Here is a 70,756-nt window from a genome sequence, read left to right on the forward strand (position 1 = left end):
CAGCTCCACCTACTGCAGACACCTCCTGTCCACCTGTCTACTATCGCTGCTTGCCTGACTTGACGTGGCGAGGACCTGCTGACCTGATTACCTGGGAAAGGAACTACGCTGCAACCCAACTAAAAGACAAAGTTCTTTGGATTTCAGGACGGCACGTAAGACCATATTTGCCAAAACCACATATGCAACCACCTACACAAACACAGAAGCAGCCTGACCATGACCAACCAACAGGAACCACAGCTTGAGGCTGTCTCTGTCTCTGACCTGGAGAACAGGGCAGAGCACCCTCCACCCTACACTCCCCCGACCGGCTGCCCCGTCTTTCGCCGCAGGTCCCCCTACTATGTGTTTGGTTGAATGCTACCTGTTGTCATTATTTGAACCAGTCTGGAGAAATTGAAACCAGTGTGGACAAATTACATGATACCATTCAAACAGTTGGACAAACATATAAGGCCTTGGACTTCTGGTGGGATTGGATGACCTCTTAATTACCAAATTTTTAGCTGGTTGGGAAATACTGTCAAGACCGTTATAACCCTTGTTGCTTTGCTGATACTGTTGTGTTGCTGTATTCAATGTGTACCCTCTTTAGTAACTATGTGTAAGAATATACTCTCTAGCTTGGCTCCACAGAAGAACATTCACATTGTCAACCACATGGAGTTACATGAACAGTCAACCCCTTCATGGGAAAAGATCCTTTCCGCATGCCCAGCGACGAAGAAGGAGACGCTGCCTTTTAAAAAACAAAAACATTCCGGGTGTGTGTGTGCAGGGCAGTTTCTGCTGTCTGAAACACACATACACAGGGATACAAAAACATCGCACCAGAAACATCTTTCCGGCCTAAATGGCCAGGACTCACTATGCAGCCTCATGTAACATGAACTATGTGAGCCAGCTACTCCCACACCTGCCCTTTCTCTCCCAATGCCATGCAGCTTATAACTTTCTATTCCCCCTTTGCCCACCCTTTGCCATGATGTGATTTTTTATTGGTTTATGTGTAGAATGCTGTGATCAGCCCTGTCAGATGAAGAGGGAAAGTCTTTTTGACAAAAAGAAAATAAAAAAGTAAGAGATGTTGTAATATGGTTCCTTGTGTAGGTGTGTGTCCTCCATGGCCTAGGTCACACTAGGGCCTGCAGGGTCATGCTGAATCACACAGGAGACAACTGGCTCCAAGAACACCATAACATCCTGATAATGCATAACATAACATCCTGAGATGTGCCCTACCAATGACGCCCAGGATTTGACCATATATAGAGAGAACTTTCCTGAGCAGTAGATTAGAAATTGTACTGTTACAGGCTGTTTTTACTCACATGCTATTGCTCCTCCTGCCTTTGTTCTATCCCAATAAAAGGGGCTACCAGACCCCCAATCTGGGTCGCTCCATCTCGAGAAAGTTCGTGTCCTGTCTTTTCTCAACATTGGCCTCATGGACGACCCACGGGAACATCACATTTGGTAGCAGAGGATGATTACTTCACAGCACAGCAGTGGTGGGTTGCAGGTGGTACGCCCCAGTATGAGCATACCGGTGTCTGCCTGGAGCACCAGGTACCGTTCCGGTACAGTGTTCTGGAGGGCCCACCTGCCCGCCTGAGCTCCTTTTGAGCTCTTTGGCGCTTCCGCACACTTGCACGAGCAGCTGGAACATCGCAGAGGCTTGAGGAGGCGTCACAAGAAGTAAGGATGCATGCACTTGCTGCATGCGTTCATGTGGTGGACACTGGACCCCGTTGCAACTGTACCGGTTGCAATGGGATCCAGAACCCACCGCTGTTGCACAGGTGTAGAATAGGTGGCACCTGCTCCATAGCAACAACTGTGACAGGGATTTAGGAGTCCTAGTGGACAACCACTTAAGTATGAGCCAGCAGTGTGCTGCAACTGCTCCCAAAACCAACGCAGTCCTAGGCAGCATTGACAGAAGAAGAGTATCAAGATTATAGAGCTGTGGGGGTGCAGTAGTTAGAATGCAGTACTGAAAGCTATTTCTGCTGACTGTCGGCTGCCAGCAGTTTGGCAGTTCAATTCTCATTGGCTCAAGGTTGGCTCAGTCTTCCATCCTTCTGAGGTTGGGAAAATGAGGACCCAGATTGTTGGGGGCAAGATGCTGACTCTGTAAACCACTTACAGAAGACTCTGAAGCATTGTGAAACAGTATATACCAGTAAGTCTAAATGCTATTGCTATCATGTGAAGTGTTAATGCTCCTTTATACTGCACTGGTAAGACCATACTTGGAATACTGAGTTCAGTTTTGATCACCATGACAAAAAAATGTTGAGACTCTAGAAAGAGTGCACAGAAGAACAATAAAGATGATTAGGGGACTGGAGGCTAAAGACTCAAAAGCTTTGTTATTGTTTTGTGTCAGTAACCCCCAGTTCAACTACCTAGAATTGCAGTCCGTAATGTAATGAATGTGTTGGTGTAAAGTAAGTTTAAAAGAATAAAAGTATAACAGACTTGGAAGAGGTTTTGGAGGTCTTCTAGTCAATCTCCTGCTCAAGTAGGAGACCCTATTTCATTTCAGACAAATGATTATCCCATCTCTTCTTTAAATGATGCAATGATGGAGTACCTATAACTTATGAAAGCAAGCCATTCCACTGGTTAATTATTTCTCCTTAGTTATAGGTTGGTTCTCTCCTTGACTAGCTTCTATCCATTGCTTCTTGTCTTGCCTTCTGATGCTTTGGAAAATAGGTTGACACCCTTCTTCTTTGCAGCAGTCCCTCAAAACTTGGAACAATGCTATCATGTCACCCCTAATCCTTCTTTTCACTAGACTAGACCATATCCAATTTCTGCAACTGTTCTTCATATCTTTTAGCATCAAGATTTTGAAGAGGCAAATTAAAAAAAAGTTTTTACCCTCTGCAGACCTCCCAAAAATGGGCCAATTTTTTGTCAAAAAAGGGCATGAATAGCCTTTCGGAGGCGTATAGAGTGCTCTTGGGGGTGGGGGGTGGGCAAAAACGAGCAAAAAAAACCACTTTTTGCTCATTTCTGCCCTCCCCAGCCCCCAAGAACACTCTGGAAGCCTACTAAAGGCTATGCATGGCCATTTTTGCAAAGAGAGCGGGGTTTTAGGAGGCCAAAAATGCTGTTTTCAGTGTATAAGACACACCCAGATTTTCACCCTCTTTTTTGAGGGAAAAAGGTGTGTTTTGTTGAATGTTTTTAAAAATCTTTTAACAATGAGAACAATTAAACAGTGGAACAGCTTGTTTTCAGAAGTTGTGGGTGCTTCATCAGTGGAGGTCTTGTAAGAAGAGACTGGACAGCCTCTTGTCTGAAATAGTATGGGCCTGGGACAGGCGTTGCCCTGTCAGCTGGCCAGGGTGCGCGCCTTTTTTAAAGCCATTTTTCACCCTCCCCATGCTCCAGAGGCTTTATAGGAGCCTGGGGAGGGCGAAAAGAGCCTCCCCCACCCCGAGGCCCTCCAGAGGCTTCAGGAGCTTCCCTGAAGCCTCCGGAGGGTGGGGGAGACTGTTTTCGCCCTTCCCAGACTCCTATAAAGCCTCTGGAGCCTGGGGAGGGCGAAAAAAGCATGCAAAAAATGGGGGGAGCACCTCTCATGCGCGCATGCACACTGGGAGGTTTGTGCGTTGCATTAGGGGTGCAGCACGCCCGCGCACGACCCCCCCACGCGAGCCAAAAAAGGTTCGCCATTGCTGGTATAGGCTCTCCTGATGAAATTCAGCAGGTTCTGATAGGTTCTGGAGAACCGGTAGCGGAATTTTGAGTAGTTCGGAGAACTGGCAAATACCTCTCGCTGGCCCCAGAGTGGGGGTGGGAATGGAGATTTTGCAATATTCTTCCTCCAGGAATGGGGAGGGAATGTGGATTTTGCAGTATCTTCCCCTGCCACACCCACCAAACCAGTAGTAAAAAAAAATGAATTTTGCCACTGGTCTCCTGCTTAAGCAGGGGTTGGACTAGAACAGTGTTTTTCAACCTTTTTTGTGCAAAGGCACACTTTTTTCATGAAAAAAAATCACGAGGCACACCACCATTAGAAAATGTTAAAAAAAATTAACTTTGTGCCTATATTGACTATATATAAAGTAATTCTCCCACGGCACACCTTACACCAGTGGTCCCCAACCTTTTTATCGCCACGGACCAGTCAACCTTTGATAATTTTACCGTGGCCCGCTGAGCGCGCGCAGGGGTAAGGGGGCGTTGTTCGCGACGACACATTGATTGTTTATATATCAGATTGTTTTGATTAAACAACTTTTATTTTATTGTATTAAACATGCCATACTAGGGCCTAGTATCAATGTTTGATACTGATCTGGCTGGGTAACTTTAGCCCATTCACTCTATCTAAGCCCCCCCACCTCACAAGGTTGTCGTGGGGGAAATAGGGGGTGGGAGTATTAGGTATCTTCACTACCATATATAAAAGGAGATACTATCTTAAGTAACAAAGTGGGCCTCCACCTCCAAAATATACTAAAAGAAAAAAGATTCCATGTGCTCAACTAATTTTTTTTAAAATCATCACTATATTATGGACTACAGACATATATATATATATATATATATATATATATATATATATATATATATATATATATATATATATATATATATATATATATATATATATATATATATACACACACACACACACATACATACATACATACATACATACATACATACATATATACATACCGTATATATATATAACGTCCAAATAACAGGAAAAGCGCTTCAAGGACCAAAGTATATTCCTTTTTTGCAGCCTTAAGAGAACTCTCGTTTTTTGAGGCTCAGAACCAGGCATTCTCGTGGGCTGCAAAAAGGAAACGCGACCCGGGAGCGCAGCCTCCAAGAGTCCATATCGCCAATAACTACGCGTGGGGGGAAAGGAAAGAGCCGAGGTGGCGCAGTGGTTAGGGTGCAGTACTGCAGGCCACTTCAGCTGACTGTTATCTTCAGTTCAGCGGTTCTAATCTCACTGGCTCAAGGTTGACTCAGCCTTCCATCCTTCCGAGGTGGGTGAAATGAGGACCCAGACTGTGGGGGCGATATGCTGACTCTGTAAACCGCTTAGAGAGGGCTGAAAGCCCTATGAAGCGGTATATAAGTCTAACTGCTATTGCTATTGCTATTGTTTTGTGAGAAAGAGAAAGAGCGCGCTTCACGGATGCCCGTTGGCGAAATTTTGGAAGAGAGGCAAGAGACTTCAGGCACCGAGCCCCCACCCCTGGCTGCGGCAACTGGAGCGGGCGGGAGGCAGGGAAGGGATGGGCAAGACCGCCGCTTTTCCACCGTGCGCTGCAATAGCAGCAGCGGCGGCCTGAATCTGGCGACTGCCCCTCACCACCTCAGGCGGCGCTCATACCCTCCCCTTTCCTGCGCTACCGTTACACTCCTCTCAGCCCCCCACCCACACCTGCGGAGGGCACACGCGCACCAAAATCGCGCACCCCCATCTCCCCTCAAAAGACCCCCCCCCGCCCTCGGCTGCCCGACGTTCTCTCTCTCTCTCTCTCTCTACTTCTCCCGCCGTTCCTTCTCACAAGCCAAGGCCGGGCGGGGAAGCGCCGTCTCCGTCCCGGGCGCGCCGCCCCTCCCTGGGCAACTCGGAGACGACTGAGCCACTTTTTCTCCGGCTGCGCAGCCCGGTGCCAGGTACTCCACGGCCCGGCACCGGTCCGCGGACCGGGGGTTGGGGACCACTGCCTTACACTATGTCATGGCACACTAGTGTGCCGCGGCACAGTGGTTGAAAAACACTGGCCTAGAAGACCTCCTTGGTCCCTTCCAGCTCTATTCTGATTGATTGTTTTTAATCACTTTGCTTACACTTCTCTGAGCAAGGATCCGACTAGAATATAATGCTATACTTTCAATTTGTACAATACATTGGATTGTAAATTAAGGTCAAACACTGAACCTGGGCAAAAATGTGGTTGGATGGTTTTTCACTCTGCATTTTGCGAAGGAGCCTAGTAATCAAAGCAATATTTTCTGTTTCTTTCTGATACGATGAATTGAGCTTTTGCTATTGGCTCCTACTTATATTATTGAATACTGTAAGAAATTAGTTCTTAGGAATTAATTGTAGCTTAGTAAATTGTATCCTTGATACTGGTAAGCATTAGTACAGACTTTGTCAGCCATTCTAAGATATGGGGAAAAACACAGAAAGACGGAAAAATAAACCACTTTCAAGTATTAGAACCGGGACTGGCCCTTGGATCTCGGCTCGACAGTGGCTCCGCGCTCGAGGCGATGGGAGGGGGGAGGGGCTCCTTCACCCAGAACAGGGTGAGAGAGGGGACACCCCACGCAGGTACAGCGCCTCCTGATGGCGAGAGTCGCCAATAGGAAGCCATTGGGAGGCGGGGTCAGGGCCCGGGCCGGAAGCATGGCGTCACGACGGGCTGGCCGGAAGCGGAAGCGCGGCGGCCGAGACGCTGGTGGTGGTGGAGAAAACGGCGGTGGCGGAAGACGACCCAGCATCATGGCGGCGGCTCCGCCCGGGCCTGACCCGGCGCTGAGGGCACCCGGTGAGGCCACGGCCTCTGTAGGCGGTGCCGGCTGATTCCGCGCTGCTGCTGCTGTTGCTGTTGCCGGGCCTTCGTAGTCGGCGGGCGAAATGCGGCGGTGTGGCCGACGAGCCGGCTTTCCGAACTGCCTGGGTCCGGGGGCGGAGGGCCGGTCATACGGGTCTCGGGAGTAAACCGCGACCGGAAGTTGGTTTCTGGGTGATCGGGGCCTGGCTCATTCACGGTTTTTCCCTTTCCTTCTTTGCAGGCAACTCGCACTGTCTTCCTCCTGTGGCCGTCCCTGAACTCCACTGAGCCATGGGGGAGAACAGCCCACAGAATGTCATCTACTACGAGGTGGAGGAAGATGACTTGGCTCGAGATGACAAACTGATAAGATTTGATGACCAGAATGGCCTGGCTTCACCTTCCTCTGGGACAGTCTATGACAGGACAACCGTCCTCATTGAGCAAGACCAGGAGCCATTGGAGGAGGAGGAGGAGGAAGACGAGGAAGAGGAAGGGCAAAGCAGGCTTCTTCTGCCTTTCTTACAGGATGATAGATTCCACTTGATGGCCGATCATGAAGGCATTTCACAGGGCTATGTGCAGCATATTATTTCACCAGATCAGATCCATTTGACTATCAATCCTGGCTCAACTCCCATGCCGCGGAACATTGAGGGGGCTACCCTCACTTTGCAGTCAGAGTGCCCTGAAACCAAGCTTAAAGAAGTAAGTTGCCAGCTTAAATGCGACCCTCTTTCTGAAAGCCTTCTGGAATAAGTTCTTCATTGAAAGAATTTTGGCTCATGTTAAAAAGTTATTGATTGTCTTCTGGTTTATCTGAGAAAATGATTTTCTTTTGCATTTTAGGAGCTTAAAATATGCCAAAATACATAAGTTATGGTGCTTAAATTTCTAAACCAATTTTGTTTTTCTATGTTTTCATTTATTTCAGCCAGTGACTCTGGACAGCATATATCATAAAACAAATATATACACTATATTTAGTCATGAGTTAAACTATTGCCATAAATATTAATATAATCAAGAAACAGTGCCCTTTAACATACTCAGGACCCAGGCCTGGGCACACAACCAAGTTTTCACAACGTTATGGAAGGCCAGCAGGGTCATGGTCATCCCACTTTCTGAAGGAATGATATTCCAAAGGACAGGAAGAACCAGAAAAGGCACATCTAGTTTCCACCAGCCAATATTTCTTGGCTGATGGTCCCAATTGTAACATCTAAAAAGTCTACACACCCCATGTGTTTGAAATGTAAAAAAAAACTAGACCAAGATTAATTACTTCAGAATTTTTTTTCACTTTTAATACATGTGAGCTGTGCAAATAAATTGAAAAACTGAAATAGTTTGGGGGGGAATATAATAGTACAGTAACATGATTACATAAGTGTACACAGCCTTAAACTAATACTTTGAAGCAGTATTTTGGGGTAGGTGTCTGTCAGTATCAGCTTTGCCTTGGGAAGTCCTTGTCAGATTTCCAATTGGATTTGTATCTGGGCTCTGGCTGGGCCATTCCAAAACTTTGATCTTCTGGTGAAATCATTCTTTTGTTGATTTGGAGATATTCTTGGGGTCGTGGTGTTGAAAGGTGACATTCATCCTCAACATTTTAAGCAGAGGCCTGAAAGATTTGGGCCCAAATTGACTGGTATTTAGAACTGTTCATAATTCCCTCCACCTTGACTAAAGCCCCAGTTTCAGTTGAAGAAAAGCAGGCCAAAAGCATGTTACCACCAACATGGTTCACTGTGGGTGTAGTGTATTTTTGGCAATGCAGAGTGTTGTTTTTGTGCCAAACATAAATTTTGGAATTATACACAAAATTCCAACTTGGTCTTATTTGCCCATATGCTTTTGTAAAAAATGCAAAATGTAGCTGGGTTTGGATGTTTTTCTTTCTATGAGAAAAGCTTCTGTCTTGTCATCCTACCCTATAGCCCAGGCATATGAAGGATAAACTCTTGTCACATGTAGTAAACATTCAGTACTTTCCAGGCATTGCTGCAGCTCCTTTAATGTTGCTATAGGTCTCTTGGCAGCTTCTTGGACCAGTTTTCTTGTTTTCCCCCTCAATTTTGGAGGGACATCCAATTCTTGTTAATTCACTATTGTGTCAATTTTTTCCACTTGTTTGATAACTGTCTTCACTGTGTTCCATGGTATATGTTGCCTTGGAAATTTTTTTATACAGCTCCCCCAACTGAAACTTTCCAGCACTGAGATCCTTTTGATGGTTTGTAAGCTCTTTGCAGATGATGGCTTTTGCTGTAAGAAGCAACTAAATGTCAGAAAAATCCTACTAGAAAAGCTGAAATTTATATGGTTTGATCAGAGTCACCTTACTTGATGGCAGGTGTGTACTATTTACCATCAGTTTGAATTTGATTGGTTAATTCTGAACACAGCCACATCCCTACTTATAAGAGGGTGTGCACACTTAAGCAACCATGTTATTGGATGTTTTAATATTATTTTCCCCCAAAAGATTTCAATTTGTTTTTCAATTGAATTGTACAGTTTATATCTTATATTAAAGATAGAAAAAGATCTGAAGCAATTTATCTTCGTCTGATTTTTTTACATCTTAAAATCCTGGCATTTTGTAGGTTTTTTATATCTACTCCAATATATTTTTAAATTGCTCCAAAATGCTCAGTCGCATTTTATAAAAAAGACAGAGAGAGGCTTAAAAAGGGTTATAGGAATGTTTTCCTGATCAGTCAGATAACCTTGCTGTCTCTAAATTCTGTTCGTGATTATTGACATGGGCTTAGGAATTTTCAGTACTAAAATTAAGAGAAAGGATCCAGTGATTGAGATAAGGAATTATGTTTAATAAATTTTTACATCTTTGAACTTTCAGTTGTTTTAAAATTGTAAATTCAGAGAGCAGTTCTCAGCTTCAGGTTTTTGATTCAGTGAGAAGTTTAAAATAAAGTATTTCTTTTGCAGTTTCACAATGGGGTACTTGTCAAGCATTCAAAATCACTTTCAAGCAAAATCTCATCGTCACATGATTTAAAAGTGATGATAATACTCAGAAGTTAGAAGTACAGGTGGCCCTTAACTTCAGCCACTTGGTGACTGATGTTTTGGTTGATGGCTGCCTCTCCAGCTCATGTGACTTGCATGCCAGGTACTAAGCAACTGCTGCACTTATGGCATTTAGCAGCATCCCACATGTGACCATAAAGAGAAAATTCTGCCTGTCTTACCCAAGTGAGTAGAAAGTGCCTGTTTGAATGTCTCAAACATCCTCTAGGAAGGGGCATAGAGGAAACAGTCCTGCTAGCTGCTTCTCTGTTTTGAAACAACTTGCTCCCACTCTATTGACCTTCCAGGGAATACATAAGATCTGGCTTGTCTGGAAGACTTCGATAAAAGCTGTCCCATCTCTGCATTGAGATTTTATGCATACAGAGTGAGGCATAAATGCAATCATTCAGAAGATTTCATATTGCATAGAAAAGGAAGCAAAAGTAAAGCTAGTTTTGTATACTGCATTCTCAGTATACGTATTACACTTCCTCCAAATCCTTCACTGCAAACCCTGTTAAAGTTTTTCCTTTAATTTAGCTATGGAAAGCAAGAGTAACTGGGATTTTTAGTAAGAGCTTGTCGTACAATTATCTGGACTGGGAGACAGGATCTGGTCTTTACATAAAGGAGATTAGGTATGTTGAAGATATGACTGGAGGGATAAACTCTGGTAGTTCCAGTCCACCCAGGGCATCCATTTTGAAAATATGTGATGTGAGGATAGAACCCAGTGTCATTTTTCACTGTATTTTGAAGCTTCCATGAAATGCTCTCAATATCTGAGCTACGCCTATCCTTCATATCTATGCAGCAAACTTTTGTATTGTAGTGGATTGCTAACTGAAGGAAAGCCTCTTCAAAGAAATCTGTGTAGAGGACATAGACTTTGTCCATTGTTGATAAGAGATTTTCCCCAAGGAAACCTTAACTATATTTTATGAATGTATTTGTATATGTATTCTTTGGGCTACAATATCAGCTATGAACAAATCACTTTTACTGAGTACAGTAAAGCCTAATTATAGTTTCCTGTAGACCTTCCGCATCGTTACAGTAATGTCAAGTTCATGTGTCCTCTATTCATCCCCATAAGTAGACTTTTTAAAAAATTTCTAAGAAGTCTGGAGTGAGTCTCATTTTCACTATGCAACTGGCTGAAACATATTTATAAGAGGTAAATGGTTATTCATATGCAGTATTATGATACAACATTTACATTGTAATTGGTGTTTGATGATTCATGACATTCATTATTTTTATATTATATTGATGCTGTTAAAATGTCAGTTGCATTAACTGAAGACATTTAGGATAGCTCTCAAGTGAAGTGATACATTTCTTAAAGTTGCATAAAATAACCTACAAGGAAAAGCTGGGGAGCCTATTTTAGCATAGAGCTCACATTTAGCTATATTTTTCTTGCCTGCTCTTCTGAATCTAAAAGTCCTTATTGTGTCCCCTAAACCACAAGCAAAGGGCAGGGTCATGGGACTGTATGGACACGAACAAAGAAGTATCTCCTTTGATTCTAATCAGAGCTAGCCGCTATATTTGCATAACATGGAAACAGTGCTGCTTTTGCTGCCTCCTGAACTCAAACATTTATTTTCTCTTCTAGTAGCTCTGTGAAATGGATTGGGCCATTATTGATTTGAATTATGCTTGTTTCTCTGACAGGTGAAGCGCTACCAGTGCACATTTGAGGGCTGCCCTCGTACCTACAGCACTGCAGGCAACCTGCGCACTCACCAAAAGACCCACCGTGGGGAGTACACCTTTGTGTGCAATCAGGAGGGGTGTGGGAAGGCCTTTCTGACATCCTACAGCCTGAAAATCCATGTCCGGGTGCACACCAAGGAGAAGCCCTTTGAGTGTGATGTTCAAGGTTGTGAAAAAGCCTTCAATACACTGTACAGGTAAGAGGATGAATTTTGGAAATCTCATATTCATCAGTAGAAATTACTGCTTACACATGGAGAGACCGAGAGAGAAATGGGTATTCCTGGTTGAATTGACTAATGCCCTGATGAAATATATTTTACTCTGCCCTATGCCCACTCCCCAGATCTCTCACATCAGTGTTTGTGGCTCTTGCAGAATGTATAGCTGATGTACATCACCCACACAATATCTTCCTCTAAAATGTTGGCTTTGATGGGTGTTTTCAGTGTGCAGAACCTTGGCCCAATTCTGTAATCATGTCAGATGGGCCTTGCTCTTTCACTGCAGGGCATGTCTTGGAGCAGAAGAGACATTCTCCAACCCCCTTCTTCTTTAGGTTAAAAGCCCATCAGAGGCTTCATACGGGGAAAACATTTAACTGTGAGTCAGAAGGATGCAGCAAGTACTTTACAACCCTCAGTGATCTGCGGAAACACATTCGGACTCACACTGGAGAGAAGCCATTCAGGTAAGTTGTCTGGTTGCTGCATCTATCCTGGACCGTTTTCAAGGGTTTTAAAAAGGCAGTGTACCTTTCTGCTGGGACTTTTTGGAAGCAGTTTATTCACTGAGGCCTATAATGTGTAAATTCCCAAACACCCCTCTGTACCCCTCTGGCAAATGTTCAGTTGTCTGGCAAAGTGCACAGATTCATTTGTTCAGTGTCTCTCAACATTAACTAGTTTGCCATACAAAACAAGTAGTTTTACCCCTATTAATTGTGCAGGTGGGGAAGATCAGCTTGATGCAGAGATGTCCCCACAGAGGCAGCGCGCCCATTGTATTTTGGGGGTTCTGGCATGTGCTTGAGCTTTAGGCATTCGGTTTGGAAAAGGGTAGCCATCACTATTTTAGGCTAATAGAAATGTCAGTAGCTGGAGCCACATACCCATATGTCCTCAGGTTGCCCTCTAAATAGTCCATAATAGGTGCATACCATCAAGAGGGTCTCATGTGATCTCAGCTAAGGAGTTGATGCCTGTGGAAGAAGGCACTCAGACCAATGTTCCCTCTAATTTTTTTTCAGTGTGAGCAGAAAAGTATAGTGTTTGAGCGGCATATTTTCATGCCTGAGCACCTGATTTTTTTTCACAGATGTCACCTAAGATAACAACGAAATCAGTATTATTTGAAACTCAAAGTTATGTTTATTCAAGGTACCCGCTTAATTAAAAGTGTTATATAATATCAGTATCACTTAACAACGGTCCTGCTTAGCAACCAAAATGTTGGCTCAGAAACTCTGGCATTGAAGCATGCAAGTCTTAAAGCTGTCAAGTTACAAGATCCTTGCACCCCTAACCCTTTAGGAAAAAAAACCCCAGGGGTCTTCAAACCTGACAGCTTTAAGCCTTGTGGACTTCAACTCCCAGAATTCCTCCTCCAGTCATGTTGGCTCAGGAACTCTGGCATTGAAGCATGCAAGTCTTAAAGCTGTCAAGTTACAAGACCCTTGCACCCCTAACCCTTTAGGGAAAAAAACCCAGGGGGTCTTCAAACCTGACAGCTTTAAGATTTGTGGACTTCAACTCCCAGAATTCCTCCTCCAGTCATGTTGGCTCAGGAACTCTGGCATTGAACATGCAAGTCTTAAAGCTGTCAAGTTACAAGACCCTTGCACCCCTAACCCTTTAGGAAAAAAAAACCCCAGGGGTCTTCAAACCTGACAGCTTTAAGCCTTGTGGACTTCAACTCCCAGAATTCCTCCTCCAGTCATGTTGGCTCAGGAACTCTGGCATTGAAGCATGCAAGTCTTAAAGCTGTCAAATTACAAGACCTTTGCACACCCTTTAGGAAGAAAAAAACCCAGGGGTCTTCAAACCTGACAGCTTTAAGCCTTGTGGACTTCAACTCCGAGAATTCCTCCCCCAGTCATGTTGCAGCAACGTCATCTGCGTGGATCTGCTCCATCTTTGATTTTTTTCACGGGGCAGGGCTGCTGCTGAAGATGTCAACGAGGCCCCGCCGCCACTAGAATAGCTGCTGCCGCCTCCTCCTCCTCCTCCAACAGCACCAACATATTTGCTGCCCAGCGCTGCAGCCGAGGTGAAGCCTCCAAAGCTCCCGCAGGCGCCCCCGCCCATGGCAGCAGCAGCGGTGCCTCCCCCTCCGCTCGGAGCACCTCAGCTGGGCTCTGGGTTACCCCTGCCGCCGCCTCCACCGTGCTTTTGAGAAGCCATGAGGCTTTTTTTCCTGCTCCCGCCCCCTCCGCCGCCTTCCTTCTAGCTCCTGCGGCCAAATGGCTCCTCAAAGGCACGGCGGAGGAGGAAGGGGGAGGGATAACGCAGGGGAGGCACGCAGAGCACCTGAGCTGGCCCCCGCGTTATCCCTCCCCCTTCCTCCTCCGCCGTGCTTTTGAGGAGCCATTTGGCCGCGGGAGCTAGTAGGAAGGCGGCGGAGGGGGCGGGAGCAGGAAAAAAAGCTTCATGGCTTCTCAAAAGCACAGTGGAGGCGGCGGCAGGGGTAACCCAGAGCCCAGCTGAGGTGCTCCGAGTGGAGGGGGAGGCACCGCCGCCGCTGCCATGGGTGGGGGCACCTGCGGGAGCTTTGGAGGCTTCACCTCGGCTGCAGCGTTGGCGGCAAATCCGGCAGTGCTGTTAGAGGAGGAGGAGGTGGCAGCAGATATTCCCCTCAGCTACCGGAGCCTGTGACAGAAATCACTGCGCGCAGTTAGAAATGGCTGCACGGTGTTTTCTTGCCACGTGCGCGGCCGCGCAGCCACGCACCTTAGAGGGAACAGTGACTCAGACACTGAAGATAATCCATTTTCTCTACCATGTAGGTTTTGCCATTCACACATGGCAGGCCTCGAGCCAATTCAATGCTTTCAGAGCAGATGCAAGATATTTGTTGCATATTTCTGTTCATTTGCATGAGAATTCCAGAGTTGATGGGACCATTTAGGCCACTAAATTGAATCCCTTGCTCAACGAAGAAATCTAGGTTAAAATGTTTTGTATCTAATATCTACTCCTTGCATCCAGTGGCATAGTTGTTAAAGTGTTAGGTTACCAGCAAACTCAACCTCAATTCACCCTTATTGTAGAAAGTTAGTGGGAAACCTGTTGCATGTACACTCTCCCAGCTCAGTCTACTTCATGGGGATGTGAGGATAATATCAAGAAAAATTGCCATCTAAGCCACTTTTGTTCCTGAAGGAAAGGCAGAATTCCTTCACCACCTTTCTACCACCACCTGTGGCATGTACACTCTCCCAGCTCAGTCTACCTCATGGGGATGTGAGGATAATATCAAGAAAAATTGCCATCTAAGCCACTTTTGTTCCTGAAAGAAAGGCAGAATTCCTTCACTACCTCTCTACCACCACCCTCCTTTTGAATAATTCATTCCATTGTAAAAGTGTTTTTTTTATTATTAAAATACTCAACTGGAATCTGCCCCCCTGTAGCTTAAATTTGTTGGTCCATGTCCTATTCTCCAAAACAATAGAGAATATAAGTATTTAAATTCTATTATATCCCATAGTCTTCTCTTCAAAGCTAAAGCTTCTTCAATGTCTTTGTGGGTTTCATCCATATAACCCTTTTCTAAACCTCTTCCAACACTCAAGATAGGACCTGAGGAGAGGAAAGAGGACCTCTCCTAATTTTGAAACATTCCTTGTTTCCAAGGTGAGGTTTGGGAGGAGTAACACATGGGTATTAACCCAGCCCTTTTGCCCTGGAGACTGAGGTAATCTTTGAGGCCACACCTCTGATCCTCCTTCTGCTCTCCCAGATTAACCTCAGTCTCCAGCCCAGAAGGAGTGTTTTTCCTGACTCTCCCTCACCTAGGAAGACTAGGGTTTTTTTGTGTAAGCTTTTTTCTTTTAGCATTTTTTCTCTCTTACCAAGAAGTTTCCAAGCGCTGCTTCTCTCCTCGAACATGCTCTGCGCTGCTCGCTAGAGTGTTGCTGCCCTGCACGCGCTCCCCAAGCGGCCGGATGGTCGCGTAGGAGGGGAGGAAACCCCCGCACCGATCGGAGTGCATGGAGAGGCCTTCGGACTGCAGCCGCCCGACTAGGACCCCGGAGGACCGGGGATCCGCAAGGGATCGCCCCAACGCTCTCCAGCTTCAGAGAGGCTCAGGTTGCAGGTCGGCGGCCGCCATCTTGAATGTGGGTGAGCACGTGACCGGCAACCATCTACGGTAGCCGGGAGCGCTCAAGAGACACTGAGGAGGCCGGAAGAGGCCTAGAGCGGCCCCCACTCTGCCGGTGATCCGCAGAAGGGCCTGGAGTTCGGTGTGAGCTGGTGTTCGAGCCGTGGGTCGACGGCTGGAGGAAGAAGCGTGAGTGTAAGCATTCCAAATACCATGTAAAATTAAATCAGAGTCGAAGCCAAAACTATGATTAAAGTTCCAATTTAAGCAGGCATGTTGGCATAGTGCTATGGGATTCCGACTCTGGAAGTTACATCAGAATCCCACCCAGTTAAAAGTTCATGATCTTGCCCCCCACACCCACAGTCCATCACATGGTCCAATCTTCTTCTACGCTGGCATCTACGCCTAATTGCTTCCGTCCAGGTGTAAAGGTTTGGGAGACAAAAGATGATCTTGAGCTTCTAGGAAGGAATTTCTTATTTTGAAAACAACACATTCTACCCTTTGCTAAATCCCTCCCCTTAATAAGAGTGTGGCAGGCCAAAGATTCTTAAAGGAACCACTGCAGGCCTGACAGTGAGCAGAGCATTGCGCTAAACAGCTGAGCCGGCAGAGAGCGAGGGGGGGGGTGAGCGGCAGAATCGTAAGTGCATGGCGGACACGGCGAGGAGCGGGGGTGTTGGGCCGAGATCCCTAGGGGACCCAGATCCAGCAGAAGGGACCTCCAAGGGAGCCCCCCAGGCCACCAGAGGGAGGTCTCCCACCAGGAAAGGCACCCCCAGGGCATCCACTAAGGAGACCCATTCTAAAGGGCAGAGTTATCAGGGCCTCCACTAGGAGATTTAGGGCGACCAACAGACCATTGCCTTCCAGGTCACGCTCCCCCCGCAGGCTCCCTATGCTGGCAGAGGCCCAGGCGACCTCCACTGGCTCCCCCAGGAGCTCAGACAGAAGGCACAGCTCTGGATCTGCGCATGTGCGGGACCCGGATGGCTGCCTGGCTTCTCGTTCCATAGAAGCCGGTGCTAAATACTAAAGACCTCTAGAGCCTCCGGAGTCCACCAACAATATCAACAAAGCCCCCTGAAAGGGCTTGGTCCCAGGAATCCTGCAAGGGCCAGCATTCTGTCGGCAGCTGACTGTGGCCGTCCCTTGGACCAGCGGAACTACGGCGGCTCGGACCAGCGATTCTCGGCGTGAGAGAGAAGATGGCGGCGCCACGCTGCCGATCTCAGCGTTTTGTAACTTTGTAACTTTTCGGCGCTCCCTCTCTCTCTGCCGGCTGTGACGGACTCGGAGTGGTGCGGTGAGCTTGGGGGGCTCAGTTTTTTGTCATCTGAACAGCGGGGGTTATTAGAACTTGCCGGAAATCATTGGGAGCTGTGGGTTGGGCGGTTGGTTGTATTTGCCACCGCCGTAGCCCCCCCCTCCGGACATTCCCCCCCCCCCCCCGGTCCTACTCTGTTGCTTTATTGCCAGCTGCCTGCTTACCCTGTGGTCCTGCGATCCTCCGGGCTGTTTGTCTGTTTGGCCGGGGACTGAATGGAGGAGGAAAAACGGAGCCCTGAGTAGCTCTATTATTATTCTATGCTTTCGATCTGAGGAGAAAAGAGGCCTGAACGCTCCTCCTCCCCCCCATCCTCTGGCCCCTTTATCATCACAGCTGCCTCAGACATTGCTCCTTTGTTGCTCCCCCCTGTCATCGGGGAGCTTTTTTTCCTGCTTTTCTACCATCTCATCGATTGCCTATTAGGAGCAACAGATGATGGCAGCTGTAGGGACAAGGCCTTGGCACCAAGAAAACTGGTGCTTTCTCCCCCTCTGCCTTGAGCAGCTGGGGCCAGCTTCAGACTTTGGCCCACTGGACTATGGACCTTATATAACCTCAGGAAAGAGACTGGCTTTTACGTGGTCTGCTGACCTCCTTTGGGACTTTAAGAGGAACAAGACTGGACAGGCCCTGTTTACAAACATCAGGCATTTTTGCCTTGCCCCCCCCCCCCCCCACATGCGACTGCCTTGTATATCATTGATTTCTGGCCTTCCAGCTGTGGACTTTCCTTGGGACATAGAAGAGGGAGAAGAACGGAGCAGCTCCCTCCTCATTTTTTACATCACCGCCTGATAGCGCACTGTTGCAGTGCTCCGTAATTTTTAATTTTAATTTTTCACTGGTATGGTGAGTGCATGGGATTGCTAGTGATAGAATGAATGATCCCACTTTTATTATTCCATTTTGCTGTATTTTTGTGTTTTAATTACCACGTGGGGACTGACTGAGTGAGTACATGAGTGTGACTGATTCGGAGGGCCTGCCGGGGAATGCGGGAGCCATAGGGGTGGCTGAGGGAATCACGGCCACGGGAGTGGGTCGGAGCATTACGGTCATAACAGGGAGGGGCAGATATGGCGGGGACTTTAGGGCTGGCCATTACCGGGGAAGGAGGGTTCGCTACGTCACAGAGATCCCTCCTTCTGGCCCTATGAGTCCCACTCCGAGGCCAGATGGCGCGGGTAATCAGGACCCTGGTCTCAGGCTGTTGTCGCTAAATGCCAGGTCTGTTGTTCACAAGGCTCCCCTCGTCCGGGACTTAATTTTAGACGAGAGGGCAGACCTGGCATGTATTACTGAAACCTGGCTGGGCACAGAAGGAGGAGTCCCCCTTGTAGAGATGTGCCCAGAAGGATTTCAGGTGCTTCATCAGCCGAGAGCCCAGGGAAGGGGTGGCGGTGTGGTTGTTGTTATCCGGGAGTCTCTAGTACCTCGTAGGGTCCCTGCTCCAGAGCTTGTCGGGTGTGAGACTCTGCTGGTGAAGTTGGACCTCAAGGGTCAAGTGGGTCTGCTGCTAACGTACCTGCCTCCCAACTGCGTTGCAGCAGCCCTCCCCTCGCTCCTCGAGTCAGTAGCCGAGCTGGCAATTGAGTTCCCCAGGCTTATGGTTCTGGGGGACTTCAATTTGCCATCGCTTGGTGAACACTCTGATGGGGCGCAGGAGTTCATGGCTTCCATGACAGCCATGGGCTTGACCCAGGTAATTCGGGGCCCAACCCACTCAGCGGGTCACATGCTCGACCTCGTATTTCTCTCGGAGCAGTGGATGTGTGATCTTGGTCTGAGGGGTAATGAGACCATACCCCTGTCGTGGTCAGACCACTGCCTACTGAAGCTTGACTTCCGGAGGCCAAACCCCCACCGTAGGGAGGAGGAACCGACCAGCTGGTTCCGCCCCAGTCGACTGATGGACCCTTTGAGGTTCCAGACGGAGCTTGGGGTTATTCCTGATACTCTCGCCCACAGTTCGGCGGAGACTCTGGCTGCTGCCTGGTACTCGGTGGCATCGGAGTCTCTCGACCGGATTGCGCCACTACGGCCCCTCTGGGTCAGCGGATCCTGGAGGCCTCCTTTGGTTCACCGAGGAGCTCCGGGAGAAGAAGCGCCGGAGGAGACGCCTAGAGCACTTGTGGAGGTCCGATAAGTCCGAGCCGAACCGAGCACTCCTAACAACTTGCACCAAGGATTACATCAGGGCACTTAGGGCAGCAAAAAGATCTCATATTGCCACCTTGGTTGCGTCCGCTGAGTCCCGCCCAGCCGCCCTGTTTAGGATAACCCGTTCCCTCCTAAACAGGAGGGATACGGGGGAACCCTTGCAGGGTAGAGCTGAGGATTATGCCCAATTCTTAGCGGACAAAGTTGCTCGGTTTCGGTCGGACTTGGACTCCACCGCTGCAGATCCAGCCGGGACACAAGAGGATCACTTGGCAAACCATCTCTGGGTTGAGTTTCAGGATGTTGCCTCTGGGGATGTGGACAAGGCCATTCGAGCTGTGAGTGCCTCCACCTGTATTCTGGACCCGTGTCCCTCCTGGCTGGTTGCCAACAGCAGTGAGGTGACACGTGGCTGGATCCAGGCGGTCGTAACCGCCTCCCTTCGGGAGGGGCACTTCCCCGCCGCACTTAAAACGGCGGTGGTGAGACCCCTCCTGAAGAAACCATCCTTGGATCCAGCCATTTTAAATAACTACCGTCCTGTCTCCAACCTTCCCTTTGTTGGGAAGGTTGTTGAGAAGGTGGTGGCCTTCCAGCTTCAACGGGCCTTGGAGGAAGCTAGCTACCTTGACCTCTTCCAGTCCGGCTTCAGACCCGGTTACAGCACAGAAACCGCTTTGGTCGCATTGACCGATGATCTCTGGAGGGCCAGAGATGGAGGCCATGCGTCCATCCTGGTTCTCCTTGACCTCTCGCCGGCTTTCGATACCATCGACCATGGTATCCTTCTGCGACGACTGCGGGAGGTGGGGATGGGAGGCACTGTTTTGCAGTGGTTCTCCTCCTACCTCTCAGACAGGTCGCAGTCGGTGTTGGTCGGGGGACAGAGATCGTCCCTGAGGCCCCTAAAATATGGGGTGCCGCAGGGTTCGGTCTTATCCCCCCTACTATTTAACATATACATGAAACCGCTGGGCGAGATCATTCGGAGGCACGGGATAAAATACCATCAATATGCGGACGATACGCAATTGTATCTGTCCGCCCCGTGTCAACTCAATGAAGCGGTGGACGTGATGAGCCGGGGGCTTGAGGCCGTTAAGAACTGGATGAGCGCTAACAAACTGGTACTCAACCCGGACAAGACCGAGTGGCTGTTGTGTTTCCCTCCCAATAATTTGGCTAATGTTCCATCTATCAGGCTGGGGGGTCAAATTTTATACCCCTCAGATAGGGTTCGTAACTTAGGAGTCCTCCTGGATCCACAGCTGACTCTTGACCATCATCTGTCGGCTGTGACCAGGGGGACATTTGCCCAGGTTCGCCTGGTCCGCCAGTTACGATCCTACCTGAATCGGGAGGCTCTCACAACAGTCACTCGAGCCCTTGTGATCTCTAGGCTGGAATACTGCAATGTGCTCTACATGGGGCTGCCCTTGAAGTGCATCCGGCGGCTGCAGTTAGTTCAGAATGCGGCCGCGCGAGTGATAGCGGGCGCACCGCGGTTCGCCCACATAACACCCATCCTCCGCGAGCTGCACTGGCTACCTGTTGATCTCCGGGTGCGCTTCAGGGTCCTGTTGACCATCTTTAAAGCCCTTCATGGTAGTGGATCTGAGTACTTGAGAGACCGCCTTCTGCCGATCACCTCCCTCCGACCGATAAGATCGCACAGACTGGGCCTCCTCCGAATCCCATCCGCTAGTCAATGTCGACTGGCGACTACACGGAGGAGAGCCTTTTCTGTTGCAGCTCCGACCCTGTGGAACGATCTCCCCGTTGAGATTCGCACCCTCACCACCGTCCAGGCCTTCCGCGCAGCCCTTAAGACCTGGCTATCCCAACAGGCCTGGGGATAAGTTTCTAAATTGCCCCACCCGAATGTTGAATGTTGAATGCAAGTTGTGTTTTTATTACTTTATTTATTTTGTTCACATATTGTTTGTCTTGAATTACACCCCCTCCCTAATGATTGTAAGCAGCCCTGAGTCCCCTCAGGGAAAAGGGCGGCCTATAAATCCAAATAAAATGAAATGAAAAAAATGAAATCTATTTCCCCCCCCCCCTTTCGCCTGCCCATTCTTCTGAGATGAGGGGGGGACCCCTTTGGTCGCAGGGTTTCCAGCCCAGCTAGGCACAGGCTGGCACCAACTTCGAGCGACGCCAGATTCAAGGTTCGAGTGTCACCCCAGGTGTTGCTCTCACTCTGTTGGTGGCTGACCCCGGCACTGGACAGGGGATCCCTCTTCAAGGAGCCAATGAGGAAGATACGACGGACGCAAGCCTGTTCGGCTGGGGAGCACATCTGGAGGCTCAGATAGCTCAAGGCCACTGGACTCCAACAGATCTGTGCAACAACATAAAGGAGCTCAGGGCCATCCACCTGGCCCTACCACACTTCAAGACCACGGTGACCAGCTATCACATCCTGGTCCTGACGGACAACATGGCAGCCAAGGCCCACGTGAACAGGCAAGGGGGCACCCACTCCAAGGCCCTGCGCGACGAGGCCCTTCGGTTAGGAAACTGGGCAGAGAGGCATCTTCAGTCCATCAGAGTGGAACACATCTCCGGGACGGAGAACCAGCAAGTGGATTGGCTCAGCAGGGAGACGGTTGACAACGGAGAATGGCAGCTCCATCCCAGTTTCTTCCAGCGGATCTGCGAAAGGTTCGGGCAACCGACGGTGGATCTCTTCGCAACCCCAGCGAACGCCCAGCTGCTGAACTTCGTAGCGAGGTTCCCTTCCAGAGGAGCCATGGACATGGACGCTCTCTGCTGCAGATGGCCACCAGGTCTACTTTACACCTTTCCCCCCTTCCCCTCATTCACGGGTTTCTGAGGAGGCTTGTGTCAGAGGGTGCAGAGATGATTCTAGTGGCCCCATTCTGGCCACACCGCCCCTGGCTAGCAGACTTGGTAAAGCTGTCCTCAGCTCCCTACTGGAGGATCCCCCCGGGGGGTGTCCCTACACCAGGGGTCTCTGGAGCATCCGGATCCGGAGTGGCTCCATCTGACCATCTGGCGATTGAGCGGGAACAGCTGAGAGGGGCCCATTATTCCTCAAAGGTCATTAGGACCGTCGAGGCGTCCAGGAGGCAATCTACCACCCGAATCTACAACACCTCCTGGGTGGCCTTTGCTGACTGGTGTAAGGCAAAGGACATTTAACCTTCCTTGGCCTCGGTACCCTAGGTCCTGGACTTCCTACAGGAAGGCCTGGAGGAGGGCCTGGCCCCCAGCACCCTTAGGAGACAGGTCTCTGCCCTTTCCACCATTCCGACCGAACACTATTAAGAGCCTTTATTAGGACTTATTTAGTGGCGATACGGGTGGCAAAATGTGCACATTTTCTGCTCTTATTGCGTCCGCAGAATCCCGCCCAGCCGCCCTGTTTAGGATAACCTGCTCCCTCCTGAAAGGGGAGGACACGGGGGAAGCCTTACAGGGATGGACTGAGGAATTTGCCCAGTTTCTGTCGGACAAAATCACTCAGATTCGGACAGACCTTGACTCCATTTGGACAGTACCAGCGGAGATGCCGAGGGAGGGTCTTGCTCAGATTTCCTGGAACGAGTTCCAGCTTGTCACCCCTGAGGAAGTGGACAAGGCCATGGGAGCGATGAGTGCCTCCACCTGTTTGCTGGATCCGTATCCCTACTGGCTGGTTTCCACCAGCAGGGAGGTAACACGAGGCTGGCTCCAGAGGATTACAAACTCGTCTTTGCAGGAGGGATCTTTCCCGCAACGTCTGAAGGAAGCAGTGGTAAGACCCTTCCTCAAGAAGCCCTCTCTGGACCCAGCTATTCTTAAAAACTATCGTCCGGTCTCCAACCTCCCTTTTTTAGGGAAGGTTGTTGAGAAGGTGGTGGCTTTTCAACTCCGACAGACCTTGGATGAAGCAGATTATCTAGACCCTTTTCAGTCTGGTTTCAGGCCTGGATACTGCACTGAAATCGCCTTGGTCGCACTGACCGATGATCTCTGGCGGGCCAGGGATAGAGGGCATTCCTCCATCCTTGTGCTCCTTGACCTCTCAGCGGCCTTCGATACCATCGACCATGGTATCCTTCTGCGATGGCTGGAAGAGGTGGGAGTGGGAGGCACCGTTCTACGGTGGTTCTCCTCTTACCTCTCCGACAGGTCGCAGTCGATGTTGGTTGGGGGGGCAGAGGTCGACCCCTAGGCCCCTTAAATATGGGGTGCCGCAGGGGTCGATCTTATCCCCCCTCCTATTCAATATCTACATGAAGCCGCTGGGTGAGATCATTCGTCGGCACGGGATTAAATACCATCAATATGCGGATGATACCCAGTTGTATCTCTCCGCCCCATGCCAGCTCAGCGTAGCGGTGGAAGTGATGTGCCAGTGCCTGGAAGCTGTCAGGGTCTGGATGGGAGTGAACAAACTCGCACTCAATTCTGACAAGACCGAGTGGCTGTGGATGTTGCCCCCCAAGGACAGCCCAGACAGTCCATCCCTAAACCTGGGGGCTGAAAATTTACACCCCTCAGAGAGGGTCCGCAACTGGGGGTCCTCCTGGATCCGCAGCTGATGTTAGAACATCACCTGTCTGTGACCAGGGGGGGGGGCTTTGCCCAGGTTCGCCTGGTTCACCTATTTGGATCGGGAGGCACTTCAAACGGTCACTCACGCCCTCGTCACCTCAAGACTTGACTACTGTAATGCGCTCTACATGGGGCTGCCCCTGAAAAGTGTTTGGAGACTACAACTAGTCCAAAATGCAGCCGCGCGAGCGATACTGGGTGTACCAAGATACACCTATCCTCCATGAGCTGCACTGGCTCCCTATTGGTCTCCCAGCGCGTTTCAAGGTGCTGGTCATTACCTTTAAAGCCCTACATGGCCTAGGACATGGATATCTGCGAGACTGTCTTCTGCCGCATACCTCCCAACGGCCGATAAGATCGCACAGAGTGGGCCTTCTCCAGGTGCCATCAGCCAGACAATGTCGGCTGGCAGCTCCGCGGGGGAGGGCCTTCTCTGTAGCTGCTCTGACCCTATGGAATGAACTACCCCCAGAGATCCGGACCCTACCCACTCTCATGGCCTTCCAAAAGGCTATCAAAACCTGGCTATTCCGGCAGGCCTGGGGCTGTTGACCTCACGACTGAGGTCCAGCCCCGATTAGACTGGGTGCATGACGTGGTTCTTTTTAATCTGTTTCTTTTGTCTTTTTAACTCTTTACTTTTTTAAAATTTATTTTCTGTAAGCCGCCTGAAGTCCTTTGGGATTGGGCGGCCTATAAATTTATTAAATCAAATCAAATCAGGGCTCTGTTACGACCATCGGTTAATCTGGGAGAGCAGAAGGAGGATCAGAGGTGTGGCCTCAAAGATTACCTCAGTCTCCAGGGCAAAAGGGCTGGGTTAATACCCATGTGTTACTCCTCCCACACCTTCCTTTAAACATGCAGTTCAGGTAAGACCAACTGCCATTCACTGTTCACTCTGTGCTGTGGTGCGATGTCATGCTGGGCACACCACAGAAATATCTTCAGACAACTCTTTGGCTTAAAAAAACAGAGATGAGCACTGCTCCCTAAAGTCAATCATGGCTTGTGGGATAAAACCCATGGGGACGCCTTTAACCTTTTCATTCCTTTTGATGCAACCTAAAACTGATTTGCCTTTTTTTGCGGCCATAACACATATTATTCTTACTCAACTTAGCAACCAACCATCACTGTCACAAGTGCTCTTACAAAGCCAGCTTGCCTGAATGAAGCTGAAGCTGGCACACTGCAAGGTTGCAAAGGTGATGCTGTAAGTCTCCCTGCTTTCTCCCATAGGTGTGACCATGATGGCTGTGGGAAAGCCTTTGCTGTTAGCCATCATCTGAAAACACATGTCAGGACACACACTGGTAAGACCTGGAGAATTTCTGACCCCTGAATTCTTTTACGGAGCTTAAGAAAGTAAACATGTTTGGGTGAATATTGACAGGGCCTACTAGTTTTGATAAGGGTGTTGTAATTTACTACATTAGGATTCTGCTTATTAAGAGCCTAGTTCTCATCCTCTGCAGTGAATTTAGAAATATGTCTGTTGTATTCAAAATTGTGGATCTGCTGGAATCCAGAGATTGATGGACTTGGATCTTTGGTTTGATTGATACATCTATTGATTTTTTCCACTTTAGGTGAGAGACCTTTCTTTTGTCCCAGCAATGGGTGTGAAAAGGCCTTTAGCACACAGTATAGCCTCAAAAGTCACATGAAAGGACATGAAAAAGGATCCTCATACACTTTGTTCTCCAACAACAATCTCTCTGAGGTGAGTGTTTAGTTCTTCAGTTAAACATTGGTGTGCTTCATGAGTAACTGCATCAGCAAAACTCTAATCTTTTCTAGAAGTCCAGCTCCTGCAATCTTTGCAGCCAAAATTTCTCAAGGAACTATGAGTGTCAAGCAATACTCTACTCCAAAACAGGTTGATAATTAGATCTGAGCAGTACTGTAGGATAATAATATTTTTTTCTGATGCTAGGATTTTGGATCATATAAAAAAATTAAGATCGATATAGGTAGTCCTTGACTTTAGACTGCATTTGGGACTGGATTTCTGGAAATTCTGGTTACGGCTGTAAGTTAAGGCACCCAGATGAATGTACTGGGTTTTGCAACATTTTTTACAGTGATCATTAAGTAAATCACTGCAGTTATTAAGCAAATCCTCCATTGTTAACCAAATACTGCAAAAAAAAGTGTGAAGTCATTCTTTTGAATGGATGTTTTTTGCCAGAAACCGGCAAAAATAATATATCAGAGATCATAGTCATGTGACCATGGGATACTGCAACCGATTGCAAAGATGAGCCGGTTACCAGGCACCCAAAATGTGGTCATGTGATGCGGGGGGGGGGGGGAGGGATGATATTTTGCAATGACCAGGTGTTTTACAGACTATAAAGCACTCATTCTGGGTCTGTGGTAATTTAGAACAGTCATTAAGCGACTTATTGTGAAACTTTGATTGATTGGACCAGTTGAGAATGGAATTTCTATAAAGCCAATTATTCATTGAATGGCGAATGTGATTTTTTTACCACAATGAACACACTTTTATCTGAGAAACCAACTCAACTTTATTTCTAATCATGAAAAAGCCAATGTTAAGGATTGGTTTGAAGAAAGTATCCAATTTCACCCATATCTAGGAAACATGGTGCTTCAGGTTATGTCTTGAAGGCTAGGTTTTATGATCAGAGGAGCAATCAGGAAAACCTATCCTGTCACTGAGCATGATTACTACTTTGTTCTGGGATTGGCAATTCCTTTTCTTCCTCATCCCTCGTGTTCCTCTTTCTCACTGGCATAACCTCTAGAAGTATCCCACCTGATATCCCTTCATCTTCTAAGTAGTGCAAGTTCAATGGTTTTTCTTTTTCCATTCCTTCAAACTGCAATTCTGCGAAACGATTCCACCCCCACCCCACCCAGCCATTTGCCAACATTGGAATTTTGACTGCTTTCCAACTGTAGTAAAGTTGAAGATTTCTGAGCAGTAGTATCTAAGGCCCTCTAATGTCTGTTTCTTCTTCAGATTGTCCATCAACCCAACCATTTCTTCATCCAAAATGTTTTATTCGACAAAATCATTCTCTGGATCATAGGATAGGTAATTGATTTTAGTGGGCAAAACTATGCACTTGTCAAATTTTGAGTACATTTTCCCCAAAGAATGAATGGGAACATTGTCAACAAGCTCCGTGTTTCCAAGGGACATTTTTATCACCACCTCTTTTTTTTAAAGTTTTTTATTAAACATGAATTAAAACGTTGGACACAGTGTAAACCATCCTGGCAGAATCTATGCCATGCATGCTAAAGCCCCTGCTCGTGATACCACTTTCTGACTTCTGGCAAAGTCATGAAAATCTACTATATAACCCATCCTTCCTCTGAATTATAGTATCTAGGTGGCAATTATGTCTTTCAGCATTCTTTGCTAACACAATTTGCTAAATATAACTTGTGTGATCCATCAGTATAAATATCCAAATCCTTTTCTTGCTGATCTTTTTGCCTACTTATAATTTCAATGCTGCTTTGATGAGAGCTCTTGTTTGCACCATTCACATGTTTTCTTGCCTCAATTGTACTACTCCAATTTCAGCTATATTATTAGTAGCTTTATATTGTAATTTTTTCTTTAACATATCTTTTGCTTAACAAATATCAAACACTGTTTCTTTATACCATTCTCAAGGCTCATCCCGATTCTGACTTTTCAACCAAAACTAATTTTTGATTGGAATGTGTGATGCTCAAATTTCTTTTTCTTTTTTGACTGCATTTAGAGCCATTGCAGATTAAACAATATTTATAAAATATTTGCAAATAATGCCAATTTTAAATACCAGTCATGGAAGAACTTTAGATTTCTACCAACATGTGAGACAAAACACATGGACGGGATACCACATTTGCAAATGTTCAGAAGCAATGGTTAGATAGATAGATAGATAGATAGATAGATAGATAGATAGATAGATAGATAGATAGATAGATAGATAGATAGATAGATAGATAGATAGATTGTTTATTTATATGCCGCCCTTATATGCCGGTTCTCCAATCTGCTTTACCAAACAGATTGTCTATTATTCTGGAGCAAAATCCAATTTCAGATTTTGCCCATTACTTGTAAAGTCGCCTGTATTGGAGTCTATACAACTAAGGCTTTACTGTGTAGTCTCAACTTTATTCTTTAAATCCAGCAGGATCCACAGAAAATCTAGCTAGAACTGAATGAATAACAAGGAGAACAATCAGGAATACTGGCAGGGGAATCCACTGGGTAGAGGAAAGAGTAAGATTATGGTCAGAGTAGAGTTTCCAGTTCTCAACATTGCATTCATTTCATTTCATTTTTCATTTTATTAGGATTTATAGGCCGCCCTTTTCCCTGAGGGGGCTCAGGGCGGCTTACAATCATAGGGAAGGGGGTGAAATGCAAAAACAAACAATATGTGAATAAAATAAAATGATAAAAACACAACTTGCATTCAACACTCAACACTCGGGCGGGGTGAAATTGGAAACCTATCCCCAGGCCTGTTGGGATAGCCAGGTCTTAAGGGCTGTGCGGAAGGCCTGGACGGTGGTGAGGGTGCGTATCTCGACGGGGAGGTCGTTCCGCAGGGTCGGAGTTGCAACAGAAAAGGCTCTCCTCCGTGTAGTCGCCAGTCGGCATTGACTGGTGGATGGAATTCGGAGGAGGCCCAGTCTGTGCAATCTAATCGGTCGAAGGGAGGTAATCGGCAGAAGGCGGTCTCTCAAGTACTCAGATCCACTACCATGGAGTGCTTTGAAGGTGGTCATCAACACCCTGAAGCGCACCCGGAGATCAACAGGTAGCCAGTGCAGCTCGTGGAGGATGGGTGTTATGTGGGCGAACCACGGTGCGCCCACTATCACTCGCGCGGCCGCATTCTGAACTAACTGCAGTCGCCGGATGCACTTCATGGGCAGCCCCATGTAGAGCACATTGCAGTATTCCAGCCTAGAGATCACAAGGGCTCGAGTGACAAACAAGCTTATAAAAACCAAGATGAGAAGGGCCTTGGAGGTTGGTTATTGAAAAAAAAACATTTATATAATATTTAATACACAGCCTATGTCCATAAATTCAAAACAGCTAACACAGCCACTAAACAATTTATTACTTACAACAGCCCTCATCCTATAGTGCAGACACTGTGAGCACGCAAACTGTCGCCCCAGTTCAGCTCTGCTGTGCATGTGCGTGCCCTCCTGCCGACCAACTGATCTTTGGGTCTCTGCCGCGCGTGAGGGTGGGCAGAGCACGTGCGCGGGCCTGTGCACACATGCAAGGCAGCAGGGTGCAGGCGGGTACATGCGGGAGGGAACGTGTGCATGAGTGGGGCGGGGGTAGGGGGCCATGCGCGCATTGCATTTTGGGAGTTTGGGCTTGCGTGCCCTATAGGACCCAAATACTCTGGAACAGTCAGGCCTTTAGTATCTCCCTAGCGTTCAGGAGATTAAAAGCATCTTGACCCTCGAGAGGCAAGATCTTGCAAGATATGAAGGCCTCAAAAGGGAAGGTGTGTTACTAACCCTTACCTGAAACACTGGGCAAAGCCTCTGCAATTCCTCTCTGACTGAATACTTTGGGTGGGTCAAGCTGTATTGTGAGGGGTGGTCCTGAAAGGGTTTGGCAGTTGAGCTGAGGCACAGGAGGCTTTAAAGGTGCAATGAGCAGCCTTTGAATTGAAATGTATTTTAATATAAGTAGCTCGAGTTGGTAGTTGGGCTATTGGGCTGAGCTCTGAGCTTGGCAATATAGTTGCAAACGTTTCATCAGAATTCGGGGAGACATCGTCAGTGCACTTTGAATTTTGCTTGTCTATCAATCCAATTACCTCCTGCCAATTACCTCCTCGCGACCTATCAGATCACACAGATTAGGCCTCCTCCGAGTTCCATCCGCCAGTCAGTATCGACTGGCAACCACGCGGAGGAGAGCCTTTTCAGTAGTAGCTCCGACCCTTTGGAACGATCTCCCCGTGGAGATTCGTACCCTCACCACCCTCCAGACCTTCCGCACAGCCCTCAAGATCTGGCTATCCCGTCAGGCCTGGGGTTAAAGATTGTAATTCGTCCCCACCCGAATGATGAATGTTGTTTTTATTTTTAATTATGTACTGTTTTTATATGTCACTGTCTGTATTCCCTTCCCCACAAATTGTAAGCCGCCCTGAGTCCCCTCAGGGAAAAGGGCGGCCTATAAATAAACTTACAATTACAATTACAATTACAATTCAGTGCTCTGACAGATGAGCATAATTCAGAGTCCACTGATGATGTCTCCATGAATGGTGATGGAACACTTGCAACCAAATTGCCAAGCTCGGAGCTCAGCCCAACAGCCCATCCTTTGAATTGGATAGAAATGAGTCACCAATACATATCTATAGGTAAACCAGTAAGAAATCTGAGAAAGTAATGGTACGGTATAAATAAAAAGAAAGAGAAACATATCCAAACTAGTTTTCAACAACATTTTCCTTTTTTAATAGTTTTATTGAAAAAGTCAATATTATTTATGCTCTCAAGATTTTTTGCCTTTTCCAAATTCTGATTTATAACTGTGGGTTAATAGATCTTCTTATCAGGCTTTCATCTTGCCTCTGCACGCTCCTGCTTTGGCCTTCTTGTGCAGCCATGCTGCCACTGCGATTCCGATTCAGAGAGCAAATCTCCGACCTATGAGGGACCTGTTGCACTCCCTCTGGGTCTGATGAGACGCTGCCCCTTCTTCACTCCCCACACAAATGCAACACAAATGTAAGAAGGCAACATAAAAAATGGCTTTCTGCCTGGATGGCTCCTAGGGTGAGTACATATACAGAAAAGGGAAGCAGTATGCTCCCTCCCATATTTGGGCATACCAGGGGTTTTGACACAATACTTTATATATGCATGTATATATGTATATGTATGTATGTATAATTGCTATTGTGTGTGTGTATACATACATACATACATACATACATACATACATACATACATACATCTCACTATAGTTTCCATAGAAAACTCCAAAATATGACATTCATCATAACCTCAGTTGCATCTCTAATTTCATCATTTTTATTTTTAATTTCATTTCACTTTGCTCCTTGTTTATCTTCTTGGATCTACCTTCAAAACAGTTTTTTTTTCTTCACACCAAAAACATTCTGCATTTTCCTGCTTGTTTAATTTAACCATTACTTTGTCTTTTTGACTACATCCTATCTTTCTCTCTACTTATTAAACAGTATCTTTTTTTCTCATCCTCAGTTTTACTAACAGTTATTCTCTTGGATGCTGATTTACCTTTATCCACAGCCACTTTCTCATTATCATTCCACTTTATTTGACCTTCCTTTTTTGTGTGAATTCACACACTTTGGTGGCTTCCCTGAATATAATTCTGTTCCAAGCAGATTCCAAATCTAGATATGATTTATTATACACTGCTCTATCAGTGACAGCTAATATGGGGTAATGATTAAAGGCAGTGGGCTTTTAAAAGCAGGGGATTTTTCTCGAACAAATAATAATCAAATATACCTAGAGACAAGCATGTTTATAATCAAAAGCTAACATGCGTTTGTCAAAAACAGATCATGCCAGACAAATCTTACTGCATTCTTCGATGATTACATGAATGAACCAGCAAACTGTTGTGGACAACATTTATTTGGGCTTCAATAAGGCATTTGATAAAGTAGACCACAACCTATTACTCAATAAGATAGAAAAATATGTGTCAGATAGTATCACCACCAGATGGATTAGTAATCATCTCAAACTGTAGTCCTTAATGGAATTGCATCTACATGGCAGGAAGCATGCAGAGCAGAGGTGGGTTCCTACAGCTTCGGCCAAATATGAGTAACTTGGTGGCCTGGGTCGCTGGAACCGGCAGTGACCCAGGTTGGCCATGCCCCCGAACCAGTTCTCTCAGCGGTGCCATAGGCGGCGCCATATTGTTTTTGCCTTCTGTGCATGCGCAGAGGTACCGGCAGCCAGAACCACCCCTTGCTCGATCCTACTTAGGAGCCTCAATTCACTCGTGAGCACCATTGGCCTTTTTCCCTGCCTCTCCCGATCAATGTTGCATACGAGTAAACTGCAGCTAGGATCTCCCATGTGTTGCATGCTCGAAAACGGCACAGAAGCGTGGGCGAAAGCTGGGAGAGAGGTGCAACACGTGGGATGGGATCTGGACAGCCCTGTGGCCCGGCTCAGCATGCTAGCAGGAGCAGGGTGCTGTGGCTGCAACTGCGGGGAAGGGTTGTAAGGTGAGAAGGGGCGCTTCTATGGCTGTCACAGCAGCCACCTGGGCGAACTGCTCCCCACCTCCCCAGACCAGGCTTGCAGCTCGCGCCAGACTGAGGCCACAGCCACCACTGCTCCATTTCTCTGCCCAGCCGGCGGGAGCCGCAGTGACACTAGTCATGGCTGAGAGCTTTCTTTGCCAGCTGGCCACCAAAAAGTTCTCCCTTTTAAAAGCCAGTAAAGAAAAACCTCCCAATTTCGAGAAGTTGTTAATTGCCTCGCACTCACGAGAAGGTTTTCTTTACTGTGCAAGGTTTTTCTCTGCACAAAACAGCTGAGAGACTCTTACAGTGGGGTGCAATTTGGGGCCCCCTACCCCAAGGCAAACCATCAACCATGGTTAGATTCTAAAATTAGACTCTTTTTTAAAGAAAACCCTGAAAAAGCCACAAGATCCGGAGCGAAGGGCTGTCGGTCTTTTTTTTCGTGGTGGTGGTGGAATCCTCAGAGTGCCTTTATTTTGTTTCGTGTGCTCCCTCACAGGCAGCTTCTTTTTCTGGCCCACAAGCAGAGAACAAGGTTGCTACTTGGCCCCCCTTCCCCCAGTGTCCACATTGCTGCCCGCTGCCAACTCAACTCCGGGCAGAATGGGCTGTGGAGAGTGCCAGGTTGATCAGGGTGGCATGCTGCTCTTAGAAGCTGCACTCGGCCGGCTCCCACCAGTGGTCGGCGGCTGAAGCGGTCTAGGTGCAGCGAGCGCTGCAGGGCCAGGAAATGCTGCCAGAGCCAGGACAGGTCCACGGAGAAGCACCGTGGGCAGCCCAGCACCCCAAAGATGTCTGCGTGGGGCTCCTCTAGCTGCAAAGCACGGCACGAGGGGCAGAAGCCCCCGAACCCAGGAGGGCAACACAGTTCCAGCAGCAGCAGCGCCCGACCGCCTGGGATTGGGATGGGGACGGGGTGGCAGACATTGTGTGCGAGGGCCCCACGCAGGCCCGATCCCAGGCAGCTGGGCGCTGCTGCTGCTGGAGCTTTGTTGTTATCTTCAATATCTTCATAAATGATTTAGATGAGGGGATAGAAAGGGAACTAATCAAATTTGCAGATGACATCAAGCTGGCAGGAATAAAATCAATAAAAAATAAAGGTCAAAGACCCCAAATCTGTGACCTTTGATCTTTATTTTTTATTGATTTCATTGTAATTTCATTGCTGTTGGATAGTATCAGCTTTACCAGGGAGATCAGACAGAAAACATACCAGATGAACTAATTCTAATTTATTGTAAAGCTACATTAACCAAATCTTGCAAGTCTGAAAGTACAATTCTCCCACTATCATCTGTATAACCTGAGAATTTAGGGAGGGTTCCTTTGGAGCCTCTTGCTCTGCTCACTGTGCAACTGTGGGCTATGCCTGCTCTTATTGGAAGGCTCTTCTCTAGGCAACCTCTTTTCACATGATCCCCCAAGGTCTTTCCCTCATATCATTATAGGAACATATAAATTCAAATAAATATTTTAACTTCTTTGATTGTTGTGAGCTGCTCAGTCATTTCAGAGTTGAGTGGTATACAAGTATTAAGTAAATAATCATTTTATTTGTGTATAATCTCAAAATCATACTGGTAAAAATAAGGAAGTCAAATCCCTCTTACTTTGACTTGCCAATCTTCTCTCTCTCCCCATGCCATTTTCTTTTGATTTGGCCCTCTCTAAAGTTGCTGGCTCCTTCCTCGGAATTGGGTAATTCACTGTAGAACCCATGGCAGGTTCATCACTTGTGCCGGTTTCTGTAGTTCTCTTCTGCTCCAAACTCTCATTGAGCAATCCCTTGTGTTTTGCAAAAACCAGAAGAATCTTTGGTGAGTGCTGACTTCTGAAGTGAAGGTCTGATGGCTATTGAAAAGTGTGACATCGGAGATGGAGTCACAATTGTGGCTATAATTTGGGGTTTAGAAGATTTTGGCCTTCTGGACCATTGTGTTGGATGTGATTGGCCAGAATGGGGCAGGGGGCACTCAGTTCCCCTGCTTTATTCTGAATGCTCCTTCGCTTAATTCAGGCTCCCTCTCCTCTTCTGCAGGATACAAACCACTCACTCTGCCTGAGCGACTTAAGCCTTATGTCCACAGATTCAGAAGTGCAGGATAATTCAGATCCAGTAAGCATTTCTTGCCTTTGGTTATAATAGCCCAGTAGAGGGTGTCTAATATATAAGTAGCCTCTTGCCATCTCTTTGGAGGAGGACCTATGCTCCCCAGCCACTGATATTTGTCTACCATGCTGCAGAAAGCAAGCTGGCTTATTGGATTTCTCCAGCAGAGTACTGCAAACAGCCTGCTCTTTGTTGTCTTACCTGGGCCTAGAGCCAGTGCTGGCTGGTGCTGAGCTTGGGCGCCAGATCACTGAGCTGGGATGCCTTATGACTGTTCCCTTTATGTAGGCACATGGACAAGACCTGAGTACAATCTCACCAGCAAGCATCTTTGAGTCGATGTTCCAGAGCCCGGAGCCTCCTCCAAATCAGGAAGACTGTCAGCACACAGGTACAAGTTCACTTGGCAACATCATATTAGCAGTGATCCTCAGATCTGAGCAGAGTGCCCAAGGCTCAAGAAGAGCTGGCTTGGCAGCCCCTCAGAGCCCAATGTAGTTAGAGAAAGTGTAACTGGGAATAGGAGAGATTCCATGTGCTTTGCATCTAATGCTCTGATGAAGAAAGGTCTTCTTTGGAAGCAGTGAGGAGTCTTTGAGCTGGACTGCCTGGAAGGAAAATGTTGCCAGAGACCGACTGATGTGGGATGTATTGCCTGCCTTACCAGAGCAGTGTAGGCACAGTAGTGTGTCCTCTTGGAAGGAAGCAGAGCAAAGTTTAAGAGAGGGGCATCTTTCCCATCCAGCTGTGAGAGCATCCAGCTGTGGTTTTCCTGGGTTCCATCAGGATCACACACACCCTCTCCCAGGGCAGATCTCAGGCCACAGATGGATTTGATGGTCCCTATGCTTACTTGACAGATGCCTTGATGGGAGATTTTGATGGCAATACCCAGCTAGCTCCAGCAGCCCAGCCAGCATCAGCAGAGACTGCGCCCTTATCTCTGCCGCTTGTTCTTCAGCTTGGCATCTCTGAGCCTTCCCTCCAAGCACTGCCTTCTGCATCCACGGGTGCTCAGCCAGCAGCGTACGGCACCCCTGCCAGTCTCCTGCAGCCTCCAGAAGTGCCTCCTTCTAACAGTACACTTTTGGCAGCCAGTCCCCAGGGCTTCCTGCACCACCTTCAGAGCTCTGCACAGCCCACGGGGGCTGGGCTTCCTGGAGTCTCAGAGGTCACCTCTGGACCAGCAGCTGCAAGTGCCTCTGAGGTCCTGCCTAGCAGAGTTCAGACTGTGCCTGTGGGAGGGAGCCCTGCGCTACCCAGCAATCCCAGGGTTACCATCACCCCCTCACAAAACCCAGCCATTTTCCAATCCAGCATCATCATGGGCGAACAAAACCTCCAGTGGATTTTAAATGGTGCCACTGGGACACTGCAGAACCAGGAACAAATGGTAAGTCCCAGAGGCTTGAGGGGGTTGTGTAGGATTACAAGATCTCAGAGTATTCTGCAGTGATCTTTATAATACTATGGGGAGCTGCAACCTCTCTCCTCACAGGCTAAACCCGACATCCCCCCCCCTGCTTTTCTTTCCAAGCCACAGCCTCCTGTTGTTGAGAAGGTCTTCTTCACAACTGCTCTCCCTGTGGCTGGTGGTGCAGGTAAGCCACATGGCCTGAAATCCACATTCTTTGACCTCCCCCCAAAGAAAATCATCTGCTGAGAGTGGGAGAATTGGGGTGTGTGTGTCTGACCACGGGGTCTGGTCTTGAGCCATGTGATTTGAGACTCTCTGTATCTCCTTCCTAAGGGAAGCCCAACTGATTGATAGGTGTCCTTACTAATGCAAAACGGGCCCCCACCATACACTCTGAGAGAGGGAGGGGACATAAGGGGCTTTGCTAAGGAGGGCAGCAAAGCTGTGGGTTGAAAGAGGATATTTATTTTCATGAGCATGAAATTGATGCTGTATAATCCAGTTTCTGCCTCGGGAAGAACAGCCAAGCTCAGGCTGTTCAGATCTTAGCAGCAGCTCCAAGTTTGCAAAGCTCCCTAGAGGGAGGCAATGTTGCTAGCTAGCAGCAATGATGGGCATGGAAATAGCCTCCTAGAAGAGGCTTTTCTCTGAGCCTGGCTTCATGGACCATTCTCAGAGAAGCAACTGGGGCCTCTCCATGGAGTGATAGCTTTCTCTCTCTCTCCAGGGAGTCCGGTCCAGCAGATTGGCCTGAGTGTGCCTGTGATCATCATCAAGCAGGAAGAGGTGTGCCAATGCCAGTGCGCCTGCCGAGACACAAGCAAGGACAAAGCTGGCACCAAAGGCTGTGCCTCCCTCCTCTCGAAGACCTTGGGGAACCCCCCGGCACCAGGGCCACAGGACTTCCCCAGGACGGTGACCAGTACGTCCACTGCTACTGCTAGTTGTTCATCTGTGTTGCCTCCTGCTGATCAGCAGAGCACCCTACTGGGCCACCTGCCTGGCTCCCAGAAACAGTCCCTAAGTGCCATGGAGGCCTCCCGTTTTCTTTCTTTCCAGAGCTTGGAGACAGCCTCTCCTCTCTTGCAAGGGGAAGAGAGTCTTGCCTTGGGCAGCAACTTCCCTTAGGGAAGCCCTGGAAAGCAGCAACAGAGATGGGTGAGGGCCAGCTGCCCTGGAGCGTGTCATGGGATCCTTTCTCCCACGAGGAGACGCAGCCATGCTGGCTCTGCCTCATTTGTCACTTTGGCTCATAGCAATGTGAGCGTAGGAACTGGTCACTTTGGAAGGAGGGGTGGGCGGCCAGGCTGCACCTTGCTTTCAGGAGGGTGGAATGGAGTGCTTCTAGGCCTGGGGGTGATTCAGGGTAGGGACCCTGTAAGCAGGGTGTCGGGAAAGAAGCCAGTGTTTGTGTGAAAACAGGGAGACGGATGGGGGTGCAGTGGGACCTCTAGCAGCAGCAGAAAAACGTAAGAGATGCCCTCCCCACAGCCTCCTCTCTCTGCTAGCTGTAGAAGACAAATGGTGCGCATCACGATCAGACTTTGCACATGAGTAAAAGGGCTGTTGGCTCTTTCATCTTACCTTTCTGTCCTTCTTGGCAACCAATTGCACTGCCTGGGTGTTTACATGAATTCAGGGGCTAAAAGGATTTGCACTGTTCAGCTTTATCAGACTGACACTCTCAGCATGGAGCAGCTCTTGCTAGAAAGTATTCCTCTCAGAATGGCTTACTTTAGGGGGTTCAGAGGGGTGCTCAGGGGTCTCGGTGTTGGTCCAGTGGAGACTGAGGAGCAATCCAGCTTGGGCTGGCAAAGCAGACTGTCTTTTCTTCAGCAGACTATTGGGGTGCAGTAAGACAGCCTACCTGCCCCATCGGGGAAGGGCGCCTTTTCTCTCTTAACTTACTCAGGGTAAAATCCCAGCATAGAATGCCTGGAAGGTTTGGGGAAATCTTCTTTCTAAACTTTTGTACATGTTTTTATTTTGTCACATCCACTATATTTGGATTTTCTAGTAATCCTCTTTTGTTCCCAGGACAAATGCCCATTCCTTAGAATGCCCTTCCAAGAGTTTTTCTCAAGTTGAGAGGCAGGCAGGGTGGTCAAAAAGCAGAAGTGGAAAAAACAGGGTCATTGCCATTGTGACATGGCTGTGGAGTGGAGGCAACTGCAAGGCCTTTGAAGGAACCTTGCAAGTTCTGGTGCTTCTGCAGGAGGGGGACAGGCCGGCTGGTTGCTGCTTTTCTGGGACTAGTCCATGGGCATTTCTGATGCTTCGCTCCCTCATAAGTTAAACACAGACAAGAATCTCCTGAATCTCGCCCTGTGCCTGGGAGGCATGTGTAGTTAAGGTGCTTCTTGTTGACTTTGGAGAGCTACTCTACTGTCAGTTGGGGTGGGGCTTAGACTAGCATGGATTTTGATCACGTGTTATAACAGTGTTCCCTTTGCTTGATGCTGCCTGTTGGAAGGGTGTCTCCCTTCTCCCCCCCCCCCCCCCCCGACTTTGGGAGTTAACTGATCCTGGGGACTGAGGGTTGAGTAACTTAATTGTACAAAGACTCCAGGAAGTAAAGAGTTCCAGTGGACTTCATTTCAGCTGTGTATTGAGGGTGGGAGAAAGTTATTAGAGCGGGGCAGTTTTCTCGGGGATATGGACCTCATCTCTCTGACTTCTCAGCAGTGATTATACAGGCTGGGGAATTCTGAAATTGTAGTTCATGAACATGGAAATGACTTAAGTTTTAGAAAAACCTGCTCTAGAGTCTAGTGTTTTCTGGCAGTTGCTTCTGTTATTTAAGTTTAGGGAAGGAATATAGTTCACTGGGGCTGATCTAGTTATACTTGCTGGCCTCTAAAATGCACTTTAATTCTCTTTCAGCTGATGGCTGCAATATCATTTGTAAATAACTCTTCACAGTCCTTGGGTATTCTTTTTTTGTTCTGAGTAAAAAGTATGTGATGTGCAGAAAAAAGTACTTAACTTCAGTGCAATACATTTAGCTAGAAATATCCACATGCACTCTGTGAGTGTGGTTATATGTATGTATATGTGCGTGCATGCGCACAAGTTTGTTTATGTGGGAGCGATGGAAGGGGCACAAAACCATCACTCTGCCCTTTTCTGACTTATGCATCTTTAAGCAAATGTCCAGTCTATGCAAAACCTTCATTAGTAGCCTGAGCTGAACAGACTTGGTCAGATAAGAATCTTTCCAGTTTTGGTCACTGCTTGGAGACCTTCCCAGCTCTGTCCTGCTCCTCACAAGGAAGAGAAGGAACAGGCTGCTCTTTGCTGGTCATGAAGCTGTTCGGAAGACTCTGCTCCTGCTTTCCCGAGTGCCCTGCCACCACCTGCCTGCCTTATTTCCAAGACACAAGATGTTCCAAAATTTCAAGGTACCAACAAGAGTAATTAATCTTGGAAGAGATGGCAGTAACAGTGGTGAGTTCTTCTTTATTAAAGCACAGGAAATCTTGTTTGGAGCATCTATTGGCCCGGGATGTAAATGCTACTCTCCTATATCCTTTGCGTTTGCTACACGTCTAAAAATAGCATCTTCTGTTTTTAGCCAATGTTTCCTGCTAGTGAGGGCTGGTTTTTCAACTTCTGCATTGTTTATTGTTTCTAAGCTTTGGAGTCTGTTCTGCACTGAAAAATGCCATGGAAACTGGATATATTTATGTATGGTTTGTCTGTGTGTGTGTTGGTGAAAATGGATGAAAATGGTATGTTATCCACACTGTGTTTTCAATAGTGTGCACGCCGGCCAAACCCAGTTTCTATGCAGTGGACACTTTCAAGTAAATGCATTATATTTTCCTTATCACTTGGGTGTTTTAGTTTTTCTTCCTACATACAGTCTTCATCAGTAAAGTCCAGGGAAGAATGATTATTGTTGTTGTTCTTATTTTAAAATATGTAATTTGAAGTTTTTTCTTTCATTTTGCAGTGTTATTTCTTTCCAAATAGTAAGATACTGGCTTAGATCATGTGGGCAAAAAGCAAAGTACCATTCTATCTAGCCACAGTCAGGGTTGGGAGTGGAGCTAAATGTGAGACTCTACTGAATATCAGAAAACAGTCCTTCATATGCACCTTTTCCTGTCGGGCAGAAAAACATCCAACTTGTGCAAGATGGAGGGAGAGAAAACCCTTTAGTTGAAGAGAAGTGGTTTCCTTCCTTTTTTTCAGCAGGCACTTTCCCACAAAGAATGGTTGATTGCTTCCTAGATTAAGGAGCCTGGAGACTCCAAAGGTTCTCAGATAATTTTTGAAAGTGCCTTCCTGGGTCCTGTTCACTTTTGGACTGTAATCTAAATCTTCATGATCAGATTCTGACTGGGTTTCATGAAAGGTTTAGCCAGTTTATGAAAGGCTTAACTACTGCAATGCACAACTGCTACAGTTTGGTTAGTCTTAGTTTGGTAATTGGTCAGCCCATTGTGTTAATTCATGATTTGAGGTGGTCTGTGAATTGGGTGAATTGAAAGATTAGGTTATGCGTGTTGTGGGAACCCTGCCTCAGTATTGCTATGGCTAAACTCCACAACCTCAGAGGACATAGTGGGGAGAATTTGAAGTAACCTGTTTCTCTCAGGAGTACCTATACTGTGTTTAAGCACATTTAGTTTAACTTTGAAACCTGGGATCAAATATCTGTGCATTGAGTGATGTGAAGATGCTCACTATAGGTACAGTACTTCCAAAGGAAGAGCTTTCCAAAACACCAGAAGAATAAACAAAGTTGTCTTTTTGAAGAATGTAAAATGTGAAATAAGGTTTGCTACCTGCTTGTTTGTATAAAATTAATATTGTACTTTGATATATCTGCAAGGAATTAGAAAATAATTTTTAATTGAAGGCAATATTAGTAGCAATTAAATATTAAATGCTTATTTAAATGTTGTGCCTATGGAAGATTTCTTTCTTCAACAAATGAATTATTGGGAAGAAGGTACATGCCAGTTCCCATGCCATTAACTTAGGTGGCAGAAAGCGTGCCGAGCCATTCTATGAGCCTCCAGTCAATAAAAGGGGGAGCACTGACATTGGACTACAAAACAACTAAAGTTGGAACACTTTTTGCGTCTGCTTGAATAGAGAGCAGCAGGATATCCTGATTCTTTTTTCACCTGCTCCTTCCAGTGTGCCTTTGTGGGGGCTAATTTAAATGGCTGAAGTATCCGAGGCCATCTGGACCAGAATCTCAGAGCCAGGTGCAGCAGGAGGCTGGAGTCAAATGTGGAGGGGGAGGAATCAGAGCACTCATTTCTTATACGGAGGCCTCCGCTGTTTTCTTTCATAGTATTTTCATCTCCAATTTCTTTTACTCCTGCAGAATATAAAAAGCAGCAGTTTAATAGAATTATAGGGCTGCAAGGGATCTTGGAGGTCTTCTAGTCCAGCAGGCAGGAGACCTTATACCATCCCTGTCAATATTTTCTTGAAAACCTCCAGCAATAGAGCATCCACAACCCCAAAAGGCAAGCCTCAAGGCCCCTTATCATCTTTCTAGGACCTTAGCATCTTTTTTGTATTGCGGTGACCAGAGTTGGACTCCATATTCCAAGTGTAACTTCACTAGTGCAGCCTCTCTAGCTTTATACTAACCCTCTGCTGATGCAATCTAGGACTGCATTGGCTTTTTTGGTGGCTGCATAACACTGCTCGCTCATACTTAATGGTGGTCCATAGGACACCATCCCTTTCACAGTTACTACTGTTGAGGCTGGTACCATATATTCTACACCTGTACATTTAGTTTTTCCTGCCTAAGTGCAGAACTTTGCTTTTCTCACTACTGAGTTTCATCTTACATTGCTCAAGTCTGTCAAAGTCCTTCTGAATTTTGAGTCTATTTTCCTTAAAGCTTCAAGGAGACAACATAGAAATCCAGCATTTGCTGTGATTGCCACCTTGCCTCCTAAATAGAACACTGTACTGGATTAAGCCAAAACACTGTTTTGGATACCAAGAAAGATAAGAAGGCTTCTCGGCCAAATACTCAAATGCGAGCGAAACTACCTAAGTCCTTTTTTGATATGATGGATGATTTTGAACTGAGAGATATTTGGCGAGAAAGAAATGCAGAAGAATACGACTTTACCCTCTTTTCTGATAGACACCAATCTTTTTCTAGAATTGATTTCATACTAACTACCAATGATTTGCTTTCTAGGGTAAAGAAGACAAAGATATGTGCCAGAGTTTTATCAGATCATAACCCAGTTTGGATGGAGTTGGGAGGTGTGACGCATGCAAGAAGGTCTTGGAGACTGAATGAAAATTTATTTAGATATGAGAAATATATTAATGATGTAAAAAATTGCTAACAATGCTTTGTTTTTAATATGAATAAGGGTACATCTATGGAAATTGTATGGGATGCAAGTAAAGCGTATATGAGAGGAGCTTTGATAAATCTAAATAGATTACATAGACGCAAACGGGGAAAAGCGAACAGAACTGGAAAATGAAATTAGGAAGAAAGAGCAAGAGTTAACTTTAAAACCAGGAGATAAAAAGATTAAAGAAGCAATTACCTTATTAAAAGACCAATTTAATATGCTGATCTCAGACCAGGTAACTACCAGTCTGTTATATGCAAAACATAACACTTTCTGCAATGCAAATAAATCTGGTAGATGGTTAGCATATCTGATTAGGAAAAAACAAAAATCTCGTAACATAACCAAATTGCACTACAGAGGGAAAGAAGTGTATCAACAGGATGAGATTCAAAAGGTCTTTCGTGAATTCTTTATAGCATTATACAAGGGTGACAAAATTAATGGTCTAGATATAGAGAGATACTTGGATAAAGAAAAAATACCCATAGTTAAAGAAGAGCAGAGGGAAAGATTGAATCAACCAATAACTTTGGGGGAAATCCTACAGGTAATCAAGCAGTTAAAGGCAGGGAAGGCACTGGGTACAGATGGCTTGACAGCGGCTTATTATAAAAATCTACAATTAGAAATGGTAGAACCTCTTAAGGAATTATTTAATAAGATTCAAACGGAAGGCAAGGTACCCCCATCTTGGAAGACAGCTTTTATATCCCTGATACCCAAAGAAGACCAAGATATTACTCAACCAAAAAATTATAGACCTATATCACTACTTAATGTAGATTATAAAATCTTTACCAAAATACTAGCAAACAGATTCAACAATTGATCCATAATGATCAAACAGGTTTTATTCAAGGGAGACAAATGAGAAATAATGTAAGATTAATTGTTAATGCACTAGAATATTTGGGAAAGAATAACCAAATTCCTGCCGCGCTCATATTTCTAGATGCTGAGAAATCCTTTGATCGAGTTAACTGGCAATTCCTGTTGAAAATATTGCAAAAAATACAAATAGGAGAACATTTTTTACAGTCAATCAAAGCAATATATCAACAACAAATAGCTCAAATTATAGTTAATGGAAGTTTAACAGATTCTTTTCAAATTGAAAAAGGTACAAGACAGGGTTGTCCCTTGTCCCCATTATTGTTTATCATAACTTTGGAAATATTGCTGAATAAAATACGGAGCTTGGAGGTCTTACGGGGAATCAAGATTAGGCAGCAAGAATATAGAGTACGTGCTTTTGCGGATGATTTGGTTATAATATTAACCCAACCGCAGGAATCTAGTAAGGTCTTAATGAATATGACTAATCAATATGGTCAAGTGTCAGGATTCAAAATTAATTTAGGGAAAACAAAGATATTAGCTACAAATATGAATACTAAACAAAAGGAAGAACTAGAAGGAATGATAGGATGTGAAATAGTTAAAAAGGTCAAATATTTAGGAGTTCATATTTCGAGCTCAAACGGGAAGCTATATGTATAATTATGAACCACATTGGCATAGTATACAGACAGAGATGAAAAAATGGGAGAAGTTACAGTTATCCTTGCTGGGAAGAATAGCAGCAGTGAAAATGAACATTTTACCTAAATTTTTATTTCTTTTCCAAATGCTACCAATACTTAAAAAAAGATGTGAACCTGTTAGAATGGCAGAAGGGTATTAATAAATTTGTATGGGCAGGGAAGAAGCCGAGAATAAAACTAAAAATAATGCAAGATGTGCGTGAGAGGGGAGGTTTGAAATTACCCAATTTAAAATTATACTATGACGCAGTAGTTTTATCTGTAATTAGTGATTGGATTAATTTAACAAATGATAGAATACTTAATATCGAGGGGCATGATCTGGTATATGGTTGGCATACTTACCTGCTATATAACAAAAAAGTGGACAAGAATTTTAAAAATCATATTTTAAGGAACGCTCTACTGCGGGTCTGGAAAAAATATCAATACAAATTAAATGATAAGATACCCATGTGGGCAATTCCTAGACATGCAATAGAAAATATGAACATAGTACAAAAACAGGATATAATTACTTACAGACAGCTTCTTACCCTAGAAAGGGGTATATTACAACTAAAATCCTTGGATGAATTAAAAGAGGAAAAGGTAATCCAAACATGGTTCCAGTATGGACAACTACAGGCCAGGTGGAAAACAGATCAAAAAATTGGTTTTATGCAAGTCGAGGATAATTTACTTAAACAAATAAGAGATCAAAGTTTAATGCATATAAAGAGATTATATAATGTATTAATACAGATGGACTCCGAAACAGAATTAGTTAAAGACTGTATGATAAAGTGGGCTCAAAATATTGAAGAACCAATAATGCTGGATACATGGGAAAGGATTTGGATAAGAAATGTAAAATTTACACAAGCCCAAAACTTGAGAGAAAACTTTTACAAGATGTTTTATAGATGGCATTTAAATCCTAAAAAGTTGGCTTCTATGTATCTGAACTTACAACCCAAATGCTGGAGATGTGATTCTCTGGACGCTACATATTTTCATATATGGTGGACTTGCAAAAAAGTTAAGGCATTCTGGATAAAAATATGGTGGATTATGCAAAATGTTCTTAAATAAGGATAAAGTTTACCCCTCAGTTATTTCTGTTAGGTATAATTACTGATTGTACAGCTGTAGAGATTAATTTGATTTTGCACTTAATAACTGCAGCTAGATTGTTGGTGGCGCAATACTGGAAGAAGGAAGACTTGCCTACTATTCAAGAATGGACATTGAAAGTCACAAATTTAGCTGAGATGGCTAAAATATCTGCATATCTTAAGGACTACTCAAATGAGAAATATAAATGAGACTGGAAAAAATGGATTGATTATACTCAAAATAAATATGGGACTAAGAAATTCCAGATAGCTTATGATTAAGATCAGGAATGATATAAATTGTTCAAAGTTAGTCTAGCAAGGAGGAGCTAAATTCAATTTAAAGATGTTATCAATTTCCTACTCTTTTTTCAAATATATTTTAGACTGTTTTTGTTAAAGATTTATACTGTGTATGGGTTCTGGGAAGTCAGGGGAGGGAAGGTTGGGGGGGGGTTGGGGGGAAGGGGGGGAAGTATATTAGGCTTGATGAGGGGTGTTAGATTTTAAAGTAATATGATTGCACATGTATACTGTCTTCTCTTATTTTTTCTTTAAAACTAAGATGTTAAGTATATGGATATGGAAGTATAAATACCATCAACACAGAATGGAGTTTGCTCAGAAGCTGAAATACACCAAGTGAATTAGAGGAAGAGTGGGAAGCAGAGGAGAGAAGAAAGATAGGGAGGGATAGGAGAGAGGGTAAGGGGGGGGAAGATGAAGAGAATAAGGAGGAGTGAAAAGAGGAGAGAGGAGAAGGAGAAAGGAAGGGGAAGTAGAGTAGAAAAGGATGATGGAGGGAGGAAAGGAGGTAAGGAGGGGGAGGAGAGATGCAGAAGAAAGTGGTGTATGGAGAGCAGAAGAGCTAATAATTGGTTTTTATCTTTTTTAGTTTTTTATTTCCCCCGGGAGTTGATAACAAGATGAACTGATGTAATTATTAATTAATACAATATGATATTGGCTATGTAATAGTATACATGTGATTATATGGTATAAAAATGGAAAATAAAAAAGTATTTTATAATAAAAAAATAGAACACTGTACTTTGACCTACAGATGAACATAGGGAGTCAATAGGTAATCTTTGACTTGCAAGCTATTTTTAATTACCATTGCAATTATGATGGTGCTGAACAGAAGGATTTATAACCTGTACCCAAGTTTATGGCTGCTCTAGTACTCCCACAGTCACATGATTACAATTTGTATGCTTGATAAAACCAATTGCAGGGAAGCTACAACTGCTTCACACCCACCTATCTTCTCTCTCCTGCCCTATTGGGTTTCTTGGGTCTATTTCCCATCTGGCCTTGGGCCTCCCTCACTCTGCTACATATTACTGTACTTATCTCTTCTGAAAATTGCTTTCCCCAAAGGAAAGAGGCAGTGTAATATGTGGCCTTCCTAATACAGAAACTCTCTGGTGCAATCCTGAAGGAAGTGCCATTCTGAAAGCAGCTGCAATCCTCTCAGACCAAGCATTGTGGAGACTCCCCAAATATCCCCCATTTCTGAGATGGCCCAAAGTCTTGCAATTCATCAGCTGATTCTCTTTGGAAAGGCAATTTTCCAAGGTCACTTTTTCAACACAGCACCAGCTAATGCAATGTGTGGTCTTCCTGCAGAGGCCAGCCTGGCACCATTCTGGAAGCTGGTGCCTTCTGACAGAATATGTAATTGGAGCCCAACTCCAGAATGGTGTGAGGTGGCCTGAGTTGGGCAGGCTTTTGGAAAGATCTTCAGAAAAGATAAGTGGAGCAAAGCATGATGGGGGAGGGTGGAGGCTCAAGTGTAAGAGACACTGCTGAGTGGCAAGCTGTGAGTTGGGGAGGCCTGCACTATGGGTCAGGAATTGTGCCAGGCCTCCCAGGGACTCCACACCGAGGCACTGTGCTAGACTTAACAATTGCAAAGGGGAGCAGCTCATCCTAAAGGTGCCTTTTAGGCAAAGGTTAGCTTTGCAAAGCCAGGCAAAAATCGGGAGAGATTTCCCACAAGCAAGCTGATCTGAAAGTTCTGAAAGCAGCCACCACTTTAGCAAAGAATTGTCAGGGCCCTGAAAATGGTGGCTGTTTCCAGGAGGCACAGGGAGGAAGCCAGAGTGCTACAGGTCCATGGGGCAGGTTGGGGGGGAAAGAGACAGTGGCCACTGCAGCATTCTCATGGTCTGTCATAAAAGCAAATGGCACTGCAGCTGTCCTAACTTTAAAATGGGTTTCCATATAATTTTTTTTGGCGGGGGGGGGGGGTTGATCATAAGTAAGAACTGTTAAGTGGCCCATGGAGCCAGTCTGTTTCGACGTGTTCGGTCTGTACTGCGGCTTCCTGACCTGCATAGAAGTTTCTCATCAGAAACAAAGGCCTGGGATTTCCATTCTTTTGAGCACTTTCCATAGCTTGACAGATTCGACACAATGAGAGGTTGTATAACCGACGAAAGGCAACGCGACTGTCTTTCGGGCATTCTTTGGCATTCTTCAATTATCCAGCGTTGTGATTATCCTTAGAGTTGCAAGGACGGAGTAAAACTGATGTATTGTAACTTTCTTAAGAGGCATCAAAGACGGCAAGCATTACCAAAAAAGCAAAGCAGTTGAACTCCCTGCTGTCTCCGCTGAAAAATAGGAAGTAAGTCGAGAACCAGCCTGAAAATTGGAACTCGACGGCGCCTTTCTCCGGCTAGGGCAGCGCCGCTTCCGGGATGGGGGAGGATACCGAGGCGCCGCTCGGGCCGTGCCTCTCGGTGGCAGCATTCCGCGCCGGAAGTGAGTAATCGGCGTCGGAAAAGCCGCGGATGCCGGGGGGTTTGGGGCGGTGTGGGTTGTGGGCCATGCTGGCGGGCCCCGGGACGTGCGGGCGGCCGCTGCCTGTCTGCGCGGGTTCCGAACGGCGCGTCTGCCTGGCTGGGGGTGCGGGCCAGGCGGCGTGGGCTGCGGCGGCTCTACGCGAGGGCGGGCTAGTGGCGGTGCCCACCGACACGGTCTACGGCGTGGCCTGCTTGGCACAAAACTCCGCGGCCGTCGAGGCCCTGTACCGGCTGAAGGGGCGCCCCGCTGATAAGCCGTTGGCCATCTGCCTGGGCGACGTCGAGCAGGTGCACAGGTGCGCGGGCCGGGAGCGGCGGGGAGCGGCGGGGAGCGGCGGGCGTCCCAGCCGCTGAGCCCTCTTCGCCCACAGGTACTGCCGCGTCCCGGTGCCCGAAGAGGTGCTGCGTGATCTCCTGCCCGGTCCCGTGACGTTGGTGCTGCCGCGCTCGGACGCCCTCAACGCGGATTTGAACCCCTTCACACCAGTGAGCGGCGGGCGGCCTGCGCTCCTGGGGCTGGGCGGTTGCCCCCACCCCCACGATCGACCGGGCGCCTCCCAGAGCGCCGCCTCCCTTTAACAGCGCTCCTTTCTCTTCCCTTCCTGCAGCTGGTGGGCGTCCGGATCCCCAATCACCACTTCGTCAGGGAGTTGGCCAGGATCTGTGACGGTCCTTTGGCTTTAACCAGTGCCAACGTCAGCGAGAGGGCGAGCAGCCTCACCGTCATGGTAAGAATGGCTGTGGCCCTGGTCCCGCCGCATGTTTGGAGCTACTCCTGGGCCTTTAGGCCGGCAGCCTGAAGTGCTTGCTTGTGAGAAGTTTCCTTGATGTCGTGTGGAACTCAGCCAGGCTTGAATCTTGTGGTTCTGGACTGAACCTAACTTCGCTCTGTACTTTCTTGGGCATTGATTGATGTAATGCCGCTCTCAGTGCAATCATCACAGTGTATAGCAATCATTAATACAGTATTCTTGGCATTGGGAGCTTATAACATTCAAGTCCCAAAGGACTTCTAAAAGAGCCATGGTTTTTTTCACTTGCTTGGGATCAGGAGTTATTCCAGAGAAGTGTCCATCCATTGCACATCTCAATAAATGGAGATGTTTAGCAGACATTCTCTGTTTTTGGATTTGGTAGGCACAGTTTCAACCTTTTTCTTAGACCAGAATTCTGCCTGCCTTTCCCATACTATTAGGTCCCCCACCCCTCCAATATTTCCTGTGAAGTGTACTAAGCAGGTTCTAGGAACTAATTTCTTCTGTATCTTTTCTTCAGGAATTCCAGGAGCTTTGGCCTCATCTTTCACTGGTCATCGATGGGGGTCCAACTGGGGATTCTCTTAGTCCTGAGTGTCGGCTAGGCTCAACTGTGGTTGACCTCTCCATCTCTGGAAAATACAGGGTTATTCGACCAGGATGGTAAGCAACACATTATTTTAGGGTTGTTAAGTAGCTTGTGTGAATTACACTTGCTTCTTATGAAGGGGAAGCATTTTTATGGTCCAAAAGAATTTATTCAAAATAGATGCACTTAAGGTGGCTTCTCATTTCTGCACATGCCTTGTGGACTGGGGAAACCCAAGTTACTGTACTGTACTGTGATTGTTCTCATTGCATTGCAGAATGTTAAAGCAGGAATCCCCCCTTTCCCTGGCTCTATTTTGTAATTATCTCTTCATTTTTCCCCCAGTGCACTTATTCAAACTGTTGAAGTCTTGGCATCCAAATATGGATTGAGAGCTGTGGTGTCTGGAGACTGAAATATTGAACCTTGGGGACACTGGAGTGCTGTCAGGCTTTTCCAAGCCAAGAAAACAAAATGTTTATGTGATCATTATGATTTCAAAGAGACTCTGCCTTAGCATCCTTGATGTTGTTGCAGCTTCAGAAATTGTCCAATTTGTGACTTTGAGGACTGTTGCCAAATGGCTGGATTTTCTTTAAGACTTAAAAGTGCAGCTATTTCTGATTTCCTGAAACATTTCTGCCATCTGGTTTGTCACACAGACTAAATAACTTTTCCTACTCTGTATAAAGAAGCAAGCTTATGTGAACTGAAAACGGATCTTGCAAGGGATTATTTGAACATTTGGACATGAATCTTTGAGTTGAACACATTGAATAATGTAGGAGGGTTGAATATAGAACTAAATAAATGGGTGTGGCTATCTGTAGACCCTTCTCATGAAAAAGGTTTTTATTTTCCATTTTTTCATTTTCATACACTCACATATATACTGTGCATAGCCGGAGCCATACAACATTAAACAATAATCGCAGCAATTCCTCTTGTCAACAATACCCAAAAAAATAGAAACCCAATATACCTCTTCCACTCTCCGTACGCCTCTTTCTTCCACCCCCTCCAACTTTCCATCTTCCCTCCATCATTCCCCTCTACCCTACTTCCCCTCCCCCTCTACCACTCCTCTCTCCCAGTCCACTCCCTCCCTTCCTTCTCACCCTCCCTCCCATCCTCTCTCCCGCCCTCTCTACCCATCTTTCTTCTATCCCACTCCTCCTCCCCTTGGTGTATTTCCACTATATGTCAATGTACTTAACTTATCCTATTTTTACAGAGAAATTAAAGAAAAACCGTATACATGTGAAGTCGCATTACATTGAAATCTAACACATTGTATCTAACCTACTATATATCCCTCCCTCCCCCCACCCTCCCCCCCCCCCCGACTTCCCAGAGCCTGTACACGGTATAGATTTTTAACAAACACAGTCTAAAATATATTGAGAAAAAAGAAATAAAAAAAGGGTTAATAATATCTCTACATTGATCTTAGCTTCTTGCTACGCTAACTTTGAACAGTAAATCATTCCTGATCTTAAGCATAGGCTATCTGGAATTTCTTAGTCCCATATTTGTTTTGTATATAGTCAATCCATTTTTTCCAGTCTCGTTTATATCTCTCATTTGAATGATCTTTAAGATATGCCGATATTTTAGCCATCTTGGCTAAATTTGTAACTTTCAATGTCCATTCTTGAGTTGTAGGCAAGTCTTCCTTCTTCCAGTATTGCGCCACCAACAGTCTTGCTGCCGTTATTAGGTGCAGAATCAAGTTAGTCTCTACCACTGTAAAGTCAGTACTTATACCTAGTAAAAATAACTGAGGAGTAAACTTTATCCTTCTTTTAAAGATATTTTGCATAATCCACCATACTTTTATCCAAAATGCCTTAACCTTTTGGCATATATGGTGATATATGAAAATATGTAGCATCGAGAGAACCACATCCAACATTTAGGCTGTAAATTCAGATACATAAAAGCCAGCTTTTTAGGATCTAAATGCCATCTATAGAACATCTTATAAAAATTTTCTCTCTCATCTTATAAAATTTTTCTCTATCTAGACCCCTTCCAGTCCGGCTTCAGGCCCGGTTACAGCACAGAAACCGCTTTGGTCACATTGACCGATGATCTCTGGAGAGCTAGGGATGGAGGCCGCGCTTCCATCCTAGTTCTCCTTGACCTCTCAGCGGCTTTCGATACCATCGACCATGGTATCCTTCTGCGACGACTGCGGGAGATGGGGGTGGGCGGCACTGTTTTGCAGTGGTTCTCCTCCTACCTCTCGGACAGGTCGCAGTCGGTGTTGGTGGGGGGGGCAGAGATCGTCCCCGAGGCCCCTAACTTATGGGGTGCCGCAGGGTTCGGTCTTATCCCCCCTACTATTTAACATATACATGAAACCGCTGGGTGAGATCATTCGGAGGCACGGGATAAAATACCACCAATACGCGGACGATACACAGTTGTATCTGTCCGCCCCGTGCCAACTCAATGAAGCGGTGGACGTGATGAGCCGGGGTCTTGAGGCCGTTAAAGACTGGATGAGAGCAAACAAGCTGATACTCAACCCAGACAAGACCGAGTGGCTGTTGTGTTTTCCTCCCAAAAATTTGACCAACGTACCATCACTCAGGCTGGGGGGACAAAATTTATACCCCTCAGACAGGGTCCGCAACTTGGGAGTCCTCCTGGACCCACAGCTGAGTTTCGACCACCATCTTTCAGCTGTGACCAGCGGGGCATTTGCCCAGGTTCGCCTGGTGCCCCAGTTGCAGCCCTACCTGAATCGGGAGGCCCTCACAACAGTCACTCAAGCCCTTGTGATCTCTAGGCTGGAATACTGCAACGTGCTCTACATGGGGCTGCCCTTGAAGAGCACCCGGAGACTTCACCTAGTCCAGAATGCGGCCGCGCGAGTGATCGTGGGTGCACCACGGTTCGCCCACATAACACCGATCCTCCGTGAGCTGCGCTGGCTACCTGTCGATCTCCGGGTGCACTTCAAGATCCTACTCACCACCCATAAAGCGCTCCATGGTAGTGGATCTGGCTATCTGAGACACCGCCTTCTGCCAATTACCTCCCTGCATCCCATCAGATCGCATAGAGCTGGCCTCCTCCGTATTCCATCCGCCAGTCAGTGCCGACTGGCGACTACTCGGAGGAGAGCCTTCTCTGTTGCGGCTCCGATGCTATGGAACAATCTCCCCGTGGAGATCCGCACCCTCACCACCGTCCAGGCCTTCCGCACAGCCCTCAAGATCTGGCTAGCCCGTCAGGCCTGGGGATAAGTCTTTACTTTAGCCCCTCCCGAATGTCGAGTGAATGTTGTGTTTTATTGTTTAATTTATTCTCGTTCACATTTCTTTTTGTATTTGTCCTACACTCCCCTTCCCCTTTTACTGTAAGCCGCCCTGAGTCCCCTCAGGGAAAAGGGCGGCCTATAAATGCATAATAAAATAGAAAAAAATAAAAAATAAAATAGGTTTTGAGCTTGTGTAAATTTCACATTTCTTACCCAGATTCTTTCCCATGTATCCAACATTATTGGTTCTTCAATATTTTGAGCCCACTTTATCATACAATCTTTAACTAATTCTGTTTCTGAATCCATCTGTATTAATACATTATATATCCTCTTTATATGCATTAAGCTTTGATCTCTTATTTGTTTAAACAGATTATCCTCAACTTGGATAAAACCAATTTTTTCATCTATTTTCCACCTGGCCTGTAATTGCCCATACTGGAACCATGTTTGAACTACCTTCTCCTCTTTTAATACCTCTAAAGATTTTAGTTGTAGTACCCCTCTTTCCAAAATGAGAAGCTGTCTATAAGTAATTCTATCCTGTTTTTGTGCTATATTCATATTTTCAATTGCATGTCTAGGAATTGCCCACATGGGTATCTTGTCATTTAATTTATATTGGTATTTTTTCCAGACCCGCAGTAAAGCATTTCTTAAAATATGATTTTTAAAATTCTTGTCCAATTTTTTGTTGAATAACAGGTAAGCATGCCAACCATATACCAGATCGTGTCCCTCAATATTCAATATTCTATCATTAGTTAAATGAATCCAATCGTTAATTACAGATAGCGCCACTGCATCATAATATAGTTTTAGGTTAGGTAATTTCAAGCCTCCTCTCTCGCGTACATCTTGCATTATTTTCATCTTTACCCTCGGCTTCTTTCCTGCCCATACAAATTTGTGGATACCCTTCTGCCATTCTAAAAGATTCGCATCTTTTTTAAGTATAGGTAACATTTGGAAGAGAAATAAAAATTTTGGTAAGATGTTCATTTTCACTGCCGCTATCCTACCCAGCAAAGATAAGTGCAATTTCTCCCATTTTTTCATCTCTATCTGTATACTATGCCAAAGTGGTTCATAATTATGCTTATATAGTTTCCCATTTGAAGTTAAAATATTAACTCCAAGATATTTGACTTTTTTGACTACCTCACATCTTAGCATCCCTCCTAGTTCTTCCTTTTGTTTAGTATTCATATTTATAGCTAATATTTTCATTTTCCCTAAGTTTATTTTAAAACCAGACACTTGACCATATTGATTAATCGTATTCATTAAAACCATACTGGATTCCTGCGGTTGTTCCAATATTATGACCAAATCATCCGCAAAAGCGTGGACTCTGTATTCTTGCTGCCTAATCTTGATCCCTTTTAGACCATCCAAGCCCCGTATTTTATTCAACAATACTTCCAAAGTTATAATAAACAATAATGGGGACCAAAGGACAGCCCTGTCTTGTACCTTTTCCAATTTGAAAAGAGTCTGTTAAACTTCCATTGACTATGATTTGTGCTGTTTGCTGTTGGTATATTGCTTTAATTGACTGTAAAAAGCTATCTCCTATCTGCATTTTTTGCAATATCTTCAACAGAAATTGCCAGTTAACTCGATCAAAGGCCTTCTCAGCATCCAAAAATATGAACGCAGCAGGAATTTGGTTGTTCTTTCCCAAATATTCTAATGCATTAATAATTAATCTAACATTACTTTTCATCTGTCTCCCCTGTATAAAACCTGTTTGGTCAGCGTGTATCAATTGTTGAATAACCAGCATTAACCTATTTGCTAGTATTTTAGTAAAAATTTTATAATCTACATTAAGTAGTGATATAGGTCTATAATTTTTTGGTTGGGTAGTATCTTGATCTTCTTTGGGTATCAAAGATATAAACGCTGTCTTCCAAGATGGAGGCAGCTTACCTTCCGTTTGAATCTTATTAAATAATTCTCTAAAAGGTTCTACCATTTCTAACTGTAAATTTTTATACTAAACCGCTGTCAAACCATCTGTACCTGGTGCTTTCCCTAACTTTAATTGCTTAATTACCTGCAAAATTTCCCCCGAGATTATTGGTTGGTTCAATTTTTGCCTATGCTCTTCTCTAACTGAGGGTATTTTCTCTTTATCTAAATATTTGTTTATATCTAAACCATTAATTTTATCCCCTTTATACAATTTTGTAAAAAATTCCCGAAATGCCTTTTGAATCTCCTCCTGTTGAAACACCTCCTTCCCTCTGTAAGTCAGTTTAGATATATTCCGAGTTTTCCTTTTTTTCCTAATCTGATAAGCTAACCATCTGCCAGGTTTGTTTGCGTTACAAAAAGTATTGTGTTTTGCATATAATAAACTAGTGGCTACCTGGTCAGAGATCAACATGTCAAATTGAGATTTTAATATGGTGATTGCTTCCTTAACCTTTGTATCGCCTGGATTCATTGTTAACTCCAACTCTTTCCTCTTAATTTCCTCTTCCAATTCTGTTCGTTTTAGCCCTTGTTTATATCTATGTGTTTTATTTATATTCACCAGCACTCCTCTCATATACGCTTTGCTTGCATCCCATACGAATTCCATAGGTGTACCCTTATTCATATTCAAAACAAAGTATTCAGATAACAATTTTTTACAATCATTAATATACTTTTCATATCTAAATAAGTTTTCATCCAATCTCCAAGACCTTCTTGCCTGCACTGCTCTTCCCAATTCCATCCAAACTGGGTTATGATCCGAAAGGACCTTAGCCGCAATCTTTGTCTTCTTCACCCTAGAAAGCAAATCATTAGTGATTAGTATAAAATCAATCCTTGAAAGGGATTGATGTCTATCAGAAAAGAAAGTGAAATCATATTCCTCTGCGTTTCTTTCTCGCCAAATATCTCTCAATTCAAAGTCGTCCATCATGTCAAAAAAAGGTTTGGGTAGCTTTGCTCGCATCTTAGTATTTGGGCGAGAAGTCTTCTTATCTCTTTTAGTGTCTATCACACCATTCCAATCACCCAATAGTATACAAGACCTATAGTCCCACTGTACTAATTTAGCATGAAGATTTCTATAGAATCCGTCTTGCTGTTGATTAGGAGCATAAATTCCCAAAAGTAATGTCTTTTTCCCTTCTAAGATTAGATCTAACGCGATATATCTTCGAAAGGAATCTGCTTCAATTAATTCAGCTTTGATGTCTTTTCTTAAGTATAAAACTATACCATTTTTCTTTTCCATAGCAGAAGCTACAAAATGTTGACCAAGTTTTGAGTTAATCAAATATTTTTGATCAGTTGATTTGATATGAGTTTCTTGCAAATAAATTATATCATTCTTAAACTGTTTAAGATAGTGAAATATTTTCTTTCTCTTCTGTGGAGAATTCAGTCCATTGACATTCCATGTTAAAATATTAGTTGTCATCTTTGGTTACCTGAAGCTTTTTTAGAGCCTCCTGCATGGCCTGTTTAACCTTTGGCCTAGCTCCTCCCACGGCTTCTGAACTTGTTGCTGTAACTCCTTGATCGATGGCCGGTGATTGTTGAGGTTGTTGCCTTTTAGCTTGTTTTTCCATTCGTCTGGTAGTCATACGGTTAGGTCTTTGTTCCATAACACCTTGCCCTTCTAGGGAGGGGAGATGGTACATCTTGTCTGGTAGTTGTGTGGTTTGCTGTCTGTCTTGTCCTTCTTGTGGTCTTTCTCCGGATCCAGATGGTGCAGGGTGTCCCGCCTTCAAAATATTGTGATAAAAATCTCGAGCTTTCCATACGGAGTTGAGACGATATCTTTGCCTGTCAAATGTAAATATAATACCAAATGGTGTGTCCCATCTGTACTGTATCTGACGGTTTCTGAGTTCTTCCACTAAAAAAGCATAGTCTCTCCTGGCTCTTAGCATTTGAGGTGGTATTTCTTTCAAAACAGTCAAATCCTGGCCCCCAATTTGGAGCCTAGTGTTATAAGACTCTTGTAATATCATGTTTCTGAACTCTCTTGTAGTGAAATATATAACTATGTCTCGGGGGAGTTGCTTCTGTTTTGCCACCCAAGAATTAACGCGATAAGCTTTATCGATCTGCCAGTCAAAGTTAGACCCCGGGCTTCCCATCAGACAATCAAAAGCTTCTGAAAGAATCTGTTTCAAGTTCTCCTGTTTATCCTCACGCAACCCCCTTACTCTTAATGCCAGCTCCATCTGCCTGTACTGTATCATAATAATTTCTTTTTCAGCGTTTTCAACTTTTTGTTGCACCACCTCAGTTTTGGATGTCAAATTGGTATTAGCTTCGTTAAGATCCTCTAGACTATCTTCAATTCCAGAAACATGTTCTGTCAGTACAGTTACAAGTCCCAGCATATCATCTTTCATTTTAGCAACCCTGGTATCAATTTTATCATACAAGTCCACCTTAAGTTCTTTTATCTCCTCTTTTATCTCCTCTTTTAAATCTCTAAAAGTTTCCAAAAAAAGTTCTTTCGTTAGCAAATCTCCAGTAGGGGGCATAGAGGGTGGAGGCTGCGACTTTGTGCCAGATATTGGGGATGTACTTCTAGGAGGGGGTTTCAGACCAGGATTTAGTTTTGAGGCCATTCCAAGTATTGTCTTCAAGCAATTAATCAAACTCTACTGGCCCGCTATGCAGCTACGAAAAGAGGTATTAAATCACCCCTTTATTAGCTCCGTAGGACTTTTCAGAAGGTTTCAGAAAAAAAGCATTGTAACGAAACAGCTCAGCATATTCAATGCCATTTTAGACTTCTCTATATTAGAAATATATATTAGCAAAGTTGATAAAAAAAAGTCTTATAGAATCTTGTAGAAGTGAAACTAATAAAAATCTGCTGGCTGGCCATAAGGCAGAGCAATGAATCACTCCCTTCCTTTGAAGTTTTATGCTGTTCTTTGCAAGATTAAGAAGGTGAGCATTGTTATGGAGAATTCATAACCATTTGAAAGCTTTTTTTTTTTTTAAAGCCAAATTAACGAAGGAAGATCTTGTAAAAATGAGGCTAGGATTTAAATAAACAAATGAAGTTCTCAGATATGGGCTCTGCTTGTATTAAAATCAAATAGTTCAAATGTTGTTCTAAGTGGGAGGATCTTACTTTGTGCTGCAGAGAGCAGCTGGAGATTCCGGCACGGAGATGATTCTGCCTTGGCTGGCCCCCCTCTCTTCGCAGACATAAAAGCTGCAAAGATCAAAAAGGCACTTTGCCAGCTGGATCTCTCTCCTTCCCTTCTTGCCTGAAGGATAAGGTACCTGTCAGATGTCTAAACAGATAACGCGACCAGGAACTCGGGAGCAGCTCTGTTAAGCTGCTACCATCAGCAAGGTCCCACCCAGGAAGTCTCTGTTGACCCTTCTCATATCAGTAGGACCAATGTCATTAAATGAAAACTATGCAATATATGTGGCATTTATTTTCTATATCTAGTTAGGGTTGAACACAATTATTGCATGGATAAGAGACCACCAAAAATCCCAAGGCAATAAAGTAGTGTAGAAAATCAGAAAAACACAGGGAGGTGGGGAGTCAGTGACAGATTTTCTGCCAAGATAAGAATGTGGACAATTCAAAAAGACTTTAAAGTTGGGATTGACTGTTAACCTTGAATGGCTTGTGACAGAAAAATTTAAGCTGCTGAATGAGAATAGTTTTCTCAGACCTCATAATTATTGCAGAGAAAATAAATTTGTCTTAACTAGACGATGGGTTTTTGCCATGTCTTTATCCCCCAGGATTGTTGATTATAGATAGATGCAAGTGCACACTAGTCCATGTGCTCTGAAAGTAACATCTAAAATGGAAGTGAAGGCAGCAGTTCCTGAAATCTTAAGTACAGTTTCCATTAATAGCCATTCTTTGTCCCTCTTCTAACCTTTTTTCTGCTGAACTGTTGCCTGAAATGGAACAGATGCTGATTTTATTTTATTGAAAGCACAGTTGACACTGAACATAACAATCTTCTCTTGGAGGGAAAGAAGCCAGATTAAGTATATGTTTGTAGTTTTTGGACTCTAACTAGCAATAGCATACTAGTAAAAAAACAATGTAAAATAGAATTTAATATTGTAAGCTTCCTAGAGCTACCTTGGGGTAAGATGGTCAGCAAATAAATTAGACAGATCTGGCGGAAGAAGGAAAGGTTGGGGAAACTTGCAGAGTCCAAACTGTCTTTTGAGTTACAGAGGAAAATAAAAGATGCATCTTCCAGAAAAAGCAGTGATGTACCATGTCCAAGTCTGTCTTGAGTCATGTCAACTCTCTGAAAAAGCCCTTGCAGTTTTTTGGGTAATATTTTTTGAAGTGATTTGTCACTGCTTCCTTCTTTTTAGGGCTGAGAGATAGTGACTGGCTCAAAAACACCCAGCAGGCTTTGTGCCTAAGGTAGGAGTAGACCTCATGGTTTCCTGTTTTCCACCTTGGTGCCTTAATCATTATACAAAATTAGCTCTGTCAACCATAAAATTTATAGTGTTTCTAAAACCGAAATATGAACATATTTGAACGCAGGGATAAGGAAAGGCCTCAGCTAGGACAGAGCTTTGCCATTCACAACCCAATTTCTCCTTCAACATTAGTTTTATCTTTGAGCTTCTTAATGCTCCCAGTTTTTCTCTTTGATGAGGTTTATTGGAGTCAAGTGCTCCTTACTCAATGCTCAGCCAATTCAAGGTCTTGGCAGATAAGTCTGTCTAATGGAGCATGTACAGGTAGTCATTGATTAACAACCACAATTGGGATCAGACTTTTAGTTGCTAAGTGATGCAATCATTAAGTGAGTCATCATGTGACCAGATCCTATTAAGCAAATCTAGATTTTTCCATTTGACTTTGCTTGTCAGATGTTGGCTGGGAAGGTTGTAAATTGCAATCATCATAAATGTGAGTGATCATGTGCACAATAGGAGTGCAACAGTTGTAACTTCAAAGATAGCTGATAAGTCAGTTTTTGAAGGCCATTGTAACTTTGTTATTGAATGGTCAGGTCAAAATTTGAAGAGTACACTACAAGAGTAATGGGGGATTTTAACTACCTTGATATCAACTGGGAAACAAACTACACCAATGGAATATCAAACAAGTTCCTGATGAACCCACCAGATAACTTTGTCTCCCAACAGGTAGAGAAGGGAACCATTAAGTCCATCTATACTGGACTTAATTCTCACTAACAGATGAAATTATAGCAGGGGTTGAACTTTGGGGGAGAATGATCATGTGATTTTGGAATTCAACATACAGGTGAAACTCGAAAAATTAGAATATCGTGCAAAAGTTCATTTATTTCAGTAATGCAACTTAAAACGTGAAACTAATACATGAGATAGACTCATTACATGCAAAGCAAGATAGTTCAAGTCATGATGTCATAATTGTGATGATTATGGCTTATAGCTCATGAAAACCCCCAAATCTACAATCTCAGAAAATTAGAATATTATATGCAATCAATAAAACAAGGATTGTACATAGAACAATATCGACTCTGAAAAAAGTATAAGCATGCATATGTACTCAGTACTTGGTTTGGGCTCCTTTTGCAGCAATTACTGCCTCAATGTGGTGTGGTATGGAAGCTATCAGCCTGTGGCACTGCTGAGGTGTTATGGAAGACCAGGATGCTTCAACAGCAGCCTTCTGCTTTCATGTCTCTCATCTTTCTCTTGGCAATGCCCCATAGATTCTCCATGGGGTTCAGGTCAGGCGAGTTTGCTGGCCAATCAAGCACAGTAATCCCATGGTCATTGAACCAGGTTTTGGTGCTTTTGGCAGTGTGGGCAGGTGCCAAGTCCTGATGGAAAATGAAGTCAGCATCCCCATAAAGCTCATCTATGGAAGGAAGCATGAAGTGCTCCAAAATCTCCTGGTAGATGGCTGCGTTGACCCTGGACTTAATGAAGCACAGTGGGCCAACACCAGCAGATGACATGGCTCCCCAAAGCAACACTGACTCTGGAAACTTCACACTGGACTTCAAGCATCTTGCAGTGTGTGCCTCTCCATTCTTCCTCCATACTCTGGGTCCTTGGTTTCCAAATGAGGTGCAAAAGTTGCTCTCATCAGAAAAGAGGACTTTGGGCCACTGAGCAACAGGCCACGTCTGTTTTTCTTTAGCCCAGATAAGACGCTTCTGACGTTTGTTGTTCAGGAGCAGCTTGACAAGAGGAATACGACATTTTAAGCCCATGTCCAGGATCCGTCTGCGCATGGTGGCTCTTTATGCACTGACTCCAGCCTCATTCCACTCCTTGTGAAAGTCCCCAACACTTTTGAATGGCTTTTTCCTGACAATCCTCTCCAGGCTGCGGTCATCCCTGCTGCTTGTGCAACTTTTTCTTCCACATTTTTCCCTTCCACATAATTTTCTATTAATGTGCTTTGATACAGCACTTTGGGAACGTCCAACTTCTTTTGCAATTACCTTTTGAGGCTTTCCCACCTTATGGAGGGTGTCAATGATGGCTTTCTGCACAACTGTGAAGTCAGCAGTCATTCCTGTGATTGTGGTTCCAACTGAACCAGACTGAGAGACCATTTAAAGGCTCAGGAACCCTTTGCAGGTGTTATGGCTTAATCAGATGATTAGAATGGGACACTTTGAGCCTAGAATATTGCACCGTTTCACAATATTCTAATTTTCTGAGATTGTGGATTTGGGGTTTTCATGAACTGTAAGCCATAATCATCACAATTATGACAAATCATGGTTGGAACTATCTTGCTTTGCATGTAATGAGTCTATCTCATATTAGTTTCACCATTTAAGTTGCATTACTGAAATAAATGAACTTTTGCATGATATTCTAATTTTTCTAGTTTCACCTGTAATGCAGACACAAACAATAGAATAAAATCAAACAAATGTCTTAGAGATGTTAAAAGAGTTTATTTCAACAAAGGAGCTTGGGAAGGTTTCCATAAATTGTTAAGGGGAAAACAAGAAACTTGAGAAACTGAAAAATATAAAAGCTCAGTCTAGCATAGTACACTGAAAAAGAAGAAACCAGCAAGATTGCATAAAGAACTTTCTGATAAACTGAAACACAAGTATAAAAGTGGAAAGAAGGAAACATAACTAAAGCAGAATACCAGCATAAAGCTAGAATTTGCAAAGATAGTCAGGAAAGTTAAGACTCAGAATGAACTAAGACTTGCAACAAGCTTTAAAATAATTTTAAAAGTTTTTTTCAACATGTAGAAACAAAATATGATCAGTCCACCAATGAGAGAAGATGGCAAGGAGGTGACAGCAGAGAGATAACAGAACTGCTTAATTCATTGTTTGCATGTGTCTTTACAAAAAAGGAAAAAATTGTCCAACCTACTAAAAGCAGAATCGTAAACGATAGATTAGGAATACAAGTCAATAATATATTTTTTAAAAATTGTAGGACATTATTCACTCTAAATGAGTTTAAAAAATTAGGCTTTAGAACAGCTGCCCCCAACCTATTGGGCACAAGGGACCAGTTTCATGGAGAGATATTTTTCTGGGAACTGGCCCGGGTGTGGTTTCATCTGCTGCCTGCATCCTGCGGATGGGGCTTTGCTTGTTTGCGCAGCCCAGTTTCTGCCATGCTGCAGACTGATACGATCTCATGGAGTAGGGGTTGGGGACCACTGCTTTAGAACAGTGGTCACCCACCAGTGATCCGTGAGAAAACTTTGGTGGTCTGCAGTGGGTGGAGGAGCTGCTCCGGAATGACCAATGGGCCACTCCTGTGACTTAGAGCTCTGGAATAAAGGATGGGCCAGGCAGCTCGTGGGGCTGGAAATCTCTGCCGTAAAGGGTAGTATGTGCAATGTGCAACTTTGCAGGTGGCACAATGTGCAAGTAATAGTAGAGCCCTCTCCAGCTGGAACAAGGTAATGGTGCTGTTGTGGCAAGGATGTGTGTGTGTGGCAGCACAGGTAGGCCGAAGCAACAGGTGTTGGCAACCTGTGGCTCTTTCATCCCCCTGCTGTGGCTCCGTCAGCTGAACCCACCACTGACTGGCCCCGCCTCTCCCCTCACAGTCACTCTTCACCTGGCCTGAGAAGGTAAGGGTGGGAGACGGATATTCCAGAGCGGGAGCAAAGCACCCCTATACTTGCTTCATCTCTTGCTGGGTCTCACGGGCGTTTCTTCTGGCCCTTTTTGGCACTGTGCACACCTCAATCGCTCAGGGAGATGCACAACTTCCTCTCCACTCCGAAACACTGGCCTGGCCCAGCTGTTTCTCTCCACCACTGCTGTTGGCACCTCCATGGCCTCCCACTGCTCTCATAGCGCCTTGTGCAGCACAGTTAAATTTAGCATGCTTTACAATTGGGGGGGGGGGGAGACGACACCCCCTTCTCCTGGAGCTGAGGAGTACCGGCCGCAGCCAGGTCAGGAGAGTGTCTCGGGGCGGAGAGCAGGTTGTGTTTCTCCAAGTGACCGAGGTGCATCCAGCACCAACAAAGGCCGGAAGAAGAGCCTGCAAGACCCAGTGACCACTGGAGAATCAGAATCAGAGAGAGACAGAGAGATGAGAAAGGGGGGAGAGAGAAACCAGGAAGGGGGGGGGAGAAAGCACTGGATTCATATTAGTATCTGTGGGATTTAAAATTATGAATTTAGTGGTCCCTGAGGTCCAAAAGGTTGGTGACCCCTACTTCAAAAGATAAGGTCAAGATGCAAAGGGATCTTGACACACTTGAATGCTGAGACCTATAAAAAAAATGAAATTCACTGCTGAGAAAACTATGGCTTTAGAATTAGGCAACAAAAACCAAAATTGCAGGTGTAGAATAGTTGGTACCTGGCTTAACAGAAGGATCCAGCAGTCCTAGGCAGCAATGTGCTGCAGCTTCCAAAAATGCCAATGAAGTATACTGCAGTTTTCTACTGCTTTGTTAGACCACATTTGGAATTCTGCATCCGAATTTCCATAAAACGAGGCACACCTATGCATTTATGGAAATGCCACTGTAATTTTTCCCAATATTAATATAGCAAATACATGTACATTACAATACCAAAAAACCATGATCCTTGGTGCCTCTGGATTTAGAAATTTTCTGAGTCAGAGACAAGATGAAAAATCAGCTTGCTTCCAGAAATTATAAATGTTCAAGGTCAGATTGCTTGTGTGTTTCACAAAACAAACTTTAAGGATGCCACAAGTCATGAAGGTGTTGCTCAGGAGAAGTTGCAACAAGACAAGCTTGGTCCTAGGCAAGGTGCACACTTACGACCTCATGTTCCTTTAATAGCAGGATAACCGTCGGTTACAGTTGGAGATTTTTTACACTTAGGCAAGAAAAACCAGCTGTAGAAGTTCAAAGTAGGAGAAACTTGGCTTAACGCCAGTGGCTCCGAGAGGGATCTTGGGAGTCCTACAATCCCTTAAATAAAAGCTAACAGTAATCGGCGGCAGCTGAAGAAGCCGAGCTGTCCGCGAATGGCAGCGGGGAGGGGCGAGGCCACACTGGCGATGATGGAGGCGGAGGAAGCGGCGCGGCTGCGGGGCGGTCTCCGGTCGGGGCTGCGCGTCCTCCGTGAGCAGCACCAGGGCTGGCGGGACACTCTGGCCGCCTGCTTGCCGCTGCTGCGGACCCTGGGCAATGTGGCCTTGCAGGCGGAGGCGGCGCGGAGGGTGTCTTTTGGGGAGACGCCGCTGCGGGCCTTCACGCGCCTGCCGGAGCGGCTGCGGCTGAAGCAGCGGGCGGGCATGGAGGCCCTGCTAGCGGAGCTGCGCCAGGAGAAGCTGTAAGGGTGAGGGGCGGCGCCCCCCTTCCCCACTCCCGGTTGGGCCCAGCCCAGCCGCCGCCTCCCTCCTCTCCCCTTCTCTTCTCTTGGCAGGCCGGCGCTACGGGAGCCTCGGGAGGCCGTCGGCGCGCGTCTGGTGCCGCTGCTGGCGCTCGGGGGTCCCGACGCGGCCCCAGCCCAGCAGCCCCGCGCACCCTTCCCGGCCTGGGCCGACCTGGTGGTCGGGCTGTTGGACGCCGAGGCGCTCTACCACGTGGTGTATCCTTCACCTCTTCCGCGCGCGGGGAAGGAAGGACGGAAGGTCGGGCGGGCGGTTGAGCTTTCCTTAACTAACCTCGCCAAGGTACTTGGAAGCGCAGCTGCTGCTGCTCTCGCTGAGCTACCGGGATGTGGCAGGGATGCAGGTGGCCCCCCAGGCCTGGGAGCGGATAATGCAGCACGGGCAGCGAGGAGACCGCGTGGAAGGTAATCGGCCGACAGAGGCCTTCCTTCGGCCCTTTGCGCGCCTTCGCACGAGCCTTTCCTGCGAAGCCCTTGAGGCAGGGCAGACTTGCGGCCCCGGCCGGCATTGACTTGTTACCTAGGCTGGCCGCTCGAGCCTGGGCCCAGCACTGCCCTGAGCTTGGCTGGAAAGCTCTTGGGCGCCTGGCAGGGGTCCTCCCTTGGAGGGTGGGGGGCTTGGGGGCCCAGGGACTCTCCTGGCTCACTTCAGGCACAGCCCAACCTACCCAGCATGGTTCTGGAGAGGAAGGCAGGAAAGAACCTGCTGCTGGTAGCTCCTGGGGAAAAAGCAAGATGTGAAACCAAGGAGCTGTGGCAGATATTTTACCAAAACTATTTTTCTTCCCTTGCCCAGAAACGTTGCTGAAAGCCACCTTCTTCCTGGAGGACACCTGAGAGCACAAAGCAGCTTGTTTGCTCACCCCCAGTGAAGGATTCTTCAGGAAGAGCTGGCCGGCCCTGCTATTCGAAGGCCCCTGGACTTGGAGTCTGCCTTGGGGTGAGCCCCACTTGCAGGATTGTGTGACTATTTAATTTCTAACCAATTTAGTTGTATTTATTTTGTTTAATGACAATAAAGACTATACTGTACTATTGCAGCTCAGACTCTTTTCCAACCTGGAGCACAGTTCTTAAAGGAATCTCAAATTAGCCCACGAAGCTAGTGCAAAGGCAGCACACTTGCTTGCCCACTAGTGTTTCCTGGTTTCCACCTAGCCATGGACAGAAGGTTTGGGACTCCTGCCCAAGGACATTCAGGTTTTCTTACTGCTCATGTTTGAGATGTGCTGGTTTTGTTGACCCACTTTAAAGGCACTCTTACACTTTCTCATGAAGAAGAGAAGCAAACCTGGGAAACTCTGAAGGGGAGGCATCTCTTTCCTTACTTAGCTATAAAAATAAAAGGTAAGTTCCTTTATAAGTCCCCACATCCAGACGACATCAGCAGAGAAACTGGCTTCCAACATAATTTGACCATTTTATGATTTGCAGGTAATAAAAGTAAGAAAAATATTTTCCTTCTGGAGAGCTAGCTCCTGGGGCTTGTAGTTGCCTTGCTCTTCATTGGCAGTTCTTAAAAATACCTTGAGAATGGCTCAAGTAATTTTACCCCCTGGTTTTTTTTTATGGCATTTCCTTTTTTTATGAAAAGTGGTTTAAGTAGCTGCCTAAACCTAAAAGTGGTATTGGCTTGAGGTGGTATGCCAGCAGCTACCCAATGCTGATGTAGAGGCTGCTGCTTGAAGCACAAAAGTTCAGTACGGTCTAGTGTATCAGTGCCTGAACTAAGACGCTTGAGTCTTGTTTCTTCTGTTGGCAGATTCCTGTCAGTGCTGTCCTTGGCTCTGGCTCCTTTTCATAGAAGTTGGAAGGCCTTGTCCACTCTACCCCTCTGCTAACAGGAATCCAATTAAAGCATGCCAGACCATTTGCTGGCCAGTGGTGCATACAGTGTTGTGGGAGGTTGTTGTACTATTTAATGTTTTTACAATGAGTAAGATTTTTTCCCCTTCACTTTCATGGCTGTTCCTTAAATCCATTATTCTGCATACAGGCATGATAGACAAATTACCTTGACTTGCTTCAAAGTAACTTCCTTTAGGTATGTGAAGAATGCATTTCTGCTCAGGCTTCTCTAGGCTAAATATCTTATAAGTTTTAGTTTCTAGTGCTTGATCATCTTGGTTGCCATTCTTTGAATCTGTTCCAATTTCTCTGCATCCCTCAAAGTGTCCTGAACTGGACTAGTGCCAAAGAAGGTGGTATGCTCCAGAAATTCTGCTTCAATTGATGTAGCCTTATGCTTTTTTGGTTTTTGTGGCCATTTTGTACCACTGGTTGATGCTCGGTAAACTACTGAGTAAATTAGCTGTTCTAAAAAAAATTTTTTTTTAAGTGTAGTTATGAAGCCAGATATTTTCCATTTCATCGCTATGGATTTGATTTATGTTTGCTAAGTGAAGAAATTTCATCTGCTGGGCTATATTTCATCCTGTTATTTTTAGCCTATATCTCCAACCTATCAATATCAGTTGGGATTTTATTTTTGGTTTTTAGGATATTATCCCAAATGTATATGCCTGTATCATCAGCAAATCTGATGAGCATTGCCATCCAAATTATGAAGATATTGAAGAATGGAGGATTCAGGAGTTGATCGCACTTCTTTTGATGCCTTCAACTATTGAGAAATCCTCCAACATAATTTTTGAGTTAGCTATGAATCCCTTGTTATAACATCAATCCAAGCTTAACTAGATCGTGAAGGAACATTCAGGATGTGCTCTGTCAAAGCTCATCAAGATGGATTTATTACCACTCCCACAGCTGAGGAGTGGTAATAAAAGACACATAATTGTGTCTTTTCACAAGATCACCATAATCGCTGTAGCACACTGGTTCTGAAACTTATACATGCAGCATTTCCATAACCACTACTAAGGGAGGTCCTTGATTGAAGAATGAGAGCTAAGCACAGTGCAGAAGTGGGTTCCTACCTTGGGAATCCATGAGGTTGGACTAGATCAGGGGTGTCAAACTCCTGGCGTCACACGCTGGCCAGGCCCACGCCTGGTTTAGTGAAGCAGAAAAAAGTCCCGATATGTCACGTGATGATGCCGTGATGCCATGAGTTTGACACTCTTGGACTAGATGATTCCTTAAAATCTATGTTTCCAAAAGATAATTTTGGAAGGATTTGTTCTTGATATATCTATGTAAATTTGTGGTTATTGACATTGTTTTAAGGGTCTTATAAATTGATTTATTGGATTTGCTCCAGAATCTTACCCAGACTTATTAAATCATTAAAGCAGAAGTGCCTGGACCTGTCTCTTGTATGTTAACTTATAACTTTCCTGGTCTTGGCTGCAGTGAAGATGGCTTACCAACAATTAACAGAGCTTTAGTTTAAACCCAGTGGGGGAAGGAGCAGGACCTCTGTGTGCTATAGTGTCCCGCTAATCATTGTGTAGGGGCATTTTAGAATGCAGCCTGATGCTTAAGTTGTCCTGTTTCGCTTGCAATACAAGCTACTGCTGAGGATATTCCAGGAGCATGGGGGAGACAAAGACTTTGAACCCAGGTTCATGAGCTGCTTAACTTAGTCCATAAGCCTCTGGGAACACCCTCTCCGGAGCATTAGCAGCTCTGCCTCTATGACCATTTTTGCTGTAGCTATATCACCTAATTCTTTGTGGGAGATAGCAATAACACTTAAGATATATACTGGCTCAGGGATGCAGTGGCTAAGAAGCTGAGCTTGTTGATCAGAATGGTCAGCAATTTGATGGTTCAAATCCCTAGTGCCACGTAATGGAGGGAGCTCCTGTTACTTGTCCCAGCTTCTGCCAACCTAGCAGTTCGAAAGCATGTAAAAATGCAAGTAGAAAAAATAGGAACTACCTTTGGTGGGAAGGTAGCAGTGTTCCGTGCGCCATCGGTGTTTAGTCATGCCGGCCACATGACCACGGAAATGTCTTTGGGCAGCGCTGGCTCTTCGGCTTTGAAACGGAGATGAGCTCCGCCCCCCAGAGTCAGGAACGATTAGCACATATGTACAAGGGGAACCTTTTAATATATCGCCCCATAGTGTTTAAGCACACAGTGGGCTATTTACAGTGTCAGCTCAGAAGGACGGAAGACTAAGTCTACCTTGACCCCTGTCAGAATCAAACTCCAGACTCTGAGCAGCATTTGCCTGCATTCTAACCACTGCACCATCAGGGCTCTTAAGAGATGGGAATAGTAACTTGGAGAAAACTCAATATATATCTTCCAGGACTGATACCCTCTTTTGTAATAAAAGAAATAACCCAAAGAGATATTTGTTCCTCAAAAATTTTAGAGGAATAGAACAATTTTGTGGAAAATTCCACCCAAAGTATTTGAGTAATCAGAAGGCTGATAAGGGTCCAAACTAGTCTAACTATATTAAATCGCCCATAGATTTCATTTAACCACTCATATGTCAATCAGCTAATTTTTTTCTGCTGTTTTAGAAGGGTTTGGTTGTTTCAGTGCTTTTTAATTCATCAGTTTTAGAGAAACCTTTGGGTCTATTGTGCTGCTTATGAGTGTGTGCCCATGATTAAATCTCTGCTAATATATTCAGAGGTGACATCAGGCCCCCAAACTAAGAATCATGATTTATAATCATCCCCATTTACTGACCATTTAAAGTTACAACAGCACTGAAAAAAATGACTTATGACTGTTCTTCACACAATCATTGCAGCATTCCTGTGGTCACCTGATTAACATTCAGATGCTTGGCAGTTGGCTCATATTTATGATGGCTGCAGTGTCCCAAGGTCATGTGATTACTTTTTGCAACCTTTCGACCAGGTCAGTGGGGAAGCCAGATTCATATTACATGTTACTAACAATAACTGCAGTTATTCCCTTGACAACTGTAGCAAGAAATGTGATAAAACGGGCAAAACTCAACTGTCTCGCTTAACAGAAATTTGGAGTTGATTGTTGTTGTAATACGAGGACTACCTGTCCATTCCATCACAGGCACTTTCTTCCAAGTAAAATTATGACCTTGTTATGTTTACGATTTTTCTAGTAAAGCTGTGAAACAAGAAACCATTTCATCAAGTTTGGCTCAACTCAAAATCCTCACAAATTTCAGGGGGGTTATGTAGATTCTTTCATACACTTTTTCATAATAAAACCAGTCCCAGAATGACTACGTAGCTGTACATAGTGCTTGAGAAGATGTTGAGCGTGCCTTTATTTTTACTGGGGCGGGGTTGTTTCATAGGAATGAGGTAAAATAAACCCAGAAAATATTGCAACACAGCAAGAGTGATGAGGTTACCATGCTTGCCGCCTCTTGCACCTCAAAAATAATAAGACCTTCCCGAAAATAAGCCAAGCGCTTATTTTGTGGGTCAAAAGAAAATAAGACCCTGTTGTGGCTCGGTAGGAGCCTTTGAAACTGCTATCAGACTCTGACACAGAAACCTCCTGTGAGTGATTTCAGGATGCTCACAGGAGAGGATAACGAGCAGCTGTGGCTCGTTAAGGATCTGCGGATAAAAGACTGATGGTGCCACGCCCGGGTTGCAGAAGTCAACGTTCGTTCTGTTCCGTTCCTGTTCTAGTCAAGGTTCCCCGTTCGTGTTCATGATTCAGAGAAACCAATTTGGAGAAGTGAGTGGCTGTAAGAGTTTGTTTTTGCATTTGCTGCTTAACGTTTTGCCAGAGAATTTATCTGTTTATTTTGGGCTCGCAGCCAGCCCGAGCCGGGACTGATAAAAATATTTCCTTTGAAGTTCTGTCTGGCTGTCTTTTCTGAACGAACAAGGTGGGGGTCAGAACAGACCCTGTCTTATTTTTGGGGAAACACGATAAAAGTAATTTGAAGAGGCATGGATAATCTTCTGGTGAATTTAAATTGTTTGGACTATTTATGAGACATTTAAAATTGTGTCTTGGAAGTTTGGGTTTTTGAATTAATGAACTCTGGACAGTGGGCTAAAAAAGAGATTGATTAAACACAGATGTAATACAAGACAGAAGTGAGGGGAATCTAAACGGAATGGAGCTTTTTCAAAGTATTGAGAAAATATTTGACCGTATGGACCAAAAATTGGAAAATTTAATACAAAGAATAATGGACAATGATCAGGACAATGAAGAAAAAATGGAACCACCAGAAAAAATAGAGGGGAAAGCGGAGAGAAACCACAAGAAGATAAAAAGGAGATGTTACCAAAACTAATAGTAATTAAGGAAGTAAAAAAAGGAGGAAAAAATGTAAAATACCTAAAAAAGGAATGGGAGAAACAGGAAGAGAACTGGGGAAAAGAGATATTGTAGCATTTAGGGTCCCGAGGCTGAAAATGAAAGAAATAATCCAATCCACGGATAGCTGAACCAACAGAAGTTTATTGAGCAACCAGAATTGACATGAGAATCAACAGCAAAATTATTAATCATGAAACATCATTCTTATAGTGTTTTCAGCTTCTTTAAGCTCTACCTACTTTACGTGTTATATCATTATTGGCTAACAAGTCTCCAAGGAACAATAATTGGTTAGTCCTTACATCATTGGCATACGTGAGAATGTTCACGCTGTTATAGCTGAATAAATCAAGTGTTATCAAATGAGTGAATAAAATGTTGCAGGTTATTACTTTGTTTCATCCTGTGCCCTCGAACCATGCCTGGGAACACTGCAAGCAAAAAATAGCTGACAGGCAAATATTTTCTGCAGATTGCTGCAGTTTTTACTTACACGTGTAACCTCAGTTCCAAGGACCATTCAGATGATTCACTGTAAAAACCCTACATTTCCTCACTTTTTGTTTTTAATGACCAAAAAAGAGATTTTTCAAGAGCATGCATTTGAATCACATTCAAAGTAGGTGCAGGAGACTTGCGAAACATGGCAAAAAATGAAGGAACACATTGCATACAGCAACAGCAAAGTATAAGTAATGTGATTATGTTCACACCATAGAAAAACCAATTGTTTTAACCAAGAAATATCAGGTATTTAGTTAACCAAGCATAAGGAGAAAATTCATCATGT

The 70,756-nt window shown here is 45.1% G+C and overlaps 3 protein-coding genes across 5 annotated transcripts; all 3 read left to right on the plus strand.

Moving 5' to 3' along the window:
• The first annotated feature begins 6,461 nt into the window (after positions 1 to 6,461).
• On the plus strand, positions 6,462 to 38,030 carry MTF1 (metal regulatory transcription factor 1). 2 transcript variants are annotated; one of them, XM_014068348.2, is made up of 11 exons: positions 6,462 to 6,554; positions 6,802 to 7,268; positions 11,286 to 11,524; positions 11,887 to 12,018; positions 24,958 to 25,031; positions 25,308 to 25,441; positions 34,045 to 34,122; positions 34,405 to 34,507; positions 34,977 to 35,509; positions 35,654 to 35,717; positions 36,261 to 38,030. In XM_014068348.2, the coding sequence occupies exons 2-11, from the start codon at positions 6,852 to 6,854 to the stop codon at positions 36,659 to 36,661; spliced, it is 2,175 nt and encodes a 724-aa protein (XP_013923823.2). In that variant the 5' UTR covers positions 6,462 to 6,554; positions 6,802 to 6,851; the 3' UTR covers positions 36,662 to 38,030. The 2 variants fall into 2 exon arrangements, with proteins under 2 accessions (XP_013923823.2, XP_013923824.2); XM_014068349.2 differs by lacking the exon at positions 34,045 to 34,122 and having other exon boundaries at positions 6,477 to 7,268.
• A 9,284-nt stretch (positions 38,031 to 47,314) lies between these two features.
• YRDC (yrdC N6-threonylcarbamoyltransferase domain containing) lies at positions 47,315 to 49,516 on the plus strand. The gene is made up of 5 exons (XM_014053797.2): positions 47,315 to 47,639; positions 47,715 to 47,829; positions 47,952 to 48,071; positions 48,619 to 48,761; positions 49,033 to 49,516. The coding sequence occupies exons 1-5, from the start codon at positions 47,332 to 47,334 to the stop codon at positions 49,100 to 49,102; spliced, it is 756 nt and encodes a 251-aa protein (XP_013909272.2). The 5' UTR covers positions 47,315 to 47,331; the 3' UTR covers positions 49,103 to 49,516.
• A 13,831-nt stretch (positions 49,517 to 63,347) lies between these two features.
• On the plus strand, positions 63,348 to 64,805 carry AIRIM (AFG2 interacting ribosome maturation factor). 2 transcript variants are annotated; one of them, XM_014053809.2, is made up of 4 exons: positions 63,349 to 63,705; positions 63,799 to 63,963; positions 64,049 to 64,170; positions 64,562 to 64,805. In XM_014053809.2, exons 1-4 carry the CDS (start codon positions 63,398 to 63,400, stop codon positions 64,600 to 64,602), a joined length of 636 nt encoding a protein of 211 aa, XP_013909284.2. In that variant the 5' UTR covers positions 63,349 to 63,397; the 3' UTR covers positions 64,603 to 64,805. The 2 variants fall into 2 exon arrangements, with proteins under 2 accessions (XP_087583480.1, XP_013909284.2); XM_087727354.1 differs by lacking the exon at positions 64,049 to 64,170 and having other exon boundaries at positions 63,348 to 63,705; positions 63,799 to 64,048.
• Positions 64,806 to 70,756: the final 5,951 nt, after the last annotated feature.

This window comes from Thamnophis sirtalis, unplaced genomic scaffold (assembly GCF_051295495.1).
Source record: "Thamnophis sirtalis isolate CommonGarterSnake01/CBP01778 unplaced genomic scaffold, rThaSir2_p1.2 scaffold_13, whole genome shotgun sequence".
Taxonomy (NCBI): Eukaryota; Metazoa; Chordata; class Lepidosauria; order Squamata; family Natricidae; genus Thamnophis; species Thamnophis sirtalis.

Bases quoted from the DNA above. Each gene is read 5' to 3' on its own strand.
- MTF1 (XM_014068348.2), top strand. From the start codon at position 6,852: ATGGGGGAGAACAGCCCACAGAATGTCATCTACTACGAGGTGGAGGAA. The intron at 11,525-11,886 runs GTAAGAGGATGA...CTTCTTCTTTAG, and splicing joins GCCTTCAATACACTGTACAG to GTTAAAAGCCCATCAGAGGC. The intron at 25,032-25,307 runs GTAAGACCTGGA...TTTCCACTTTAG, and splicing joins ACATGTCAGGACACACACTG to GTGAGAGACCTTTCTTTTGT.
- YRDC (XM_014053797.2), top strand. From the start codon at position 47,332: ATGCCGGGGGGTTTGGGGCGGTGTGGGTTGTGGGCCATGCTGGCGGGC. The intron at 48,072-48,618 runs GTAAGAATGGCT...TCTTTTCTTCAG, and splicing joins CGAGCAGCCTCACCGTCATG to GAATTCCAGGAGCTTTGGCC. The intron at 48,762-49,032 runs GTAAGCAACACA...TTTTTCCCCCAG, and splicing joins AGGGTTATTCGACCAGGATG to TGCACTTATTCAAACTGTTG.
- AIRIM (XM_014053809.2), top strand. From the start codon at position 63,398: ATGGCAGCGGGGAGGGGCGAGGCCACACTGGCGATGATGGAGGCGGAG. The intron at 63,964-64,048 runs GTATCCTTCACC...AACCTCGCCAAG, and splicing joins GAGGCGCTCTACCACGTGGT to GTACTTGGAAGCGCAGCTGC. The intron at 64,171-64,561 runs GTAATCGGCCGA...TCCCTTGCCCAG, and splicing joins GCGAGGAGACCGCGTGGAAG to AAACGTTGCTGAAAGCCACC.